This window comes from Lotus japonicus, chromosome 3 (genome assembly GCF_012489685.1).
Source record: "Lotus japonicus ecotype B-129 chromosome 3, LjGifu_v1.2".
NCBI classification, from domain to species: Eukaryota; Viridiplantae; Streptophyta; class Magnoliopsida; order Fabales; family Fabaceae; genus Lotus; species Lotus japonicus.
In genome coordinates, this window is record NC_080043.1 from 66684857 (window position 1) to 66756945 (window position 72089).

The 72089-nt window shown below is 39.0% G+C and overlaps 3 protein-coding genes across 3 annotated transcripts; 2 read left to right on the forward strand and 1 right to left on the reverse strand.

Moving 5' to 3' along the window:
• Nucleotides 1-17551: 17551 nt before the first annotated feature.
• On the forward strand, nucleotides 17552-23516 carry LOC130744553 (uncharacterized). Its single transcript, XM_057596728.1, has 7 exons — nucleotides 17552-17704; nucleotides 17795-17881; nucleotides 18015-18203; nucleotides 18527-18694; nucleotides 21516-21566; nucleotides 21750-21896; nucleotides 23142-23516. The coding sequence occupies exons 1-7, from the start codon at nucleotides 17552-17554 to the stop codon at nucleotides 23514-23516; spliced, it is 1170 nt and encodes a 389-aa protein (XP_057452711.1).
• Nucleotides 23517-36653: 13137 nt separating this feature from the next.
• Nucleotides 36654-37547, forward strand: LOC130744554 (uncharacterized). The gene has a single exon (XM_057596729.1). It carries the CDS (start codon nucleotides 36654-36656, stop codon nucleotides 37545-37547), a length of 894 nt encoding a protein of 297 aa, XP_057452712.1.
• Nucleotides 37548-47120: 9573 nt separating this feature from the next.
• Nucleotides 47121-48453, reverse strand: LOC130709522 (cytosolic sulfotransferase 15-like). The gene has a single exon (XM_057558906.1). It carries the CDS (start codon nucleotides 48442-48444, stop codon nucleotides 47398-47400), a length of 1047 nt encoding a protein of 348 aa, XP_057414889.1. The 5' UTR covers nucleotides 48445-48453; the 3' UTR covers nucleotides 47121-47397.
• Nucleotides 48454-72089: the final 23636 nt, after the last annotated feature.

Genomic DNA, 72089 nt, shown 5'->3' on the forward strand with positions numbered 1-72089 from the left:
ATACACTTATAATTCAAAATATGATAAACGATATATCTAGCATTTGGACTTAACAAGCGTCATGTTTACTTGGGTTCGCACCCCTCCGACGTGCATCGTTCGCCCCTTCAACTTACCACCTCTCTTTTGTCGTCGGTAGTGGTGGCTTTGCTTCGGATCTGACTAATCTGAGTGATTTGATGTTTAGATGGAGGCAGGTGCAGACCATGGGTTTTGGGTCAGGATCTGAACCACAATCTGTTGGCGGTGTCGTTGTTGGTGGAGATCCGATAGAGTGTAGTTGTTCTCTCCTTTCTTGCCCATGTTTTCCCCTTGTGTTTTCGGCATCTCGTTGTTAGTGGCGTGTGATATGTAAATAAGTAACACAAGAAAGGGGGGGTTTGAATTGTGTTCTTAAAAATTACTTGTTAAAACTTTAGTTTATGAAAAGAAGATAAGTTCTTAAGAAAATTGTTCTGGTGACTTTTCAAAAACTGTTTAGTGCAGCGGAAGTAAGTAAATAAAGCAGAACGATCAGCACACAAGAATTTATACTGGTTCACCCTAAACGATTGGGCTACGTCCAGTACTTGGCCACCACCAAGATTTTCACTAGCAAGTATCAAGGACTTCTCCAATACAAGTATTAGACAGGACTTCTCCAAGTATTATCACAGACTTCTCCAAGTATTGTACAGGACTCCTCCTAGTATTATCACGGACTTCTCCAAGTATTGTACAGGACTCCTCCTAGTATTATCACGGACTTCTCCAAGTATTGTACAGGACTCCTCCTACAATCAACAAGATTGTTTGGCTCTACAAGAAATCTCTTCTCAAAAGAGTTGGTGTAGACAATTTATGGCACTGGAACTCTCAAGTGTTTTGGGTTCTGAAAGGACGTTGGAACACACAAGAGTTCAGAATCTAAGAGAGAAGTAAGAGAAGAGGTTTGACTCTTTTAAGGTTTGGTATTCTCTCTTGATTTAGCAGAGGTATGAGATCGGATTTGACTCTTAGGAAATCTGCTGTGAGCTTTTAATGCTTTGAAGAATGTTTTGAGTAACTGCTCTGAGTTCTTTCTTTTCTTGCAATAAATTTTTCTCTTCTTGTCTTCTTCAATCTTCAGATATGTCCTTTATATATGATCTTGCTAGTTGTGTAGCCGTTGAGACACAAAATCTGGCCGTTGTTTGTAGCCGTTGTGAGTGTCATCTAACCATTGATTCAAATCTCCGGTTGGTAGCTTCATTAAATGCATGTTGCTGTTCAAAGCTATCCTTTAGCCAAAAAGGTGTACTTTGTCAGCTAGTAGGTGGTGATAGCTTTGGGCTACTTTGCAGAAGAGAGACATTTTGGAAAAGTGATGTTGACGTGTTGTCCTTTTTCCTCTTCATTGGTCATCGAGACTTCTCTCTTCAAAGGTAAATCAGTTTGCACGTGACCAGATTAGTTTCCTTCTGACTAAAGCATGGGGCAAGTAGTTGAGATACAATTTTGACTTTCCCGCTCAAAGGCTTCTTCTGAAATTCTGAGGTATGACGTGGCATGAAACGATACAGAATAAGTGTCTTCCTTGTTTACTGGACGATGCGGTCATATCTTGCGTAAACTTCTTTTTCCTTATAAGGCTTAGACATATTCGTTGAAGCATGCGACCTTATAATATATATTTCCTGAAAAATGTCATTAACATCTGGAATTAGATTTTAGTAGAGAAAAGTATTTATAAAAATTGTTAGGATCAAAATAAGATTGAAACACGTTGTAACACGTTTGAACTTAACAGCGTGCTCTTTCCACCCTTGTCTTTGGTGATGGTTCATGGCAGTGTCTTTGGAGCCGGGTTTTGGTTACGATTGGATTTTCAAGCGTTTTGTTTGTTGGGTGAAGTTTTTGCTTGAGGAGTTTTCTTGCCAAGGGGTCAGTGGGGGAGAATATGGATTGGTGGTGCTGTGGTCGGCGAAGGTAGTTATAGGTTGTCAATTTTTGGTGGTTGTGACTTTGTTATGATTTCGTTGTCCTGTATGCTGGTTTGGCCGAATCAACAATGCGTCTGATCTCTTGGGTAGGTTTTATGATTTCTCTTTACGTTCCCTTTAATGGTGAGAGGGCTATATTTGTGTTGGGTTATGAGGCTTATCGCTACTTTTCGGTCCTTGACACTTGACATTTCTCGTTTTGTATGTTTAGTGTTTGATCCAAGGTTGAATCCTTGTTGACGACGCTGCTTGGGGTTTATCCTGCCATTTTTGCAGGTGTTTATTAGGTTTTGTTGTTTTAAAAGTTTTTATTTAAGGGTGCACCAAAGCAATTTGACTTTAGGCTTTATTATGTATTATTGGAGGAGATTATGCTCATTTTGTTGAGTATCGGTTGTATTATAGATCATTCATCTAATATATGTTTTTGCTTTAAAAAATTCTTTATACTACCATGCCTAATATGACGTAACAAACGGGTCCTTACACTTTACTAGAATAGCCATTATTGTGTTGGAAGCTCACAATGTTAAATCTATGCAATTGTTAAGGCAACAACCTTGAACTTGATCTTAAACTTTTCTATAATTCCTAATTCCTATTTTCTCCCCCTTTGGCATTATTAAAAAGAAAGGGAAAAGAAATTAGTAGAAAGGTATAATATGCATAGTAAACATGGCAAACGTTAGTTATAAAACGATAAGCATGATGGAACGATAAAATATGCATAATCAGTGAACAATTGTCTGAAAACATAAAAGTAAATGCGAATTGTTCAGGATAGAGAGTTGGCCATTAGCCAAAGCGTGTCAGCAGCTGATCAATTTTCTGGGCAAGAGTCATGAACTGCTGGTTGATGTGGTCACGGTGGTCTTCAAAGTCTTCTTTGGTGACAAATTGAGTCGCCAAGACTTGAGCACTTGAGCGTCCACCTTCAGTCTTGAAATCAGCTTGAAGTCCCTCAGATTCATCTTCTTCTTTTCCATCAGCAGAACTGTTCAGTTGTGACTCTGTATCATCTGCTTCTTCAAGCATCTTCTCCTTTCCTTTTTCAGTGTTGGCTTTCTCAGAATGAGAAACAACTTCAGGAATGTGAGTGGGTAGGAGTACAAACACCCAAGTTCCAAATTTCAGTGAGAGCGCGGAGGTCCGATTCATGAGAGAATATGGCAGAGTACCAACATATCCCTCAGAGACACTCAATTTCCAGAACTCTGGATCAGGAACTTTGCAAGCGTGAAGTTGGAACAAGTAGTTGTCACCCTCTTGTCGTTTCCATGTAGCGGTGAGCTGATTGCTTGAAGACTTGTCAATCTTTCTTGCCAGAAGGTTTAGGTAGCTTTTGAACGATCCCTTGGTAGTCCTCAAGGTGCGTCTGCGTTGGATAGCAGAGGACACTAGCGTCTGAAGGCGCCTCTTTCTTGCTTGAGAAAAATAGAGAACAGTACCGGATCTGCTTGCCTTCTTAGTGCTTGCTTTCGTGAACGGTTTGAGAGTAGAAGTCATATGCTCATCGGCAATCAATGACTTAGGCAAAGATTGAACAAGTTGGAATGCAGAGGCATTCTCTTGTGCAACGGCAGTTTGGTCAGTGATGAAAGCAGTGTTCATGGTAGAGTTTGGTTGAGATGTGAGTGGTTCATTTGTTGTTTCAGTCAAGGGTTCATTGAGGTTTGTGTTTGGTGGGAGTTTTGGCAATGGTTCAGTGTGGTGTTGTGAATGTGTTGGAGAGGAGTGTGGTGTTTGAGTATTGTCAACAAACAGTGAATCCAGAAATTCTTTGTTGGACATTTCAGAAGGAATTTCTTGATAAGGTAAGAGAGAGTTTGCTAACCTTGTGTGAAGAACAATGTCTTCATCAAAGACGGGCTCCTCAGATTCAGCAGAGAAAATCTTCCTTTTCTGACATGCAGGTTGTGGTTCAACAGTAACTTGAGATTCTTCAAATTGCTTCCTCAATCTCTTTAGCTTTTTGGGTTCAGCATTCTTGACAGGCGGAGAACCTTTTCCTGATCTGGTTCTTGAAGCGATGGGGTTGGATTGAGAATGCAATGGTTCACCACTCTTCACAATCTTGATTCGAACAGACTGTTCTTCCTCGTCCTCAGGGAACGGTGCGATGCGGAGAGCTGCAGGAACGATTCTCTTGGACGGTTCCTTCTTTGACACATCGGACAGTTCTGTCAGATTTTTCTTCCTTGTCTGGACAGTCTGTTCATCAGATACCTTTTCTTTTCCTCTGGTGTTTTTCCTTGTTCTGGGCAAGTATTCTTCAGGAACATCAGAGGCATCAAAGGGAATGTTCATTTTGCTCACATCTCCCAGTCTGATCGGTGAAGGAAAGATCACATCTTCATTCAAGCGATCCTCTGATTCCAGAAACTCTTTGATAACACCTTTCTTTTCGAAAATAACGGTCAGCAGCGAGCCAAAAGGAAGGTATCCTTGGCTTTTCTCCAGATAGTTGATCAAGTAGTTCCACATCAAGTGTGCAGGGTTAATTTTCACTCTTTTCAAGATCTTGTACAATGCGTACCTTGCATGCGCATTTACATAATTTCTTGCACCATCCTTTGGTAAGACAACCTTGCTAATCACAGCATTGTTGAACTTTACATCATCAATGAGATTGCCCACTTCCACAGTCAATGGTTCCTCTTGGTTCTTCCAAATGCACTTCCAGTCATTAACTTTCGCAAACCAATTTGGGGAATATTTTTCACCAACTTCCAACTTCACATTCAGTGCTTCAGCCATGTCGTTGAGAGTCACTGAGATGATCTTATCATCTACTTTGGACTTAATGACTTGTCTGTGATTTATCACAACGGCACAGTCATAAAATTCCTTTACCAAAGGCACATACACTTCGCGCTGAGCCATGGTGTACACCGTCTCCCAGTCCTGATGAAGTAAGTCTGCAAGCCCAGCCATCTTCACGAAGGCAAACACCTTCAGATCAAAGTACCTTGGGGACACAAGAGAGTTGTCACCCAGTTTCTCAGTTTTCACGGCTCCAACCTCCTTGAGTTGAACAGAGCGTTGGCGGTTGATCCTCTCAGATCTCCTCTGGATGATCTCCATTTCTTCAGCAGAGTAAGGTGTTTTACCACCTTTCTTGGATGGGGCCTTAGATTTGGAAGGGGCTTTGGAAGAGGTAGCAAGAACTCCGGCCATTTGGGAATGAGAGGAAGTTTCAGAGAAGGCTTAGGGTTTCTTTACTTGGAAGAGAGAGAGAGAGTAAATGTCAAATGAAGTGAGGTGAAAGAGAGACAAGGAAATCTTTTGGATATATTTGATTTGGAATAAGGAATGGCAGTTTTGGGTGGTGTGCAGATGGCGGTTTTCTTTTCATGAGAGGGAAACTATTAAACAATTGAGCAGTTGAGACCACGCGCGTTAAAAGTAAGAGAGATAACTGCTTCGCATTTAATGTGATGAGACCTTTCAAAGTTCACTGTTGTAGCACGTGCAAGAGTAATGATGCATTGAACTAAACAATGTCTTTGCCAGCTGTTAACCAAACGATATAGATTTCCTGAGAGCAACTTCATTGAACGGAGAGTTGTTGAACGATTTGATCTACTGGTTGAACAGTGAGGAGACAGAACAGTGCGGATGTTCTTCGAAGAACGAAACCTGCAAAATAGAAACCTTTGTTTCCATACCTTTTATTGAGCATAGTGCATATTTATCCTTGTTCTTAGATCTGAGAATCTGCCTTCTAAAAGAGGTTTCGTGAGAATGTCAGCAAGTTGATCTTCTGTGTGTATATGAGATATATCAATGTTTCCCTTTGCCACAAGGTCTCTAATGAAATGATGTTTGATCTCAATGTGCTTTGTTCTTGAATGCTGAACTGGATTCTTGGCAATATTGATGGCACTTGTGTTATCACATAAAAGAGGTATCTTGTTTTCATGAATGTTGTAATCCTCAAGTTGATGCTTTATCCATAGGAGTTGTGTACAACAAGAACTTGCTGCCACATATTCAGCTTCAGCAGTGGATAAGGAAATAGTGCTTTGACGTTTACTTGTCCAGGATACTAAACAGTTTCCCAGAAAGTGACATCCTCCACTAGTGCTTTTCCGTTCAACTCGATCACCAGCATAATCCGCATCACAAAATCCTTTCAACCTGAAATCTTCACCTTTCTCATATAATAGACCAAGATTAGCAGTACCAATTAAATATCTAAAGATTCGCTTAACAGCACTAAGATGAGATTGCTGTGGGTTTACCTGAAACCTTGCACATAGACAAACACTAAACATTATGTCTGGTCTGCTGGACGTTAAATAAAGAAGTGAACCAATCATCCCTCTGTACGATGTTGGGTCAACTGGTGAGCTTTCATCACTTTTGTCCAGAACAGTGTTGGGATACATAGGAGTACTCATCTCATTTGACTTGTGCATGTTGTATTTCTTGAGCATATCCTTTATGTACTTGGACTGATGTATGAAGATCTTGTCTTTCTCTTGCTTGATTTGAAGTCCCAGAAAGAATTTCAGTTCTCCCATCATACTCATTTCAAATTCACTTTGCATGAGAGTAGAAAATTCTTTACACAGTTTATCGCTAGTTGCACCGAAGATGATATCATCAACATACAATTGTACAAGGATGTAGTCGTCCTTCAATTGCTTCCTGAAGAGGGTGTTGTCAATCTTTGCTCTTGAAAAACCATTCTTCATGAGAAAGTTGCTTAGACGATCATACCAAGCCCTTGGGGCTTGTTTTAAACCGTACAGAGCTTTCTTCAACCTGTACACGTAGTCTGGAGTGGATGGTTCTTCAAAGCCTGGAGGTTGCTTCACATAGACTTCCTCTTCAATTACTCCGTTCAGAAAGGCGCTTTTGACATCCATTTGATATAGCTTGATGGAATGTTGACATGCAAAAGCTAGGAGTATCCTTATTGCTTCAATTCTTGCAACTGGTGCGAACGTTTCAGTGTAGTCAATTCCTTCTTGTTGGTTGTAACCTTGTGCTACTAGTCTCGCTTTGTTTCTAGTGACTTTCCCATTTTCATCCATCTTGTTTCTGAAGACCCATTTAGTACCAATGATAGATTTTCCAGTTGGTCTTGGAACTAGGGTCCATACTTGACTTCTTTCAAATTGATTTAGTTCTTCTTGCATAGCCAGAATCCATCCTTCATCTTGTAGAGCCTCTTCAACGTTCTTTGGTTCAATCTCTGAGATGAATGCGCTGTTTGATTCTTCTCTGAATGCTGATCTGGTCTTTACTCTTTCTGATACACTTCCAATGATTTGCTCTGGTGGATGATCACTTCTGTACTTCCACTCCTTCGGAAGTGAGATTCCGCTTGAAGTCATGACTTGGTCAGACTGTTCAGGAATAGTACCAGGAGGTGACGGAGATTGATCTTCATGAACTGATTCTGATGGTTGAGCTCTTGTTGTGTCGTCATCTGCTTCATCATGATCTGATAGGTCTAGATTGAGAAAATCTCTTTCTAAACGATCAACGGCCTTGATTGAACTATCATCGAACTTGACATTGATAGATTCTTCAACAACTTTTGTTCTTGAGGTTTAAACTCTATAGGCTTTGGAGTGAGAAGAATTTCCAAGGAGAATTCCTTGATCAGACTTATTGTCAAATTTTCCGATGTTGTCCTTGGTGTTGAGAATGTAACACTTGCATCCAAATGGATGAAAGTACGATACAGTTGGCTTTCTATCTTTCCATAGTTCATATGGAGTCTTTTTCAACATGGGTCGCATAGATATTCTATTCTGAATGTAGCATGCAGTTTCAATAGCTTCAGCCCAGAAATACTTTGGTAGGGAAGTTTCACTGAGCATTGTCCTTGCCATTTCTTGAAGTGATCTGTTCTTCCGTTCAGCTACACCGTTTTGCTGTGGTGTCCTTGGAGCTGAGAACTGATGGCTGATACCTTCTTGTGCACAGAATTTTTCAAAATCTTCATTCACAAACTCTCCTCCTCTGTCACTGCGAATGGCTGTGATGCAGTAGCCCTTTTCATTTTGAACTCTTTTGCTGAAGATCTTGAATGCTTGGAATGTTTCATCCTTGCTTCTTAGGAAGTAGACCCAACAGAATCTTGTGTAGTCATCGATAATGACAAAACAAAATCTTTTTCCAGAAACACTAGCTACCCTAGTGGGACCAAACAAATCCATATGTAAGAGGTCCAGAGGTTTGCTAGTACTGACAAAGTTTTTAGCACGACAGGAGGTACGATGCTGTTTGCTTTGAGTACATGCAGAACATGTAGCATCAGATTTAATAGACAGTTTTGGCAAACCACGTACTAAGTCATTACTTATGATTTTAGTAATGGTCCTTAAGGATGCATGCCCTAGCTTCCTATGCCAAAGCCATGTATTATCCTCTGATGATACTAGACAAGTTACATTTTGATTTGCTAGGTTTTCCAAGTTCGTCTTATATAGATTCCCTTGTCTCTGAGCTTCAAAGATGATTTTGTCATCGGAATCAGTAACACTACACTTCACTTTATTAAAGGAAACAGTGAACCCACTATCACATAATTGACTTATGCTAAGTAGATTATGTTTTAACCCTTCAACTAATAAGACATTATTAATTACTGGAAGAGGTTCCTTACCAACAGTACCTTCTCCAACAATGAATCCTTTTTGATTTCCACCAAAGGTTACAAATCCACCATCAGATCTAACTTGAATCTTGGGGAACATAGACTTTTCTCCCGTCATATGACGCGAGCATCCACTGTCCAGGTACCATTGTTGGCGTTTCCTTCGTTCTGTTAAGTAAATCTGCAACAGGAATTATTGATTTCTTAGGTACCCAGATTTTCTTGGGTCCTATAGGGTTAGTTGCACGCTTGGGAGGAATCTTCTTCTCATAGAAGATTTTCTTTCCTTCCCTTTCTATTGAACAGTTCACAACAAATTTAGATTCACTATCAATAGAAGAAGTAAACGATATATCAGACATAGTTTCATTAGACGGTTCACTGCTGTCAAAACCCAGACCACTTTTATCATATAAGTCTCTACTGTTTCCACATAGTTTAACTAAGTTGTCATGCCCTATTGTGAAAGTAGATAAATCATCAATCAAAACTTTGATTCTTTTCTTTAAAGCAGATACTTCCATTGTGGAGTCTTGTTTCTTTAAAAACTCATTTTCATGAATAATGGAATCTTTTTCTTTTAAAACTTTCTCATGTTCTTTTTGCAACTTGGAAAACTGTTTCTTCAGGTTCTTGTATTTTTCAGATAAAGTGTAAGAATGTTCAAGCAGTTCATTAAACTCTTCTTCAAGGTTTTCAGATCTTACCTCATCATCTTCATCATCATCTGATCCATCTACTGAAGCCATGAGAGCGAATAGAGATTCTTCATCTTCTTCTTCCTCGTCATCTTCAGAGTTGTTTTCAGAATCATCCCAGCCAGTTACTAGAGCTTTCTTCTTCTTGTAGAATGGTTTCCTGACAGGCTTTTTAGCTAGTCTAGGACAGTCTGGTTTGATGTGACCTGGCTTTTTGCATTCGAAACATGTAATGTTGCTTTTGTCTGCAGTTGAGGTGCTTTCACCTTTGTGTGGAAAGGATTTCTTTTTCTGACTTGATTCTCTTTTGTTGTCCTTCTTCAGGCCTTTTCCTCTTTGTTGTTTGATCCACATCTTTTTGAACTTTCTGTTGAACAGTGCTTGTGTAACACCCCGATTTCGGTGGCGTCACTTTAGTAACCAAAAGTAAACTTAATGCGGAAAAACGTGAATATTTTTTTTTCGATAATAACTAAGACAAGACTGAATTAAATAAAACCCAACAGTAACGATAAACAGAACTAATATACAATATATATAACAGCCTCCGCTGTAAGTAGCTAGCCACGTCACGAGTAAACCTCCAGTGACGGGTAATAAGAAAAGTAGCGCCCGTAGGCAAAATGTACAAACCAAATCTAAAGGTAAGTGTCCGCAACACTATCCCTCAAAACTGAGAATAAGCTGGCCCATCGGCCTGAAACAAGACCTCCTAAGTCCAACCAACTCTCTGTGATTCCCGTAAAGAAACCACACAAAAAGATATAGGTGGGAAACTACCCTGTCCCGAATGAAACAAATAATGTTCAGAGCTAAGACTCTACTCCTACACTAATCCCATCTCGAGGAGCTCACACTAACACTCAATCCTACATGCTGGCATGATCGTCGTCCGAATTCGAAATCCAGAACGACCTAGTCTATGTACACCATCCGTCCTCCGCTCGCTATCGCGATGCGCTCCTGTTCCATCATCCCAACTCTAGTTTCCCCCGAAGGGTGAACCGTCGTGAACCGGTCCGCCAAAGACATCTGACAAAGGGCGTTTGTCCGCCAAAGCACACACAGAAGACGCGAGGGTCAACTCCAAAGAATTACATAAATAATAGCACCAATAGATATAGATAAGAGAATAACCACTTAGGCTTATAGCTAGGGATAACATCGTAGGGTTGCATATTTCCACAAAGAATATAACGACTGTAAATCACAGTTAACATGCATCAAGTAGAACTAACAAGTATCAAAAACACTCATCATGTAGTCAGATCAGCATAAAACCCGAATATCGTCACTCTGCTTGGCGACGGAACAAACCGACAACGTCACTCTGCTTGGCGACGGAACAAAACAACATCGTCACTCTGCTTGGCGACGGAACAAAACAACAACGTCACTCTGCTTGGCGACGGAACAAAACAACAACGTCACTCTGCTTGGCGACGGGACAAACCAAAGGTATTGCCACTTATAGGCTGGGCACCTCGAGACGGTCGTAACACTAGCCTCGTGTTTAACCATTTCTGCTCGGGCGTCGCTTATCACCTTTGGCTATAGTCAAGACGGTACAAACTCTACATGGTTTGACCATTTCTGCTTGCTATGCCGAACATCAACAGGCACGATACAACTCTACATGGATGACCGTTACCTCCTGTTGTGCCAGGTATAGTCAGGACCGATCCAACTCTGCATGGCTGATCGTTACTTCCTGCTTTACCGAAGTACTCTGCTTGGCACTTCATCACGCATATGCACGGGTGCAACCACTCACGATGACTCTTCGGGTCACCAATGCTCTCACGAAGTCTCACGCTTCAGTGAAGTTTCATGCTCTCACAAGGTCTCACGCTTCAGTGAAGCTTCTCGGCTCATCCCTTGGATGGCTATCAAACTGCTCAACGAGCGAAGGAGTACCAACATACTCAGAACTTACCAAACTCCTCAACACTTGGATCCGACGACACTCCTCGCTTTTCCAAAACTATGATTTGACTTCCAATGCCTTCCTTCGAGGTTGTTATCATTACTTAAAGATTTTGAGGTTATTTAAGGTCTTATGAATTTTCTTTATAAAATAGATTCCCTTTTGTCTTATCGCAAGTCTTATACATTTGCAGGATCTCCCAATCCCAAGTCGCTTCCAGAGGAGGTCTCGATCCACTAAACAAAATTAAGGCCCGAACCTCGTTCGTCCTATCAAACTTTCTCAAAACTCTCAAAATAAAATCGGCATGACCTGCCCGCTTTTCTCACCGTTCAGAAACTCATATTCCAATACAGAGCATATTTAAATCATCACAATCAACAACATGTCATATCTCAATAAATCGCAATATTAACACTTAGCACTTAGCATATAAAGCATGCACCACACATCCTAGATTACCCACATAGCACATAGCATGTAAGTCAATCTTCAAAAACATTCAGTAGATGAATCATCTACATTGTCAGCCGAAGCCTCAGAAAACATTTTCAATCACACACAATCTCAGTGCATAAACAGTAAACAATGTCGAAACATCGACCCTAAGCATTAACTAGAGATTCAGTGAGAAGCCCTCACCTGTAGATTCTCCAGGACGATCTCCTAACACTTGTTCACAATCAAAGGCTTGCTCCTCTGGGAATTCCTCAAAATCACCTTTAGAGCAAAACCACAGAAATACTATCAGAATCTATCGAAAACTAAGTTATCGATACTTACTAAGGTTACTCGAAGTAATCTATACTCTAAGGTACGATAATCTAGCGCGAAAGACAAGTTTTCGGAAAAGGAAATTTTTCCTCCTCCTCCCCTATAGGGCTCGGCCACTTTTGGTAATTGTGGGGTTCGATTTTTCTTCGATCAAACTTGGTTCCTATGCTTTCATAAGCCGTAACTAAGGGTATTCTGAACTCGGAAAAATTATCGGATCAAAAACTGTCGCAGGGGTATTTTGGTCATGATTTTTAACTTAGGATTTTCAAAACTGAAATCCCAAAAATAAAATTTTGCAGGGACGTCACCAACGACGTTTATGACAACTAATCCTACTAGCACTAAGCTAAGGCGATAGTTTTTAGCCTAAAGGTTGAAGCTTTACCTCAAAAACTCCAAAAATGGGTATTTTAGGCTCAAATTGATTCCGGCGGAATTCCGGCGACATAACGGAAAATCTAACCCGGCAGAAGTGATCTTGGGCACATATAGAAGAGGTTTAGAATCAGAAATGAAAGATTCAGGATAGTTTTGCAAAAACCCATAAACTATCCACTCAGAAAACTCTACAGAAAAGCTATGGAAAAAGCGATCGGAGGTAAGGATTAGCGACTATACCTCGAAGCCTTGAAGCAGCAACTGATTGATCGACGATCAAGCAAGGTTTGAAGAAAAGCTCTTCTTCCTCTTCCTTCTATGGAGCTCGCGGCCTTGGAGAGAAAATGGAGGAGTTCTTGTAATTTTTCTCACCTTTCTTGCTATATATAGAAAATGGTAATTCGCGGGAAAATGAAAGTTTCGCGAATCTGATTTTTCCGGCATCATTCTCCATGAATTCTAAGATAGGTTTTGGCAAAGGAATTCCTAAGCTAAGAAGATGTCTCCTTGTATTTTTGGCAACTAATGCAAAGTTGGTGCAAAGTCGGTGTAAAACTATTTTACCCGATAAGTTGCTTTTTGCATCGAATGTCGGAATAGAAAACTTCCTTCGGAAGAAAGATTGAAATCATCAAGAGAAATAGGTGTACGCGTGTAGAATATTCATTTGAAGCTCTGAATAGATAAAGTCTTCATTGTCGAGAAATTCTAGGGTTTTGAAATACCAGGGATTCGGTTTCGGCAAACTTCCGATGATTGGAATCGGACGTTCGTAGATCCTAGAGTTTCGCCTTGAAACGATTGTGATATATGGAAGAAGAGAAATTCTAACATTTCTCTGAAGATTTTTGGAATTAACTGCCATCGTGCCTAAAAGTGAAAATTAGCTATATACTAGGGTTTCTGACCTAGGTTTAAGCGTAAAACGTTCGTGCTATAACTTTTATCGATCATAATGCAATCCTTGAACTTTTCCTGAACTTTCTCCTTCATAAATATATTTCATTTAATAAACTTTCGTTCAGGTTTCCCTTCACATTACATCAACCCTAATCGTAAATGGAAATCTCTTCCACTTATTCTAAGCTTAAAATCTTGGGTCTTACAGCTTGCTCATCATCGGACAGTTCTTCTGAGGAATCTTCTTCATCAGACATTTCTTTCATCTGACTGTTTTTGGAGATGTTAGCTTTGAAGGCGATGCTTTTCTGCTTCTTTAGGCTTTCATCTTGAGAAAGTTCAATCTCATGAACCTTCAGAGATCCCAGGAGATCTTCAAGTTTTAGTGTGCTAAGATCTCTTGCTTCTTGGATAGCAGTAACTTTGGGTCTCCATCTTTTAGGAAGGCACCTCAGTATTTTTGTGATTTGATCAATGTGTGCGTATGTGCGATCGAGATTTCGAAGACCATTGATAATGGTTTGAAATCTTGCGAACATTTCATCAATGGTTTCATTTTCCTTCATTTTGAAGGTTTCATATTCAGCCACTAGTAAACTTACTTTGGCTTGACGTACATTTGCTGTACCTTCATAGGCAAGCCCTAGAGCTTCCCATACTTCTTTGGCAGTTGCGAGTCCATCAACTTTGTCCAACTGAGCTTTGCTTAAGGCACATAAGAGAAATAGTTTGCCTTTGAATTGAGTTGATAGTCTTTGCGTTGAGCTTCTGTCAGCTGATCTTTCTTGATGGGTTCACCAGCGTCATCTTTATAGACGATGTTGCCATTTTCAATGATATCCCACAACTTGTAGCTTGAGGATTCTATGAAAAGTTGCATGTGCGTCTTCCAGTAGGGATATTCGGTTCCATCAAAGAAAGGAGGCTTGTTGGTGGATGAGCCCGTAGCGATAGCTTGATCTTCAGCCATGGATCTTTACTCTACACCTGTTAAGATGTTAGTTCTAGAGCCTAAGCTCTGATGCCAATTGATATGTAAATAAGTAACACAAGAAAGGGGGGGTTTGAATTGTGTTCTTAAAAATTACTTGTTAAAACTTTAGTTTATGAAAAGAAGATAAGTTCTTAAGAAAATTGTTCTGGTGACTTTTCAAAAACTGTTTAGTGCAGCGGAAGTAAGTAAATAAAGCAGAACGATCAGCACACAGGAATTTATACTGGTTCACCCTAAACGATTGGGCTACGTCCAGTACTTGGCCACCACCAAGATTTTCACTAGCAAGTATCAAGGACTTCTCCAATACAAGTATTAGACAGGACTTCTCCAAGTATTATCACGGACTTCTCCAAGTATTGTACAGGACTCCTCCTAGTATTATCATGGACTTCTCCAAGTATTGTACAGGACTCCTCCTAGTATTATCACGGACTTCTCCAAGTATTGTACAGGACTCCTCCTACAATCAACAAGATTGTTTGGCTCTACAAGAAATCTCTTCTCAAAAGAGTTGGTGTAGACAATTTATGGCACTGGAACTCTCAAGTGTTTTGGGTTTTGAAAGGACGTTGGAACACACAAGAGTTCAGAATCTAAGAGAGAAGTAAGAGAAGAGGTTTGACTCTTTTAAGGTTTGGTATTCTCTCTTGATTTAGCAGAGGTATGAGATCGGATTTGACTCTTAGGAAATCTGCTGTGAGCTTTTAATGCTTTGAAGAATGTTTTGAGTAACTGCTCTGAGTTCTTTCTTTTCTTGCAATAAATTTTTCTCTTCTTGTCTTCTTCAATCTTCAGATATGTCCTTTATATATGATCTTGCTAGTTGTGTAGCCGTTGAGACACAAAATCTGGCCGTTGTTTGTAGCCGTTGTGAGTGTCATCTAACCATTGATTCAAATCTCCGGTTGGTAGCTTCATTAAATGCATGTTGCTGTTCAAAGCTATCCTTTAGCCAAAAAGGTGTACTTTGTCAGCTAGTAGGTGGTGATAGCTTTGGGCTACTTTGCAGAAGAGAGACATTTTGGAAAAGTGATGTTGACGTGTTGTCCTTTTTCCACTTCATTGGTCATCGAGACTTCTCTCTTCAAAGGTAAATCAGTTTGCACGTGACCAGATTAGTTTCCTTCTGACTAAAGCATGGGGCAAATAGTTGAGATACAATTTTGACTTTCCCGCTCAAAGGCTTCTTCTGAAATTCTGAGGTATGACGTGGCATGAAACGATACAGAATAAGTGTCTTCCTTGTTTACTGGACGATGCGGTCATATCTTGCGTAAACTTCTTTTTCCTTATAAGGCTTAGACATATTCGTTGAAGCATGCGACCTTATAATATATATTTCCTGAAAAATGTCATTAACATCTGGAATTAGATTTTAGTAGAGAAAAGTATTTATAAAAATTGTTAGGATCAAAATAAGATTGAAACACGTTGTAACACGTTTGAACTTAACAGCGTGCTCTTTCCACCCTTGTCTTTGGTGATGGTTCATGGCAGTGTCTTTGGAGCCGGGTTTTGGTTACGATTGGATTTTCAAGCGTTTTGTTTGTTGGGTGAAGTTTTTGCTTGAGGAGTTTTCTTGCCAAGGGGTCAGTGGGGGAGAATATGGATTGGTGGTGCTGTGGTCGGCGAAGGTAGTTATAGGTTGTCAATTTTTGGTGGTTGTGACTTTGTTATGATTTCGTTGTCCTGTATGCTGGTTTGGCCGAATCAACAATGCGTCTGATCTCTTGGGTAGGTTTTATGATTTCTCTTTACGTTCCCTTTAATGGTGAGAGGGCTATATTTGTGTTGGGTTATGAGGCTTATCGCTACTTTTCGGTCCTTGACACTTGACATTTCTCGTTTTGTATGTTTAGTGTTTGATCCAAGGTTGAATCCTTGTTGACGACGCTGCTTGGGGTTTATCCTGCCATTTTTGCAAGTGTTTATTAGGTTTTGTTGTTTTAAAAGTTTTTATTTAAGGGTGCACCAAAGCAATTTGACTTTAGGCTTTATTATGTATTATTGGAGGAGATTATGCTCATTTTGTTGAGTATCGGTTGTATTATAGATCATTCATCTAATATATGTTTTTGCTTTAAAAAATTCTTTATACTACCATGCCTAATATGACGTAACAAACGGGTCCTTACACTTTACTAGAATAGCCATTATTGTGTTGGAAGCTCACAATGTTAAATCTATGCAATTGTTAAGGCAACAGCATCATCAATGCATCATGTTAAGATTAAAATTGAAAATTCTAACTTGGTCAACGTGAACTGTGTTTCTATGTGGTGAGAATAGCAACGTTCATCAAATGTGGTTATGTGGTGAGAAATGAGAATAGCTAACGTTCATCAAATGTGGTGATTAGATATTTTTTTCCATATAGAAATATTTCATAAAGAAGTTGAAATTGAAATTTGATTTTTACTTCTCAGGTTTTGGCCTTGCTTTGTTTTTCTCTTCGCTGGTTCTGTTTTTCGGTCTTTATTTAGGTCGTTTTTATTTGTAATCTTTGGGGATACCTTTCTGTGTTGGGTGGTTGCTAGGCTTGGGGTCTTTTTCTCGATGTTGGCTGAGCGGCTTATTTTTCCTTTAGTGTTCTTTTTTTCTTTCCTTAAGCTTTTGCTCAAGTCCTCTTTATCAAAATTTTTTTTTTAAAAGTCCTCTTTATCAATAAAACCAATGAGATTAGAATGAATGACTTTTTTCATTTAAAACTCATCCAATCCAATTTATGTACACACCTTATATATAGATTTTTTACTTTTTTAGACTTGATTCGCTTTCTATAAAAAAATTATATAATATCATATTAAATATAACATTTAATGTTTCAAATGACTTTTATTATTAATTTTAGTACATTTATTTACAATATTTAATTTATATGTTAGAATATTAAATATACCATTTAATAGTTTTCAAGTCAATTTTACTTAAATAATAATATGTTATTAAATAAAAAAAGTAATAAATTAAAATTAATTAACTACAAATTAAATAAATGACATTGTATGAGATGATTTTTAGTGAGAATTTAATGTAATAATATCTCCTCAGATTGGGGAGATAAATAAATGAGATAATTCTGATGGAGGATTTAATTAAATCTTTTCATGTTGAAAAGACACGGTTGTTCAAAAAGTATGTAGTACAATATACTTATAACAAATTGTCTTTCATCATTTGTTATAACAAATTGTTTTTTTTTCACCATTCGTCCTTATATATATAAACGGGATAATACATGTGCAAACTATAACCTGATCAATTAGTTCATATCATTTTCACATGACAACTGCAGGAATGGTCATTATCTTGTTGCTTTGCTTGTGTTTCACACTCCAAAACTTTGAAGTTGATGGGCATATCCCAAATTTATCCCAAAATGGATATTTGGATTCCGAGTTTGAGGAACGTTTGAAAATCATCAACAAGCCTCCCATCAAGAGTATTCATGTATTACCATACTCTCATCCTTTCAAAAACCCATTTTTAACTTTTTCTCTATTAATTTTTCTTTTTCTTTTTATATGTTGGTTTCTGCAGACAGTGTTTGGGCACATTGTTGATTGTATTGATATAAATAAACAATTAGCTTTTGACAATCCTTTACTAAAAAATCATAAGATCCAGGTACTATATACTTTGACAGTAATCCTTTCCCTTTGAATTTGATATCCTAAGCCCTAAGCCTACAATTTTCCCCCACATGAATTGTTTATTTATATATTTTGTTGATATCATTATATATTTTGTTTAATTTCAGCTAAAACCCAGTTTCAAAGAAACTACAACTGAACTAAAGGTAAATGAAAGCATATTTCCTACACTTGGGAATGATTTGTGCCCTGAAGGAACAATTCCTGTTCGGAGAGCAACCAAAGAAGACCTCATCCGTGAAAAATTGTTCTCAAATAATATTGGTACCCTAACTCTGGTTAACCCTGGCACTCATGTAAGTTTTTTCTATAGCATGTTTCAAACAATTTTTTTGGTTGCACCAAATATATATCCCTAAAACTTCTATAAGACTAATCCTCTCGATAATATGAGATCACAATACTCAAAAAAAAATTCTCCATATTACCGCCTCAATGATCGAACCCTACACTAGACCTTGTTGGTAGCACGTTTCAAACAAATAATTGTTTTTAATTTTTATAATCATTATTTTAAGTTAATTTCGCAATGAATAGATTACCGCACTTTTGTTCTTTATCCAAATTTTACAATGCGTAATTTGAAGTATGCTAACTTGTGAAAATGTTTTATTTGCAGTTTGCAGGAGTACGCTTAAATTTACGTCCAAAGGTCTATATCGGAATTAATGGAACTATTAGTGTATATACTCCAACTGTTGAGGAGGGTCAAATGAGTTCTGCTTATATATGGGCTTCAAATGGAACGGATCCTAACTACGAAAACAATATCCAAGCTGGATGGCAGGTTTTTATCCTTTTCTTTTGTTTTTTTTTTCTCTTAATCTCTTGTTCTCATTTTATATATCTACCCAAAAATTACTACCAAAAATCTCCCATTTTATATCTTTGATTTACTTAAGATAATTATAAATTCTAACTTTTTATTTGTACATATCAAACAGATGTCTTTTTTATAAAATAATTAAATAAAAAGTAATCATTAATATGTAATATTTTATAACTTTTTATTCAATATTTTTAACTGAAATATATATATATATATATATATATATATATATATAATGTTGAGAAATAACCCTCTTAATGTAAGTACAATAACCTAGACAACCACTACACCAAGAACCTCCCAAGCTCTGCAGGTCCCTTGACGCTATCCTCACTAAGCCAAGCCCCCCATTGAAATAGAAACAAACAATATCCATTACCCATACTGCCATTCGATACATGCTATCATGAAGCCTTGATGCACATAATTAGTTGGGTCATCCATTCGTAGATTGAACACTTGAAACCCTTCACCCTTCCTAATAGCCAGCGCCATGCTCGAATTTGTGCACCCTCAAGAATCGATCCTTCTTGATTTCTCTCCTCGTTGAAGATGAGATTGTTCCGGTGCTGCCACAAGGACTACATCACCGCATACCAGATAATTCGATATACTATATTCTGTTTTGATGTTAGGTTGTACATGTTGTTGGAGGTGTTCTCTAAAGCTCCCTGGTGTAACTGTAATCAAGCCAAGCCATTGGTAATACTTTTCCCACACCCTACCAGTAGTCTGGCATACCACCAAGAGGTGGTCAGTTGATTCCTCTTCCTACAGGAAAAGGGGGAAGCAAATCTCCTCAATTAAACGAATGATCTTTCTCTTCCACAAGTTTCTACGAGTTAAAATTCCGTCTTTTATTTCCTTCCAAATGAACACAAACATTTGATGGTGCCGCTGAAATCCAGAGAAAGAAGATGGGGTCACCAGCTCCCAGATGAGGGGCATGAATTGTCTTGTACACCGATTGAACTGAGTAGGATCCCTCCGGTTCTGCTGTCCAAATACATGAGCTAGAGATATCTCTTGTTAAAGGGTACCCATTCTTCACCGCACGAAGATCACCCACTAGAGCTCGTTCCCTCTCACTCAAATTTCCCTTCCATCTAAATATCCAAAACCACCTTCCATTCGTCCACTCGCCCATCTCTGAAATAACTTTGTTTTTTTTGGACAAAGAGATGGAAGAGTTTTCGACATCTAGCCTTCAGTGGGATGTCCCCACACCAAGTTTTCTTCCAAAACCAGGTCAAATATGGACAGCCAATTTTATGCCTCAAAACTCTATCAAACCAGTAAGATCCTTCGTCGGGTTCGAAACACACCTTATATATGTCACATCACCAGCTTGAGTCTCGTGTCGTAGCATTAAACACTCCAATTTTTATTTGATTGCCATATCGATCCCAGATAACCCTGCTGCATAGATCATATTCCTGACCAAGAGCTTCCATCTCGACTTTCCCATAAGCGTCGTATTGGACATGTCTCAGTTTTTGACTACCAACCATCCATGCTCCTTTGGTTTACAGACATCATCCCATTTGACCCAAGTGATCTTGGACTCTAGCTCAGATCTGCCCCATAGGAAGTTCTGCATTATCCTCCTTGCCATTTTTAAAAACACCTTTTGGAATGCGGAAGACAGTCAGGAAGAACATAGGTATAGCAGCAAGCACAAATAATGCGTATTCTCTAGAGATTTCTATTCAAAGTAACCATCCATGAATAAACACATAAATTCAAAAAATGTCATTAATATTATTAAATTTTTAAGACATGTTAATAATTTTTTTTCTATTTTATCTTTTAAAGTGTACTTGATTATCATTCTTCTTCCCCATTGTAGTTTACCTGAGAACGATTTTTGGAAGGCCCGGAACTTTTACCACATGTTTTCTTGTCAAAAAAAAATCTCCTCATTTGTTCTTTATATAGGAGCATTATATGGAAAAACATTACTCTCTTCATCATTAATTACATAATTATTTATAGATATACTAGGTGTCCCTTTATACAAGACACCTTACTAGCTTTTAGAAATATTTATTACATTTTTTTCATGTATACCCCTTGTAATTTTTTTTGAGACAAAGCTTTATTCAAATTTAATAGAAAAGGAGATGAGGAAACCCTTGTATTTATTATACTTATGTAATTCCATTTTTTTAAAGCAAAACGATATATAATATATAAAGAGAGTGTTGAGAAATAACCTCTCTCAACAAGAGTACAATAACCTAACAACATAAAGTTGATAACACCTGGCACTATAGCGCCCACCCCACCGAAAGGTCCCTACAGTAACCAGTTCAACCAACACGGGAACCTATCAAACTGCTTGAAACCCACAAACAGAGACCAAGCTAGTTTCGAAGACCAAAATCCCCACCAATCTAAGCCCTAACATAGCGGTATAGAGAATAAACCCATGACCTAAAAAGGAGCAGAAAAAATACAAGATAAACCATTAAACAACAAGAACTAGTAGTGCCCACAAAACCTCCAAAACTGCAGACACAACACACAAAGATCTTTAGGAACCTTAAGAAACCCCAAACACAACCAGAACTCCCTCTATGGTTTGAAAAATAAAGACGAAGAAAGTCTTAATACTCTCTTGAAATTTTAAATTGATAGTTATTATGAAATACATCTTTTTAAGTCGAGAGTTATTTTAAAATAGTGAGAATATAATATTTGTTTTGAATTATTATTAGGTTATTAAGTTATTATGACAAAAAGAATTATTTAATGATTTCCTTCACATTGGTGCCAGGTATATCCAACGTTATCTGGAGATGTCAAAGCTCATTTCTACACATCTTGGGTAAGGAAATATGAATACACATGTCTTAGCATTAATTACAATAACAGTCATGGAATGTTGTATATATTTTTTTACCAATGTTCATATGTGATTAATTATCAGAGCATTTTAGTTTGTAACTTGATTTTAACTTTAAGTTATGGTGGTTATATTAGTGAAAGTTTATTTTGTTTGAACATGCAGTCAAATGGTCATCAGAAAACAGGATGCACCAATTTGCTATGTGCAGGTTTTGTGCAAACTAGTCAAAGAATCTACCTGGGTACACCATTTAGTAGTACATCGACCTATGGTGGACCAACATCTCAGATGACCGTCTCTCTTACTCAGGTAAACCTTTTTGTTTCCATAATCTCATTAGAGTGTATAAGCAGAATTGTACTCTCTCCGTTTCAAAATAAGTGTCTACTTAGAGAAAAACTATTTGTTTCATGATAATGGTCCACTAGAATTTCAATGAAACATTAATTGGTGATTTTCTATATAATGCCCCTAGCTATAAGGAGAATAAATTATGAGAGATAAAATAGTACACTTTAAAGGATAAAATTTATATTATGTTTAAAAATTAACAAAATCGATTGCATTTTTTAATATATGTGCACCTCCTCTACGTGAACACTTTTATTAAAACGGAGCGAGTTTATAATTTGAACAACTTATTAATTAGGGTATACGTTCACAATCGCTAAATATTATAGGGTATACGATCACAATCGCTACAGTGTTACTGTATGCAGTTATATATATTTATATGAAATTAATGTGATTTTTAGTTTCGTCCTTTTTATAATAATTAATTTGGATTTTGTAGTGCATTAATTACTTTGTAACAAGAATATATTTATTTTTTTTTTACTTTCTCAATATTTTCACTCTCCTAAATATTAATGATGCATATAAATTAAGAAGAGTGAATTAAGGACAATTTTTTTTTGAAAGTTCAATATTAATTGAGAACAAATTTAATGCACTTAATTATTTTAATTAGATTTTTTTAAACTATGTAAATTAGTTTTTTAATTCTTATAAATAAGATCGGAGTCCCCGAATGATAGTTCAAGTGGTAAGAGTTGAAGGATATGTGCTTTTGGGAGGGGAAGGTCTAGGCATCGATCATTGGAGGGTGAAATTTATCTTTCTGATATGAAAAAAGGATCAGAGATAGTACTTATAAATAACTGTGAATTAGCTACGTTTGCACAAATTCACATCTATTTTATCGCAAATTTACTGTTCACAATTTTATTGCTATTTTTCTATTTGAAAATCATAGTTCACATTTTTTTGATGAGAATAAATTTGGGAGGGTTTGGCTCCTGTTACCATCACGAGTCAGAACATGTTTCCGGAATTATAAGTATTTTACAAATGTACTTATAGATTATCCACCAACACGACCCTCACATCGACACAAAACATAACTTAAACACTCAATCTTCTAAGAAAAAGTGTCTCGTTCGTACTAAATGAGCCAACATGGAAAAAACCTCCATTAAGAGTCCTTGACTCAAACATGTTGTCTCACACTTCTAACAAAAATTAATCTCTTTATTATGGGTTTTTGTATTTCAGGAAGAAATTACTACTAACTGGTGGCTAAGGGCTGAGAACACATATATCGGATACTTTCCCAAAGAATTGTTTTCTGGTTACTTATATTATGCGGATCAAGCTGGTTGGACTGGTAAAACAATTAGAGGTAATCTTCCGAGTCCTCCAATGGGTTCTGGACACTTACCAGATGGCAATTATCGTCATTCAGCGTATATTGCACGAATGGCATATAGGGATCGACAAAGACAAGATGCTGTACCCCTTACAGGTGAGCTTGTTCTAGATGCTGACAGCCCCCAATGCTACAATGTGACATGGGATAAATATGTCGATGACAACCTACAACATACTATAGAATTTGGGGGACCTGGTGGCCTGGATTGTGAACCATGATGTTATTTTCTTTCCCAATTCAAATTAAACAAATGCATATGAAGAAGCTACTTTTAAATAAATGATATATTGATAACGTTTTTCTCAAGAGTTATCTCTATTTGAATTGGATATAGATAAAAGAAGAAGAAAGTAATATTTAGTTAGAGTGTTTCTATGTCAAATCAATAAGATCAAGCATATAAATAATAAGAAAGCGGGAGCGTACCCGCATTCATGAGAATCTTGATGTAAAATTGAATCTATGCGATACTTCATGCATAATTGAATCCATGATAATTCAATCCCATGATGAAATGTGAAACCATATCCATGAGTGATGACTTGATTTATAGCTATGGAGGTTTGATATTCCAAGTCAAATATGCAAATTTTCCCATAATCCTAATGAATGTCTCCAATAATTTTTTTTTGTAAGCCAAACTTTGATTATAGGAAATACTAGGAGTATTTCAATCCAGGTACATAAAGAGAGCAAGAAGCCAAGAGAGGAGAAAAGGAAAATACAAAAAACCACTACTGTCTAAACTGCTACTGTACAAATATATATAGAACCAGGAAAAAACCACTAACTCCACTAGATCATTCCATATCAGCAACCACGGGCACTTGCAGAAGGAAGAGAACTAGACAATCAGTAGGCAATCATCCAGATTCCAGAATCCACACAAATTCTCAAGGAAAGTTTTATCACGCAGCCTCACTTCCCAATCACACAAGGGATCGGATATACCAAAACTACACTGGTTAATGTTGGCAGAAAAACTTAACACCAAACCATATCAGAGATACTCCAGACAACTCCTTGGATTATTAATCCAATCACACATGGAAGCATATAAACTTTTACTTCTAGCTCGCAGCCAACTCCACGCTCTCACCTGTGCTAATTACCAAACTCTTGCCGCATCCTTCTCCCCATCCTTGAAGATGATTTTATTTCTGCATAACCATAAGGACCAGAGGACTGCTAACCAAACTGATTTTGCTCCCCTTCGCTGCTCCGCAAGAAGTGTTCTTGGCCTCGTTGAGGGAGTGCATTTGACACACTAAACCACCTGTTGCAATGATCCCACACCTTGGCAGAAAAGGGACAAGAGAAGAAGTGATGCTCTGCTGTTTCCACTGCATTCTCACAAAAAACACAGGTCAGCGGCACTTCAGAAGGCAGCACACCTCTCCTTCTCAAAATGTGCTTTGTAGGCACTCTCCCCCCCATAGCCTTCCATGCGAAGACTAGGACGTTTGATGGTGCGAGCCCTTTCCATAGCTGCTCGAATGCCATGATTGGTTCCTCCATTTCAAGACCCTGCATAAAAGACCAAGCAGATGTCACAGTAAAGGTTCCTGAGTAATCCGCTGTCCAAGACCATCTATCCGCCTTTTCCTTCCACCAAATGAACCTGTTGTATAACTGATAACAGTTCCCCAACTTTGTCCTCCTCCCTGGGCAGGAGCCTTCTTCACCATAAAAAGTGCCACCTCCACACCCCATGGTCCCAATTTCCCATCTCATGAATGCTTAATGATTACTGTACCGATAGGATGAAAAGACGGCTAAATCGATCACAAAGCCTTTGTTCTCCTACCCATCTATCTATCTTGCCAAAACAGTGTCTTACTTCCATCCCCTAGATCCTTCCTCAAGATATGATCGAACCAACATTCCCCTTCCCCCTTAAAACATGTAAGGATAATATCCTTCCACCAAATAGAAGGCTTAAATAAGTTTTTGGTCCCTAACCTTTACCATATGTTTGATTTTCGTCCCTCGTCGGAGCAAAGGTGGGTTTTAGTCCTTAACCTTTGCCAAAAAGTTTGGTTTCCATCCCTCCGGAGCTCTGGGTCAACGCCGGAGCTCCGGTGGCCCATGTGGCAATGCCACATAGAATTAATGAGTCAAGGTGTTATTTATTTATTTATTTAAAAAAAAATAGGAAATTAACTTAGTAATTAAAAATTAATATTCTTTCTTTTATTAATTAAAAAATAATAATTTCTCCCAGATTTCATCAAGTATCATCAAAGCCCAAATTAAAAGTATCATTAAGGGCCCGTTTGGTGGTCAGGATAGGATATGATATGTGAACAGGATGAGAACAGGATATGATAAGAGCCGGATAGACTTTTATCATATCCTGTGTTTGAGATGCACATGATAAGGACATGATATGATAATGAAAAAATTATCAGATTTATGTTTGAATAAAAAATGTATTTAAAAATTATTCATTCTATTAAATTTAATTTCTTTACATTTTCATGAATAGTCTATATTTTAAAATAAATACAATTAATTTAAATTTTATTAATTAGCTTATTTTATTGTTTTGAAGATAACATATATTTTAAATAAAATTATACAGTTAACCAATTGGTTTTCATTTAGTCGTGACACGTGATAATTAACAATAAAAATTAACTAAATTAAGAATATTATTATTTCAAAAGTACTTTATATTTAAATTATAAATTTATAATTTAAATATAAATTACTTTTGAAATTAAGAATAATTTATAAGTAGTTTTAAATAATAGGAGATGAAAATAGAAAATTAATCTATTACTATTAAAAAATCAATATTTGTAATCAATGGTTTTCACTTAGTTGTGACACGTGATAAACAATAAAAATCAACCAAATTAAAAATATTATTATTTCAAAAATACTTTATATTTAAATTATTATATAAGTAGATACATAATTTTTAAATAATAGAAGATGAAAATATAAAATTAGTCTATTATTATTAATAAATCAATATTTGTAAGTGAGTAGTCTATTTTACTATTTATGAATAATAATTTTATTTATTTTTTATTTTAATTAAATTAATATTTTTTATTTATTAATTAATATTATTATAAATTATGTAATATTAAAATAAATTAATTTGAAGGTAGAATACTGAAAGAAAATATATAACTGATATCTTATCATGTTCTATCCTAGCTCCCCCCTTAAGATAACTTTTACACATGATTGACAGGATAGGATAGGAGACAGGATAGTGTTATTCTATCCTGCTGGCGCAACAAACAACAGATAATAACAGGATATGATTATTATTCTGTCCTATCCTATCCTGGTCACCAAACGGCCCTAAATCCCATACTCATCAACCAAACATTAGAACAAAAAAAAACTAACACGATGAAATCAGAGAAACAAGACAATCTGAATCAAGCAACGAGATGTAAATCAAAGGACACAAATCGAATAAAAGAAGAAGAAACGATTGCATCGACCAGCGAATCAAGCGCAGCAAGACAATATTGAAGGAAGAAGAAGACACAATATAAGCGCATCAAAACTTCATCGTCTTCCTTGTCGATCTTGGATCTCCAGCCACCGTCCTCCCCGCCAGACCACCCAATACCCCACGCGCCTCCATCCCCGTAACCTCCTTTTCCCCCTTCATCAATTCCAATCTCCCGGTCTCCCTGCATCTCTTCCTCCTCATCCCAACCCCCAATTCCAAAACCCATCTCTCTCCCTCCTGCTCCCCCCCCCTCCATCCGACCCGAAATATCATACTCCGGCTTCAGACCTGCACCCAACACCCACACCGAGCCAGTTTAGGACACCGTCAAGTGCGGTCTCTCCTAGATCGTCGCACAAGAACACGACAACACCACGAATCGCTCTCTTTCTCACCAACAACGAGCTGCTTCAGTGATTTGTGGCTTCAAGAAGCTCTCTTTCTAACCCAGATCTGTTCTACCATGGTTTGAGAGAGTGAGTTACTAATTTAGATGGGGTTGGGGAACTAATTAAATGGGTCTTTTAATTTAGGTGAGGGATTAGTTTGAGTTAATTGAGGTTTTTAATTAGTGAGTTAAGGGTTTTTAATTACTGAGTTAGTTTACTTTTTTTTAAAAATAAAAATAAAAATAAATAACACCTAGACTCATTAATCTCATGTGGCATTGCCACATGGGCCACCGGAGCTCCGGCGTTGACCCATAGCTCCGGAGAGATGAAATCCAAACATTTTGGCAAAGGTTAGGGACTAAAACTCACCTTTGCTCCGGCGAGGGATGAAAACCAAAATATGGTAAATATTAGGGACCAAAAACTTATTTAAGTCCAAATAGAACTATTTCCATCCTCTACCACATGATCAAGCTGTGTTGGTACCTTGTACTTTGCTCGCACTACACGGCCCCACACACTATGATGGTCCACAAGGAGCCTCCAACGCCACTTTCTGAGAAGGGCCTTGTTAAAGACATCCCAATCCCTTAGATCTAAACCTCCTAACTCCTTCGGTTTGCACACCGTCTCCCACTTAACCCATGATATTTTGCGAGCACCTTCTGACCCAGTGGGGGGGGGGGAGAATCCAAATGAGATGTTATCTACACATTATAAACTTCATACCAAATGAGATGTTATAAACCCCAAAATTAATTCATAGCAGATCACTCTAAAATGGAATAATCTTTACGATAACATATAATACATGAAAATTATATATGTAGACACACATTGTAGATAAATATCTAATAATTTTTTACTTAGGCCACATATGTTTTTATACATCATGAACTGTAATACCTTCACCATAAGAAATCTCTAACAATCTGGTCTGTCAATTATATTAACAGAGGACGAAAGCAATCTTCATTACATTTATCGTAACTAGAGGTCGATGGGCATGTATGTCAATATAACGGATGACATAGATCAAGTAAAGATGTGTAGCATGGAAATGAGAATTGTTATTAAGACCCCCCACACCTATTCAGACCGAAGGAATTTTCTGAAACCCGAATTACCCCTTTCGAACGCACATTTAACTTGCGTGATGGTCGCAGTTTGAACCTCATTTTCCGAGTGCGACACTAACACACACTGAGAGTGCGTTATTTACGCACTTTGAGAGTGCGTTAAAAACGCACCGGCCATTGACCATGAGTCAACAACCGGTAAAACTCATTAAATGAGTCATTAAGTGCGTCGTTACAACCTAGGGCACCGCAGCTCTATATAAAAGGCTTCCCATTCCTTCATTTTCACACAAAATCTCTCTTCTTCCTTCCCTCCTCTTCTATGCGTTTTTTATGTCTTGTTTTTAGGGGGTTTTGTGTGGTTGGGCTCATGTGAATGTTATCCCCAACATTAGCAACTTTGAGTACTTTGAAAGTGAAATTTCAAATTCAGAGTGCCAAAGTTGCTAATGTAGGGGTGACCATCCTTGCTCGTCCTTTCTTGTTCAAAGCACTCAAAGTTGCAAAATAGAATAGGTCCAAGCTCCAGTAGAAAATGCCCTCCGGCGTCTCCTTTTTGTGATGGAAACATCAAGGCTCACCCAGGCTCAGGTGGCTGCACTGGATCTATCCGGGATGCTGAGGAGGAGAAGACAAGGAAGGGGACCTCAGAAGCCAAGAAAGAGGACCTGAAGAAGAAGAAGACTCCCTCCTGATTGTATCCCATATGGGGGGTCATTGTACTTGTATATGTCAAGTACTAGGGTTAGGACTTAGGGTCTAGGGGTCATTGTACTTGTATGTTCGAAAATTTTGTAATGTATCATCAAAAAATTATGAATAAAGTCCTTTTCTTGGATATGTTTCTATTCATGTCTGTTTCATCATGATTCTGTTTTAGATCTGTTTCTGGTTTGGAGTTACAAATCGCACTCTCATGATGCGTTTGAGACGCTTCTCCAAGGAGCGTCTGAGATGCACCATGGGGAAGCGTCTAGGATGCATCATGAGAGTGCGATTAATTCAGAACTTGTGTAATGTACAGCGACCCTGGCCTTAAAGTTACTGTTTGAACATAGATTTTGTTACACGTCGCACTCTCATGGAGCGTCTAAGACGCATCTTGAGGGTACGATTCAGTCGCACCCTGAGTGTGCGATGTTCGCGCAGCCTGAGAGTGCGTTTATAATGGAACTCTGCAACAGAAACTATTCAGGCAAAACAGAAACATTAAAACAGTAAATGGTACAAAAACAGAAACATGATAAGAAACATAGCAGGTAAATGGTACAAAACACAACAATTGGAGACTAAATTAATCACATCACAACATAACTAAAGTAATTTGTCTTCAATACAGTCATCCATAAATTAATCCTAAAACACTAGACCTAACTAGTCTTCGAGGTAGATGCTTTTCCTTTCTTCTTTTCTGTCAGGGCCACCACCACCATGAGGTGCAACTCCATTGCCACTGCCACTGTCATCATCATCACCTCCATACTCCAAGTGCTGCAGTATGATATCCCGCATGCGCTGGTTTGCCTCGAGGATCCGCTGAGGCGTCTCACTAGGGTCAACTGTGATATCACTCAACTCTCGTAATTGTTCGAGAACATCCTACAACAACAATGAAACAGAATCATAAATTGTAACATAAACAAAATCAAACTAGTCATTAAATTATTGATCCTTACCACAAGAGTTACTGCCACAAGACCTCTTGTTTCAGGAGGGACCACAAAGCGGTGTGAGATTGACTTGTACCACTCAAAGTAGTGAGGCGTTGTAGTTGGAGTGTCAGTATGTTGAGAAGCCACGCAATGAGCCATGTTCTCAAACCTCTCATCAATATCCTTAATAGGGGGAATGTTTGTCGGTGGTAAATTGGGTTGATCCTGGAGCATATGGAACTACCTCAACACACGCTCTGGCAGATATGGGCGGATGATGCCTGAATGCTGAATCCACCCACTGTAAAGACACTTCTGCCGAAAGGGCCAATCCACTCTATGCCCGTCATATGGAGTCAATATAACACAGCTATCCCTAAGGTCATCTAGGATTAGCCTCTTCGCATGCAAGTCCACAGTCCCCCTCTTGGTGACCCTTTTGTAAGCTCGCGAGTCTTTCTCACTGTATTTCCTGTTCAGGTTTCTATCAAACAATGAAGCAGAGAAGTGCTCAAATATCCATGATTGCAATCAAATACTCATACATCAAAATGTGATACCTTATAAATTAAATTACGTTAATTACAATTTAACTAAAATAAGAGTTATAGAATCATACCTGAAACAGATTTAAGTATCCTCCAAGGCTAGTGGTGCAAACTTTGGTGGCGTCCTTCAGCTGGTCATAAAGGAAAGCCAATGCCATGGCGCCCCATGCATACTCCCTAACCTTCTCCAAGTCCATGAACATCCCCAAATATGCAACATCCACCTTGTTGTTTCTCTTCCCACAGAAGATCGTCATCCCCACCAAACGCAGCAAGAAGGCTCTAGCAGCTTTCTTGGTATTCCCTTCCTTAGCCATGTCTTCAGCCACCTTCAACAACCATGTTTAACGAGCATAAGGTCCTAAGGACTTCCGGATCTCCTCTTCAGCAGCTGCTTGTGTAACACCAAGTTGTTTATGCAATACAGTGACTGCTTCCTCACGAGTCAGGACTGGGAGGGAGAGTGAAGAATTTTCCCTTCACAGGAATGTGTAGCAAAGAACTAACATCATCCAGTGTGATGGTCATCTCCCCAAATGACATATGGAAAAAGGATGTCTCCGGCTGCCATCTCTCCACAAATGCTGTTAGCATGGTCTTGACCACAGAGGGAAGGTTGCATGTCAACAAAGGCAATAGACCAGCAGCCTCAACCCTTCCCTTTACATAAGTCAAAAAGCATTTTTTTCACATCGTTATGCTTCTCCTTATCATTCCCAAGCATAGCATTCCCATGGTGGTAGGTTTTTAAGACACCCCTATCAAGCACTTCAGCAGGTTTCTTGTAATGCTTCCACACCTCCAGTGAAATATGTTGCTTGAAGCTCTTCAGCAAGGTATTGTCATAAGGCCCCCCAGGAAATAATATGTCATCATCATCATCTTCCTCACCTTGTTCCGCTTGTTTATCGCCGTCCTCCTCTTCCTCCTCCTCTTCCTCCTCCTCCTCCTCCTCCTCCTCAGTAGAACCTTCCTCCTCTTCTTCACCAGAACTCTCCTCCTCTCCTTCACCAAAACCCTGTTCTGCATCAACCATATCATCATCTTTAGGCTCTTGTACTGGTTCAGGTTCATGCTCAGGCTCAGGCTCCTGTACTGCACTGGCAGCAGTCGTTGCACTACCTGCATGCCTTTTATGGGTTGCCTCGTCACGCCTTTTACGTGCTTATTCTTTCTTTCGTAGGGCGGCGGCTTCACGCTCCTTACATACCGTTGTCGTGGGGGGATTCTCCTTTCGTTGGCCGGTGGCACATTCAAATTCTTTGTTCTTGCCATATCTGAACCAACATTGGAAACATAAGACTCAAAACAGAACAAAAACATAAAGGCATTGAAGCTGTGACAGATAAGGGTCTATGACGTACTCTCAGGGTGCGTCTGTGTCGCCCCTTAAAGGTGCGTCTCTTGCGCACCCTTAAGGTGCGTGCATTCTGAACACGCACCTTCAAGTTGCGACACAGACGCATCTACAAGGTGCGATCAAAACCATAACATAATGGGTCGGGTCACGTAACAAACCTAGGTTTCGGGAAGAATGTTGCAGCAGAGCGTGGCGATGGGGGTGGCGGCGACTCCACTCGGTTGCGGTGTCGCTGGCGGTGGCAGGCGGAGGTAGTGGAGGAGATGCGTGAGAGAGGGAGGGAGATTTTGAATGAGTGAAATGTGTTTGGGGGAGGGGGGTTTCAGAAGTTTGAAGAAGTGGGATAAGGGGGGAAGTGGGAAGGAGGAGGGGAGTTAGTGGGGAAAGTGGGAAGTTTTTTTTAAACAGGGGCATTTTGGACAATTCACCAATTTTGAGGGGTCTGAATAGCTATCGGGGGGGTCTGAATAACAATTCCCAAAATTTACATGCAAGGTGATATTGAAATTCCTATTTCCAGCTGGTTCTAGTTTACTTTAATGATATCATTTCATTAGTACAATGCATCGGAGTGTATGCCGCAAAAATTTAATGTTCAATAAATTTATTTTTGATCAGGAAGTATCATATACGCAAGTTTCATATATTGAACACAATACATATATGATGATCCAAAATGCGCACAAGAAAGGGGGTTGTTTGACTTGCGCCCTTCAAAAACTTAAAGATCCAAACAGTGGTTGATTGTAAGACGGTGACCTACGTCATTTGGCGCAGCGGATAAGCAAGAATAAATGAAAGAGACAATCATACACAAGCTTTTATCTTGGTTTACCCCCAAAACGATAGGGCTACGTCCAGTCCTTGGTAACATCAAGTGTAACGCCCCCGATTTCTCGAGTGTCACACAATAACCAAAGTAACCCAATTTTCATAAAGAATTTTCGTCGATTCAATTATTAATCTTCAATTAATGACAAAGGTTCAATTATTGCGAAACTCTTGAAAACTTAACCAAATTAACTTGCGGAAATAAATAACATCGTAAATCTCGACATTAATTAATCCATGGAAAATAATAAGTAATCGTCTGAAAGGAACCTTAATGTAAAATTACATCAATCCTTTAAAAGAAAATATCCAAATGAAAGAAAATAAATAAAGTTCGGTGCCAACTGGTCTCTCAAGCCCAAAAGTAGAAGTACGAGTCACTCAGCCCAACCCTAGTCGTCCAGGAACTTGTCCTCCATGTAATCCTTCAAGCCCTGGTAGATACCCCCTTGACCATTATGGAACTAGCAGTAAAGCTTCGGAACCTCAACTCATCATTAGTTGGGGCAACCTCGTTCCAAGATCGCCCATCACCTTTGGAAGATTTTCCTCTGGTACAACATTCACCTCTTCCTCCTCTGGCTCCGGCTCGGACTCCTCAGACACTTGCACAGATGATGTCCCAGATTCCATGTCCATAGGGAATTGGAAACGAGGGGGTGCAAACGACATCTTCACCCTCCCGTTCTCAAGCTGCTGGATCTCGATGACTTCTCCCTCCTCGTTGCGACCCGAAAGTGTAGCACCGCCGACATAGATGCGACGTACCTGGTGTGAGTAAGACACCCAGACGTCGTCATTCTCCTCCTCATGGAGTGTCAGCTTCCACGAACGAACCACGCTCGTGATCAGAACCACCTGCCCCCCCCCCCCCAACAACAAATAAACACATAGAGAGGGTCAGATCTAATGCCAGACGCACAAGTAAATCACAAATCACATAATATCACATGAATAAATAAGAATTATAGTTTCATATCTCAGTTAGCAACCTTATAGTTTAGTTAGGCTAACGACCTCACCATCACACAACCACCACATCACCTTGGCCAATCACGATCATCCGCAGATGAACAATCTCGAGGGGACCACACAGTCAACCCACAATTCTCGGGGAGACCACACAGTCAATCCCTAACCCATGACTCAGTCAGGGTCATCACATGGAGACCACACAGTCAATCCATAAATTTCACCCTCGCGTGCAAGCAACCGTTTGTCTCTAGCACTATAGCCATGCAATACTACTTGCAAGCGAAATCTCATTCTCAGGGTATATTAACAATTATCAAGAGTTGATGTATGTTATTAAGTCTTCATATTAATCATGTTCGTCAAATCACATAAAGTTCCACTCCATCCCCACAAGGATGTTATTTCCAACCAACTCTCACATATAACAAGTATTGATCAAACCCTAGAGAGTTTAGGATTCGATCACACCATATCAAATTACATTTAATCCATGTTATCATAATCTCAATAACAAAATCAGCAACAAATCAACCAGCCAACAAGTAGATAGAAAGAAACAAGAAAAATCCGCCGAAACCCTTAAAATAGGGTTCAGCCGTGTCCTCATTAAGCCTAGGGTTTTCCAAAAATTTGATCTTACTTGATCAAGTTTCTCAGGCCAAAATCCAGCAAGGTTTCATCATAAAAATACCATCACATATTCTGATCTAGTGCATGTTATACAACACAAATCAGATCTAGGCGAAATAGTGAAAAATATCAACTTTTGACATGTGATTATCATGGAATCATAGCATCATGTAAGGAGCATGGAAAAAACAGAAACTTCACATAAAATCATGCATAAAGAGAGTTCCTCATCATGCAAATAAACCCCTCATGGTATAACTCACCCAAAATCACATCTTTTTCACATAAAATCATGGATTTTCGACATGTAATCACCTAGACTCTACCCTTACTAGATCCGCCCTCACCTTAGTCTTTGGAATATGAAGGAGAGGATGAAAAGATGAAGTGATTGATCCTTGCTACCACCTTGTTCGAGTTCTCCCTCTTCCCTTGATCTCCTTCACCAACTTTCTCTTCTTCCCTTGCTTCCCTCTCTCTCTCACGCAACTCTCTCTCTTTCTCACGACCTCTATCTCTTTCTTTCCTCTCAAATTTTCTTTCTTCTATTTATTGAAGTTCTAAGGAGAAATCAGTAGAAGGTTTGCTCTCCAGTCTGTTTGTGGAACAAAAAGAAATTCTCCTCCCCCAAAACCCTTGTAAAACCGGCAGCTCCTCTAGTGCATGCTTAGGGTTTTTTTTTCTTATTTTCTAACCCAAGCCCAAATCTAGTGCATTAATAATATTAATTACTAATTAAAGAAAATCAAACCAAAAACCAAAACCCCCAATCCTCATAGGTGGCCGGCGGCCACACCCAAAACTAGGGTTTCCAAAACCCTTTTCTTTCCATCACATGTTTAATTGCAAAAATAAATTAACTATTTAGCTTTATTTAAAAAAAAAACTGAAAAATTAAATAAATAACATAAACCTCTTCTTTTATAATAAAACTCAATCTATTTAAATAAACTAGATTTTTTCCCAAATTAACCAAAGAATGCAAAAAGACATATTTTCTCATCACTTTTCTCAAAGTCACAACCATCATTACTTGGCCTCCAAGAAACACACAAATTACCTTATTTTTGAGGTTCACAACCCCACAAAGTAATCACTTTCAAACACCAGATCTCATTTATCTCAAACTAATGAATTCCACATACATCATCAATCATATGCACTCATTCTTCACTAGAATTTCACACTTGTTATTTATTTCAAATAATAATAATAATACTTAATCAAATCAGGGTCTTACATTAAGATTTCACTAAGGTTGAGTTTCAAGGACTCCTCCTTACAGGTATTCTTCTGTTTGCCTCCTCAAGCAAGAGTATTCCTTAGCAACTGCCTCTCCAGGCATTGAGTATTTTTAAGGCCTCTCCAGGCCAACTATTATTTCAGAACTGCCTCTCCCGGCATTTAGTATTTTTAAGGCCTCTCCAGACCAAGTATTGTTTCATAACTGCCTCTTCAGGCATTGAGTATTCTTTGGACCCTGCCTCTCCAGGCAAAACAAGTATTCTTTGTTAGTGCCTCTCCAGGAAGTTGACTATTCTTCGCTCACTTCCTCTCCATGCATTGAGTATTGTTTGTCTCTGCCTCTCCAAGCAAAAAAAGTATTCTTTGGTCTCTGCCTCTCCAGGCATTATTGAGTATTTCAAGGACTTCCGCTTAGTGATCTTTCTCAAGAGCACTTCTCCTACTTTACAATCTCTTCTGAAAAAAAATAGATAGTAGTAATATGAAGCACCAAGAACTATAAAGTATTATAGATTTACTTTATGTTCTTTTACAACAAAGAAAAAGAAAAATATATCTCCTAAGTGTGTTTCTCCTTGTTGCAGAGGCTGATGATGATGTCTTCTTTTGAGCATTAGCCTCTATATTTTTCTTCAGACGATAGGAATATTTTCTTGAGAGTGCGTCTAGAAATACTTAATTGGGTTAAGATATTCTGATTGAATCCTAATTCATATTTCTAAAAGTATGGTGTTTGGACTTGCAAAAAGCCAACTTGTGGAGTCTTCAAGTCTTCGTAGTTATAGCTCCTGATTTTGTGTGAGTTGAGATTTAGCCGTTGGATGGTCATCACAGAAATTATGGTTGTTGCATTGGACTGGGCGAGACCCCCGGGTCCCTCGCCCAGGGGCGCTGACTTAAGGCGGGAATTACATTAGGGGCTTGGGGCCTTGTCCCAAAGGCCCAACTGGCCCTTTAGGATGATTTAGAGGCACTAGGCCCAACTCCCCCAACTATAAATAGGGGAGGGATACCAACACTACGACAGAGGAATGATTACTTGCAAGAACAACTAGAGTATTATCGTTCCGAGCAGCAGGATGAAGGGGAACGCGAGGCGGAGGTCGTGGCTGAATTCGAGCTGTTCTCAGCGGCAGTAAGGGAGGTTGCCATACCAGATAAGATGAAGAATATTGTACTTGAGACATACAGCGGGAAAGCTGATCCCAAAGAGCACCTGTTATACTTCAACACAAAAATGGTGATCAGTGCCGCTTTGGACGTTGTGAAGTGCAGGATGTTTCCAGCTACGTTCAAAGGCACAGCCATGGCTTGGTTTACCACGCTACCCCGGGGATCCATCACTAATTTCCGTGGCTTCTCATCAAAATTCCTCGTCCAGTTTTCCGCCAGCAAAACCAAGCAGGTGACGATCGAGGATCTCTACAACGTTCGTGTTGTAAAACGATTCAGCGCAGCGTCAGTCAAAATTGAGGAGTCGGAGCCGCACGCCCGTGCGCGTGCCTTCAAGAACGGCTTGCAACCGGGGAAGCTGAACAGCAAATTGAGCCGCAAACCGGCTCGGTCCATGGCGGAGATCCGGACACGAGCAAACACCTACATCCTGGACGAGGAAGATGATGCTTTCAAGCGAAGGCGTGCGAAAAAGGAGAAAGACGGCAAGCTGGGGGACGCTTTGCCGGAAGAAAAAAGGACTAAGGAAAGGGGAGAGAGCAGCAAAAAGCGAGACAGGAAGGTAAGGACAGGAGAAAATACTGCGAAGGATCCATTGTATCCTAGGAGAGAAAACTTTGAGCGCCGCAGACCGTGGCATCAAGCTTACCCTCGCCGGCGAGAGGAGTTAGGAAAGAGTCTTGATGCCCATCTGACGGAGTTGCTTCGAGAGGTCAAGGCAACTCACGCAGTTGAGGAAGGCGAGAAAGAGGCCGACCCGCCCCGAGTGGCGTTGGATAAAACAAAGTGGTGCGAGTACCACCGCTCGGCCGGCCACGACACGGGAGATTGCTTTACCCTGAAGAACGAGATTGCGAGGCTCATTCGAGCAAGACGATCGTAGATGAATGACCATGGAAATCGGTGGAATGGAGAGCGGCAGCAAGGAAACCGGTACAGAGGGGGTCGTCAGCAGGATGACCGCAGGCGAGACGACCGCCGGCGCACGCCAACCGCTGACAAGAAGGAAACACTGGCCACAAGGAAGAAGGGGGCGGAGGAAACCTTTAATAAAGACCTTGAGCCGCCAGTAGGTACAATAAATACAATTGCGGGTGGATTCGGCGGGGGCGGAGATACAGCGTCGGTGAGGCGAAGGCACGTGTGAGCAGTGACATCAGTGCATTAGTACGAAACGCCATTCGGTTTCCAGCATCCAGATACTGTGATATCATCGGCCGATTTCGAAGGGATTAGGAAGCATAAAGACGATCCGGTGGTTATGATAATAAGGATCAACAGCTTTAACGTGAGGCGGGTTCTTTTAGACGAAGGGAGCTCCGCTCTCCGCTGACATCATCTATGGGGATGCTTTTGATCAATTAGGATTGACGGACAAAGACCTGATGCCCTATACAGGAACGTTGGTAGGCTTCCCGGGCGATCAAGTTTGGGTACGCGGATATGTGGATCTGGACACAGTCTTTGGTATCGACGATAACGCCAAGCTACTCCGTGTAAGGTATCTTGTATTGCAGGTTGTAGCATCCTATAACGTCATCATTGGAAGGAATACACTCAATCGCCTCTGCGCAGTAATCTCGATGGCACATCTAGTGGTGAAATATCTGCTGATAAGTGGAAAAGTGGGAAATATTGTAGTTGACCAAAGGAGGGCGAGAGAATGCTACAACAACTGTCTCAGCTTGTATGGAAAGAAAGGAGCTGGCGAGGGGCACATGTGTCATGAAGTTGAGATCATCCAAGGAAATCAGGGCAGGCAAGGGGGGTCAAGGCAGGGGGTTGACAAGAGGATGGAAAGACTAGGGAGCGGTGCAGGGAAGATGGCAGGACGGGTGAGGACGGGCAGTTTACGGAAGCTTGTGCAGAGGAGCGTTGGGCAGGTGTGGTCGCAGACTTAGAAGCGTACAAATTCAGCAGGGGGTGTTGGCGATCGAGCCCAGGCTCACAGTTAGTCAGGAGAGACGTATAGAGAAGCTGGTAGAGGAAAACTTTGACCTCTTCAGCTGGAGCTCAAAAGACCCAGAATTCTGGGAACTGCCGATGTTAAGAAAACCGAGTCTCTCGAGTTCGGGGCGATATGAGGAAAAGGGAAAGGGAATCATGATTCAAGAAATGGACCGGCGCATCGCCCAACAGGGAAATGGCGAGAAAATAGGTGATGAGGCGCGCGAGTGGTCTAAGGACAAAAAGAGGGCAGGATGGCCTACGGGGCGGACACCATGTTGCCTGTTGAAATAGACAACAGCTCGTGGTGAACAGCGCTGCGTTTTGAGGGCGAGAACTCTGCCAACATGGCAGTAGAGTTAGATTTGTTGTCAGAAACACACGATGAGGCTCGCATCAGAGAGGCAGCAATGAAACAGCGAGCTGCGGCAAAGAATGACTCAAAGGTGCGACTGAGGGCAATGCAGGAGGGGGACCTGGTGCTAAAGAAACGAACCGGGAACACTGGGAATAAGCTGAGTCCAATCTGGGAAGGCCGCTACAGAATTTTGAAGGCCTTAGGGAAAGGGAGCTTATCACCTAGAAAGCTTGGACAAAAGGAGAGTGCCCCGTTCCTGGAACGCGGCGAGCCTAAAATACTATTACAGCTAAGGGACTGACAAGGAGCTGGTTTCGGCACGAGGACAATCAGCCAAGCGCGCCTCGCAAAGATTGAAGGTGTATAGATAAAGATACATTCTTGTTCTCCATTTTGAGAGTCTGTTGGCCAATGCGCCTGAATGGTAAAAACAAAGACACATTCTTGTTCTCCATCTCGGGAGTTTGTTGACTATCACGTCTGATTGAAAATACAAAAATTGTATCCAGCAATTTCAATCACACTGAATTGCGGCGAGAGCTAGGTGGGAAAAATTCCCTGAAGGTGGCGATCCCAGCACGACCTTGATGTCTGGGGATCGCTCCGGAAAAGTCGACGCAGCTCGCCATCACTCGTCGGCGATGTGTGCGGATAAGCTTCTTATCCCAAAATCCCCCCAAAATATGGGCGCGCTAACATAACTAGGCATAAGTCTGGGTAAACCTATATGACCATTGGGTCCCTACCAAAAATAAGTCCTCGCCGAGGCAAAACCGGCGAGGCCACACCTGCTCTTACGGGAAATATTGGTGTAACGAAAGCCTCAATTCAAAAATTGAGCAGAAGTCCTAGTTAAACAAAGCACACCATCAATGTCGTCGGACGTAATTCAGAAAAAGGGAAACTATGGGGGGCGGTGAGAGAAAAGAAAGACTCCGGAAAAGCGCTAAAACAAACATAAAACGTAAAGAAATAAAGCTGAATTGATTAAACTTGAAAGTAAAGTATAGACAAAACTTTAAATGAAATTAAAAGTACAAGGCCTTACAATAACTTCAAACAAGTTAACATTGCATTTTACTCTCTTATTCCATAGCGTCTCCAAGGTCAACGAGAGCAACATCCGGCGGATCTTCCCGACCCACCAGTCCGGTGGGTGTGACCTTCTTAAAAACTTCCAGGGGTTCAAGGTCGACATTTGGATGGAGGTGCTTGACCTGAGCTTTGCAAATTAGGAAGTCGCGGATACGTTCGTTGGCTATCGCGAAAGCAGCTTCTCTCCTTATCTGCTCTTCCAGGGCAATGGCCCGGGCATCCTTCTTGGCCAAAAGTTTGCATTTCGATTCCAAATCTGACTGGGCCTCAGCAAGTAACTCACCTTTGGCCGCCAGCCTCTCGCGCAGATCGGCAATCTCCTTATCTTTGGCAGCAAGGTTTTCTTCCTGGGAAGCAATGGCGGTCTCCTTAGCACTAAGGTCCTTGCGGAGTCCCTCGACCTGGTTCTCAAGCTACCTCTCTTTCTCGTCCGTCGTAGCCTTTGCAATCGTTGCTTCCGCAACCTTTTTCTGCATCTTCTTTATCCTGTCTACCTTAGTGGCTAGCTGGGCCGACAACTTGGAACAGGTCTCGTTGGCTTGAAGGTTGATGGAATGCAGCTTTTCCACCTCTTGACGGAGCCTCGCAATACCAGTATGGGGTCGAGCCTGCCAAGCCACCTGGACGAACGGACAGCCGGCGCGAAGAAGACTTGACACAGCTTCTTGAGCAACCTCTTGCGGGTTTTGGCTGAGTACTTCCCTCAACTTCTCGAGATAGGGATGAGAGAGTAAGAAGGAGAAGGGATCGGCGGAAGAGCTGCTAGAGGGGACCTTTGGGTGGTCTGAGGGAAGCCTCTCTTCCTCGCCGTCAACCCTAGGAGAGTTAGGGGAAGGTGAATCGTGAGCAGTCTGGACGGGCGGAGGAGACAGCGGGCGGCCAGGGGGCGGAGGCTTCTGACTCGCCGTTGAGTCCAAGGGGCGGGAAGTATTCACAGCAAGGCAAGTGTCCGCCTCACCATGATGATCGAGCACCAGGGAGTCACGTGCGTTTTCCGGAGCAGCTGGGGCGGACGCGATGGATCCCTCGCCCGTAGCAGTCGAAGAGCCTGTCTCGCCCAGCTTCTTTTTCTTGGAAGAGCCCTCGCTTGTCGGCAAGCTCTGTCTTTTCTCTCCAACTTGGGATGGAGAGGGTGCCTTGACGTTCCCGGAGAGGAATGCTTCCAGCAGTTCGGAAGTAGAAAACTTCTTGTTCCCTGAGAAGCAAAGGAAAAGTCATCAGAAACGAAGAAATTAAGATAAAGGTGTGAAGAAGGCGGTAAAGGGAGAACCTGATATAGGAAACAGTTTGGATCCGGGAGAAACGGCGAGTAGGTCAGTACAACTAAAAAGAGGAAGTTGGGATAAGACACCAATGGCGAAACTCTCTCTAGAAGAAGAACGTGTCTTGAGAGAATTGAATATGATTTGGGGACACTGTGTCCAGTAAAGAGGGAAAAGGGCTTTCCCATCCTTCTGTGTAAATGATGAGGGGTAGGCAGGGTGGACGATGACCCTGAAGTACCGGCGAGCCAGGCAAGATTCGGAGCCAACTGGGTAAGGGGAAAATCGTTCGCGGCCTGGCCGGGGTACCAGGATGACCCAGCCATGAGTCTCTAGAGATTAGGGGTCCGCTCTGAAGAAAAACGAAAAGAGGGCAGGGGAAGGAACCACATCAACGCTGCAGCAGAGAATTTCGAAACACTTCAGATAAGCCCAAGAGCAAGGGTGAAGTTGACAAGGAGAAATGTTAATGTTACATAGCACTTGGGTGAGAAAAGGAGAAAAGGGAAGTTTTACACCAAGATCAAGAAACAAGTATTCATATACGAAGAAGAAGTGGGAATATTTGGGGTCATTAAACACACGGTGTTGCCGGGGCGATCATGCTTTTGGCAGCTAGTGGTACGAAGAAGGCCCTCTAATAATGGAGAACTGCAAAGCCCCTCAACCCTATGGGCAAGGTCCGAAAAGGATTCGCTGGTAGAGAGCTCTGATGGTTGGTCAAGAACTCCCTGATTAGGAGCCTCGGAGATGGGGGAAGGAAGAGTGGCAAAGGTTGCCAAGCGATGGGCTTTGATCTCCTCTACGGAGGAAAGGGACCCGCCGGAAGGCATCATAAAAACAAAAGGAGAAAGAGGGGATAAGAAACTAACCAGAAAAGGACTGAGAAAGGAGGAGCAAGAGGGGTCGGAGCTTTAAGTTCGCAAGGTCGGCAAGGGGAGCCGGAGCGCGTGAGAGTCAGGAATGAATATGGGAACAGTTGATGGGAAAGGCGAAAAATGGAAAGGGAGAGAATTTAAAGACCAGGGAGAGTAGCGGTTGGGGAATCGTGCCCTGACGTGGCAGGGTAAAATGATTACTTAAGGGAATGCGGCATGAGTTTCGGGAAAAAGAAAACAATGCATTAAACGAAGGGTTACAACAGTTAAAGCTTATTGGTTTGAATTCAAATCGTCAGACTCTACTGTGATTCGAAGGGACGTCCCAGAGATAGTGGTTGAGATTCTTTGGATTTGCTGACTCTTGTATCACCTCAGAGCGCAACACATGGCGCAGGCTCGGCACATGTCAAAAAGTTACGGTTCAAGGCACGTGCACGACTACGGTGGGGCGAGAAAATCCGGCCTCATCGCCGCAAGCTCGCTTGTGGACTCAAGTCGCCGGGGGAGCGTGACGAGGCGCTCAGAATTTTAAATTTTTAAAGCTTTAAAATTACCAAGCCATGTTGGCAATTGCTCTTTATTCCCGTGCCTTATGTTTGGCATTAGCTAGCTTCTTACGCCCATCGCCTTATCTCTTTTGTTTAAAGACACACTTAGCTCTCATGCTTCGAGCTCGGTGTCTTGTGGATTTGTGGACTGGGCGAGACCCCCGGGTCCCTTGCCCAGGGGCGCTGGCTTAAGGCGGGAATTACATTAGGGACTTGGGCCCTTGTCCCGAAGGCCCAACTGGCCCATTAGGATGATTTAGAGGCGCTAGGCCCAACTCCCCCAACTATAAATAGGGGAGGGATACCAATTATAAAGGGCTCTTGGCTCATTTGTGCAATAACAAGCTTGAAATTCAGTTACTTTCTTTCTCTAAGCGGTTACACTCTCACTTCTCTCTAGAAATCTCGCATCATGTTCCTTGCATCTTAGGTACTATACCTCATCTCAATGTTCATGAAGGAACAACATCGAACTGTATTAAAGTTAGTAAACGTCATAAAGTGATTCAGCTTGATGTAGACATATTGCTTTGGGAAATGCAATTTGCTTAGCATAGGTCGGAGCTACTATCCATTTAGATGACCAAACAACTTTTTGATAGGTGGAGCGTTGTGCCTTCAACCTTGGTTACTTCGCCGGGATAGATCACGGGCTGCTACAGATGTTGAGTCTTCTTTGATAAGCTTCCTTGTGGATTTCCTTCATTCAGACGATGGTGTATATTCCACTGAAGAGGTAGCTTGTTTTCAGTGACTAACTTCGTCTCTTCACTTTTCAACGAATGTCTTTCTTTTTCCCTTTTTGCCTTTCTGATGTAGACGATGGTTGTAGGCAAAATGACTTGAAGCTTCTTCCTTAGGAGATGGATAAACTGATGATGTTTGGTTGAGCTATAGTCAACATAGACGATGAACTTCATCTCATTCTTATAGAGAGAAAAAGAAACCTTTAAGTCTGAAGGTTATGATGGTTTCCCTTGGTCATTGTGCATATTTGATGGTTTCTTGAAGCTTTGTACTTGACCACTCTCTCTTCACTGTTGTTAGAGTTCTTTTCCATATTGACATGATGTTTAATTTTTTTGAACAGAGCTTCTTCTGGTTGGCTAGCTTGAGTTAGACGATTGATTCTCCTTTGCAAGTTGTCTTCTCTTTCTTTTGCAGACAATCGTTCTTTCTCCATAAGAAAATCTTGCTCTTTTGTTGGAAAGTCTTCTGATCTACTGCTGATAGCGCTTCCTTCAATCAGATTTCTGATGTCCGTTGTCTTGTCTTCTTTTTATGCTTTGCTCAGAGTCTTTTCGTTGAAGGGTCGTATCTCTTTGCTGTAGTTGTTTCTTCTTGAGACGATCTTCAGCTTTCTTCTTGATCTTCCTTGTCATCATTGAGTTGGACGATAGTGCGTGCTTTGTTGAGCTTCGTCTCTTCCTTGTGTAGACGGTCTTTGCAGATATAACTTTTCCTCTTTCCAATTGGATTGTCTGATTAGAGCAAATGACTAATTACTTAGACTTTCCTTGTTTTTCCCGAATTCCCATTCATATGAAATGCCAGATGAAACAAGTATAGATCGTATGTTCTTAGTTCTTTGACTATGCTTGTTTGTCCTGAAATTCAATTCATATGATATTCCGAGATGTAACAAGTAAGTCACATTTAAGTGGCTCCTGAAAAGTAAACAACAAGGATTCTTAAGATACCACCAATAAACTCTTGAAAATTGTTATCATTCAAAACAAGATAGATATTTAAGGCGTTTGAACTTAACAATATATACTCTCATTAGTTGAGATATCTCAAATATAATAACATTCATATGATTAGTATGCTTATGAATGACCAAGGATGACAATTATTTTCTAAGTGGAGTTGAGATCACATAATCCATCCCATTGTGTTCATTGGATACTTGTCCACTCTGCACTCTTTATTTTAAAACTTCTTATTTGCTGTCATAATATAACTTTAGTGGGTTTTCTATATTTTTCATTATTCGTAGTCTAGTGACAAGATTTGGAGTCATATTCGTTAGTAAGATGCCTCATAACATACAAATATTTCTGCTTCTAAGGTGGAAAAAGCTACTATTGTTTTTTTACCACTTTCCAAAACAAAAAAAGTAGTTTTTTATGGACTTATACTTTACTAGCATCCAACATAGGTCATAATCAGAATACTATATGATCTCCAAATGATCCGATATACGATATGTGAGCACATAATCCTTTATACTTCTAGCACATCATGACTTGTTTAACTGCTACCCAATGGTCCATCTAAAGATTACTTATCTGCCTAGTATACCTACCATGTATGCATATCTGAATGAGTACAAACTTGAGCATATATTACCTATAATAATGTCTTTAGTGAATCTTTTATATTTCTTTAATTTCAATTATTATTTAGGGTACTGGTTGAGACTAAATTTATCACCTTTATCAAAAAGGTACAAAAAAGATATTACAGCCACTAAAATTACTCATAGTCTCCTACTAAACTTTTAATACTCACAATTATCAACAATGTTTACCTCAACCAAATGAGACAATTACTTGATAAAATATGTAGTACCACTATTATGAAGTTTTCTTAAGCCCATTGATGGATTTCCTGCATTTGAAAATCATCTTCTTTGAGTTTCCTAAATCAAAGTTTACAAGTTGCAACATATTAATTTCTCATCAATGTCACCATTGAGGATAGTTGTTTTGACATCCATCAGAATAAACTCAAATTCATATTATGCAAGTAGTGTCATGATTGTCCTAAAATAGTCTTTCATTGATACTAGAGAGAAAGTCTCTTTAAATTCAATCCCTTCCTTTTGAGGATAGCATTTTGTCACAAGACGAACTTTATAATCTGATAATGTTGTTCTTGGTTCGAACACTCAAAGAAGGGGTAACCCCTAGAGAGTAGATAGATTGCACTAGAAAGAGAAAGAATAACTGAATTTCATGTGTATCAATTGATCAAATAAGCAAAAGTCATTTACAATCGGTGATCGTCCCTTATTTATAGAATGGGAGGTGGGCTTCCCGCGTAACTGCCTTTAATGGGCCTATTGGGCCTCGCTAGCCGAGATCCAGCTACTGACTGAGTGCCTACCCTTTGGCGGGTGCCCCTCTGGGCGTAGCCCGTCTAGGGGCTCGCCTAGTCCAAATGGGATGAGGTTCCTAAACTGTACTGCCTTCCATGAGATGATACTCTAAATTTATTTCATTAATCCACTTTTGAGAGTTAGACTTTTCATGATTTGATAAAGATTTATTTAATCACTCTCTATCATACCATTATCTCCACCATATTCTTGAAAGAACATAAAATAATTGCATGGAATTGCATATATTCACTCTATTGGATCGATGCAAAGGAAAAAATTGCTGAGACTGTTGAGTTTGTTGTGCATGAGAAGTTGATTCATCCCGATTGTGGTTGTGAACAATATTATCTAGTAAAGGTACTGAATCCACTTCTTGATTAATAAGATTAAAAACATGTTATGACTTGACGTGGGCTCACTCTTTCATGCGAGATGATTCCAATTAACATCAACTTTTGGAGGAAACAGATTTTGAATGTTACCAAAAGGTGGCTAAATTAGTCTTTGATTTTATAAGCGAGTTTAATTTTATTTCCTAAGCGAAAAAATGAAGTTTAGTAGCGGTTATTTTTATAATTACTAATTCTTTTTTACCGTTACTAAACGTCTTTTTTTCGCCAAATGACTAAAATCAAACTCACTTACAAAATCAGGAACTAATTTGACCTTTAACCCTATTAAAAGCTAGAGGACTTCAAATCAGCAACAACAAAATTCATATTTTAAGCAGATTTTTAGTTATGATAAATCAGAATGGAACTTTAGAAGTTAAACATGAGGCTTTCAATTTCTAGTTCAACATTTTAGCGAATAATGTATTATAATATAACAAGTATGGTTGGATATCCTTCCCCAAGGCATGACTCTGTTTTTCTTGAGCGAATTTTTTTCCTCTATGGCTCTATCTCTCTTAAACTAATGACCTTGCCCGACAGTCAATCAATGTCACTAAGGAAGGAGCAAATCGGGATTGTGCATTCATTGAAGTGTAGAAACCATATATTTTGGTTGATATATTATATTTGAATTTACAATTGTTATTTCCTTGTGAAATTTATATTCACAGCTAATTTGTTATCTTACTAAGTGCAGTGATGATGTTGTCACTTGAAAAACTCCCTTAATGCTAAGAAGAAAGTAGGAACAAAGATATGTAAGATTTAAATGAGAAATGAGATTGAAAAATTGAGCTCGGCTCCCAACCTTTTACTTAGTAATTTTCCTAGAATCCATAGATAGTTCTTGGTACAGAGGTCAACCCTCCTACCAGCTTATTCATTAATAAAGTTCTGAGAACATCTCTCTCAGATAAGATTGAAACAAAAACAATACATAACATTTTAACCTAAAAACCATAGGAAATAACTTCAGCACGCATTTCCCATCCAACTGATTCTGGATGGGAACAAAACAAAGGTAACCACATAGTCTACCTCTTTATTCTGCACAAAAAAAAAACAAAAACACAAATTTCAGCTACATGCATGACACTTATGTGGCTAGCTAGACACTTATTTTCAATATGAAACCATCATATCAGATAACCATAGGAAAGTTATCTTTAAATGATAGGCCTGATCCACTTAAATTTTCCTCAATGATTTTGGATAACTTTTTCACCATTGAAGGGGGAATGTAGTTTACCCAATCACCTACTTCACCCTTCCGAAAGAAATGCTTGTTCTCAACATTCTTACCCACGGCTCCAGATTTATTAACCTCCAATTCCTTCATTTTCTCAAAGCTGCATAGTTTCACAATGTTTTCAACCACTCCACTACTTACCTCATCCTGAGTGAAAGGACAACCCAAAAACTCAGCCACTCTTTTCACATGAAAATTGACATCTTCTTTAAGATCCTCATACTTTAAGAACAGAACCTTGTCTGGTCTAGCTATACTTTCTTTCCAATAACCTAAGACATGGCTCCCAAATGGACCGAACCCTATCGTCCCTTTACAAAACCTTTCAAAAGCTTCATCTAAGGTTATTGTAGGGAAAGACTCTGGCTTAGTTTTGTTGAGGAAGACCCAATGAGACACAAGATTATCAAATGGGTTCCTACATATATAAATTATCTTACATTTGGAGTCCTTGATAGACTTGGCCAACGAAGTGAACGGAATGTGAGTACCAAAAAGTCTTGGCTCATTCATGTTAGATAGGTCAGGAGTTTTGTCATAAGCTTCGCCATAAACAGAAAGTTCAAAGAAAGGCACAAGGTGATGGGGATTGTATGCAAGTAATGGATGGTTCTCTAAGGAAGGGAAATTGTGGCGGTTGACAATGGCAAAGGTAAGGGCTTTTAACCAGGTGGTTCCTGATTTTGGAAGGGTGGCAACAACAACATCACTGTCTTTTGCTTGGAAGTGATTTTGAAAAGTGATTACAGGTTGGATTATATGAGATGGGAACCAAAAACCTTGAAATAGATAGACATAGGGTGTTATCCAACCCTTCTCTTTAGGAAGAGAGAGAATTAGCTCCTTAAATTCTTCGCCTAGCTTATCTTCTTCACTTGCTTCTTTCTTCTCATCCTTTGATTGGTTTTCTGTGAAATGTGAGAGATCTGTTGAAGTCATTTGAGTAAAAGTACTAATGCTTCTTTGTACTTGTTCATGTAAAAAAAAATCAACAAAATCTAACTATTTATACACATATGACAGGTCTACAAGGACAATAATGACAATAATATATAAAATCTTATAATATTTCATATATATTATATAATATATATTATATATTATATAATATATATTTCATAATTATATAATATATATTAAATATATATTATATAATATATTTTATATAATATATTTTATATTTTTTTGGTAAATAATATATATTTTATATAATATGATATTTATAACATATATATTATATATATTATTTAATATAAATTATATTATATATATTTTATATAATAAAATATAATATATGTTTTATGTGCTATATATTTACATATATAATTATATAACTAAATGATGCATAATATGAAAACAGTCTCATTATATATGAGAATGATAAGAATATATCATCAGTGTTTGATTGATTTAATCATGAATAGTTAAGATTAAAAGTTATGTAATAGTTGTGTGACCATTTCAAAATGTCATTTAATGTTTTAAATCTGACAATTCATAATTAGATCTATAACTGTCATGATTTATTTCAAACATTCTCATATATATAAGAAGATCCTTCTCATATGATGCATATGCATATTATCTATATATATTAGAAAAGAACAACTTCTAGCATGACGTGTCGCTCCCACATGCCAAGTTAGTGACGTGTCGCTCCCAGATTAATTCTCATAAAAATTATTCCACGTGTCAATTTGTTAGAGGATATAATTTTCAATTGATATATATTTTAATTTTATATATTCTAACCTAATTAATTGATATTATTTTAGAAGATATAATTTTCAATTGATATATGTTTTAATTTTATATATTCTAAAATAATTGATTGATATTATTTTAAAAGATAAGATTTGGTCGTTTAATTTATTTTAAATTTATTTTTAGAATAAATTGATTAATTTTTATTGAATTTTCGAATTTTGTATTAATTCGGGATTTTATGAGTTTTTATTGTGATTTGCTAGATTTTGTTAGTTTTTATCTATCTTTATTTAATACCATTTTTAATATTAGATTTGATTGGGATTTAGGTTGTTTATTTCTTAATTTTATTTTAATTTATCTTATCATTTATTTTAAATCCATAAAATACTTTATTTTATTTTAGATTCACTTTTAGAGTATATTAATTAAATTTTCTTAAATTTTCAGATATTTAATTAATTCAGGATTTTATGAGTTTTTATTGTGATTTGCTAGACTTGGTAGTTTTTATCTATCTTTATTTAGTACCTTTTTAAATTTTAGATTTGATTAGAATTTAGGTTGTTTATTTCTTAATTTTATCTTATTATTTATTTAATTTTACTTCCAGGAAATATTTTATTTTATTTTACATTTATTTATAGAGTATAATAATTAATTTTTATTGAATTTTCGAAATTCTAATTAATGCAGGATTTTATGAGTTTTTATTGTGATTTGCTATATTTTGATAGTTTTTATCTATTCTTATTTATTATTTATTTAATTTTAATTTCATGAAATATTTTATTTTATTTTTGAGTTACATTTAGAGTATAAATGAATTTTTATGGTATTTTTATTGAATTTTCATATTTTTATTTAATTCAGGATTTTATGAGTTTTTTTATTGTGATTCGCTAGATTTTGGTAGTTTTTATCTATCTTTATTTAGTACATTTTTTAAGTTTAGATTTGATTAGGATTTAGGTTGTTTATTTCTTGATTTTATCTTATTATTTATTTAATGTTAATTCTAAGAAAAGGGAGTTGATTTGGTGTTGAGGGTCCACAAAGCTACCATGGACACGCAGAGATTTGATAGCTGCTATTTCTACCTCTGCCACATGTCGCGATCACGACAGAGGTATGCCGTAAGATGATGTTACGTGAAGAAGAGTTTATCATGTTGTGAATGATGGTTTGTGCTATTTCAGTTTATCCTTTGTTCGTAATTCAATCCTGGATTCTTAAAATTCACATATTTTGTGTGTTTTGATCCAAAAGTTTACAAATTTTTGCATAGACCCTTTAACGAATCATTGTTGAAGCGTAATGTTTTTTCTATTGTTCTACTTCTGCTTTTGTATTTTTTTAAACCAGATTTTAGTATAGTTTGTAGAAATCCATGCGTTTGAAGCCATTCTAAACCAGATTTTGGTATAATTTATAGAAATTTACGAAACTTAGGATAGCCCGAATTTATATTCATTTCTCAAATTTTGCACGTTTTTATTCATCATGTTTGAGCTGTGTGTATAAGCATACTATTTGCACTGTATGTGAATGATGCACAACTTACTAATTTTTTTTTTTAATGATGCGCAGGTCAGTTAAATTGATGAAAGCATATGAAGAGCTCACATTTAATCTTCATGAGTATGGTTAGCTCATTCTTAAAGTTGGTTCATGTTTTCCTCAAACTCATTAGTTTTGCATATACTCATGTTTTCGTATGCCAATTGGGTGACTTATCTTACTTTACTCTATATATTTCCTTAAGTTCAATTTAAATTGATTGTTAGTATAAGTTTATTGGTGAAGTAACCACAATTATTTTGGGTGAGAGAATTATTTTGTTTTTTTCTTACATATATAGATAATTTACTGGGGTGCGCACATATGGGGCAAGACATTATTTTTTGTTTCTCTTGACTGAAATGTTCCTTTGATTTTTTGTTTCACAAGGGCTCTACCCCAAGATTCACAAATACACTAAATACAATTCTTTCACCACAGTCCTTTCAAATTGGTGAAAGAGGGTATTTTGTTCTTCAAGACTTCATTTTGGATTTCTGTTTCAATCTTCTTCATGAATTGATTTTGTTCTTCAACTAATTGTAAGATGTCATATGCTTTAAGGATTCCTGCTATTATCTTCTTAATCAAAAGCAAAATGATTGAGGAAAACAAAATCTTCTAGGGTGCAGAATATTCACTAATTGGAAAAAAAAATAACACGTGTCATTCTCAGATTAATTCTCATAAAAAAATACATTTTAAAATTTTAGATTTGATTAAGATTTATGTTGTTTATTTCTTGATTTTATCTTAATTTATTTTTGATTTATTTTTAGAGTAAAAAAAATACATTTTTAAATTTTAGATTTGATTAGGATTTAGGTGGTTTATTTCTTGATTTTATCTTAGTTTATTTATTATTTATTTTTAGAGTATTAATTAATATATCCCAATCTTTTTTTTAAAAGAGTGAGTTTGAAAGCTATAGCTTAAGTTAATTTGTTAATATATTCCCAAATAATAATAATAATAATAATAATAATAATAATAATAATAATAACATGTGTGTGCGGATATGGGCCGGTATGGGTACTATAGTACCCATACCCGCACCCATACCCTCTATTTTTTGCGGGCAATTATCTATATTCAACCTCATACCCATTTAGCGGTTTTTTACCCTACCCATAGTGGATATTTTTTGCGGGTACGCTATGATTTTGAGACCCATTGTCATCCATAGATTTAGATTTTGGCAAAGATGGATAGCTTCCTATAATGACATTGAATTGTCTAAAGGTGGAGAGCTTCGAGTTGCTACCCACGTGAGTATGGAGACGGGTACATGTAATTTTTAAAAACGCGGGTATGGAGATGGTACTATAGTACCTACCCATTGTCATCCCTACTTAGTTGGAATAAACACAATAATGTTATACTTTATGATATATCTTACACAATCCTGATTTGTGCTACTATCACATTAATTTTTAAGATTAATATGTTGATAATTCCTTATATCTATGATTTGTGTTATCATCTTCATATTTACAAAGAATGTGAAACGAGTTCCTCTTGGTCTCAATCGGGCTTAGAAGAGAAGTCTTTATGTCCACTTTACTCATCATCAATTCTGACTTTTCTATTTCATTCGTTGTTTAATATATTTTTAATAATCAAAGTATTAATTAATGTATCAAATACAATAGACATATTTCCCGTGCAACGCGCGGGTAAAAAACACTAGTATATAATATAATGCTATATAATATATCAATATATTATTATATTATGATATATATTCCTTAAAAGCAAAAGGATATATATAAAATAGAAAGTGTTTTTGAGAAACAATCTCTCAACATCGATATAATAACCTTATAGCATAAAACTCGACCACTATAATAAACACCTTGAGAAAAAGCCTAGAAGCACGAAAAAGTGCTTAACACGTAGACAAAAAAACTAGCGTCTACTCCACGGGACATGTCCCTATTGATCGAAAAACGAGAAACAAGTCGCTCGATACCCACCAAACAGAGACCCAAACCAATCGAGTAAACCAAAGACTCCACCATCAATACCTGAGCTTAACGCTATAGAATAGAGACCCAAAACCTAAAACAAAAAGCAGAAAGAAAAGAAACACCATCAAAGCCATCAACGGCAGCAAATAACGAGCCAACAACACCTCAAACACCAAACAAAAGTCTCCGATAAAATGAAACCCCTCAAACACAACCAAAGCTCCATCTAGAGCTAGAGTCGGTCGATCCAAACACCGCACTGCACGAGTACAAGGGAGACCCGTTCGCACCGCTCCTAAACCTGCAACGAATGTAAGACTAAGATTTGGTCATGTAGTACAACTCTATGTTTTGATGATTACATGTTAACTATTGTGTATGAACAATTATGGTACTCTAACGTTGTTTTCTAAGTGTTTAAATGACAGGCTTTGACTCTGGTAAAAAGACACTTTCTTAGAAGCACTAAGTCAAAATGAGTAACCAAGCCAACGTTTTCGCACTCACTATGTTCTGATTGAACAGTAGTATATGCTTCAGAAGTTCTAAAGATGATAAGCTCTGATGTGGATTCAGATCACTTAAAGTATCAGGATCTTGTGAGCGATTATCAAGTGAACCAGGATAAAATACTTGTGTGCTTCTCTTCATCTCTTATCTTTGCACCTTGTGTTGTTTGTTCGAGAGATTTGTTTAAATCTCAAGAGGGAAAAGTTTTTAGTTGAAAACGCTATTCAAACCCCCCCTTTCTATCGTTTTTCATACCTTCAACGAACACCCCAAATACCAAAGAAAGGCGACGCTGGCTTCTAAAAGGACCAAACACAAAACTCATTATCTGGAGACCACCTCATCACATCCCATGCAACCATCATATGATCATACTAGTACTTTTTACCCGTGCGATGCACGGGGATATTCATTATTATTATTTTTTATTTTTTTTTTGAAATATGTGTTATTTGTTAAATATATTTTATAAATGAAAAGAACAAAATTTAATTTAGATATAAGAAATCATAATGTACTAAATGTTTGTTTTTGTTATTTTGAGATGCTAATTTTTTTTGATCATTTGTTATTGTTTTCCTAAATGCTCAATTTTTTTGGTGGTTTATTTTTATCCATTCAATAGTTTATTACATGGATTTGAAATAATATATATGTTTTAAAAATATACGCTGAATTATTTTACTTACTTTTTTGCAATTGGAATCATTACATTGAGAATAAAACTGAGAGCGTATACTATGAAAGTTGTTGTCATCATATTGTGAATGAGGATTTGTACAATATTTACAATACTTTGAGTGGTTTTTTTTGTTAACATATTAGAAATATAAAAAAATTGAAATCAGAGGAATAGAGAACATGAGAAGAATTGGAGAGGTTGAGGGAGTGGGACGATTACAAAATAAATTCAGAGAGAGGGAGAAGGAGTTGCGAGGGAGATGAAAGTGGGAAAGGTAAAGGGGCGCCAATGTTCTAGAATGAAAACCCTAAGGCTAAAACGGATGAGCAGAAAGCTTAGAGTCTTATTCAGGTGAAAAGTTGAACCTGAACCATACATCATAGGATCCCCATTATATAGTTGGTGAACCCAAAACCCTAGTCATTAATACATTAATAAGTTGACTATGCTACATAAATGGGGGAGGAAATCAAGGGCAATAACAATCAATTCCTTTGACTAGTCTTGAGGATAAAGGGGGATGAATCTTGACTACACCTCATGCTTGATTGTCTTCCTTTTGGGTCTGCTTACTTGATTCTTGGGTCGCTCATCCGGCTTTGGAGGCACGCTCAGTCCAATCCAAATTCATAAAGGTACAATTTTAATGTGGGTTTTGCGAATAGACCCTATTTTGTCTCAGCCTTTACTGAAGAAGTTCTCGAAGCAGAGCTTCCTCGAGGATGGAAAGTCCCTAAGTTTACCAAATTCTCAGGAGACTCTGGAGAGTCTACTGTTGAACATGTAGCTAGGTACCAAATTGAAGCTGGGGACTTAGCCATCAATGAAAACTTGAAGATGAAATACTTCCCCAGTTCTCTAACCAAGAACGCATTCACATGGTTCACGACCCTTTCCCCAAGGTCAGTTCATATTTGGGCCTAATTGGAAAGGATCTTCCATGAGCAATTCTTTAGGGGAGAATGTAAGGTGAGCCTGAAGGATCTGGCAAGTGTCAAGAGAAAAACAGTTGAGTCCATCGATGATTATCTGAATAGGTTCAGGATGCTAAAATCTCGGTGCTTCACTCATGTTCCAGAGTATGAGCTAGTTATCTTGGCCGCAGGTGGCTTAGAATACTCCATTAGGAAGAAACTCGACACACAATATATTCGAGATATGTCGCAACTTGCAGACAGAGTAAGGCACGTCGAGTTATTGAAAGCCGAAAAATCTGATGAAAGGGCCAAGACCACTAACAAATGGCCTAAGAAGGATAAAGTAGCCTACATTGATACTGAATCAGTTTCTCAAAGTCCATGTGTTTATCGCGAAATCTCTTCTGATGTCGATATTAACGATAGCAACTTGGCTGAACTCCAGCCAAGAGATCCCTATGTGTGTAAGGCGTTAAATCCTTATGAAAATAAGTCTGGAGAGGAATCTCCTAAGGACAGCACCCTTGCTGTGAAAACTTACACTTTCGATGTAACCAAATGTGATGCAATTTATGATATAATTTTGTCTGATGGTTTAATTGTGGTCCCTAAAGACCAAAAACTTCCTTTTCCTGGACAGAAGAAGGGGAAAAGTATTGCAAATATCATAACTTTTTTGGTCATTGGACCTCATAGTGTGTTCGTTTCAGGGATCTTGTTCAAGGAGCGCTGGATTCTGGAAGGCTCAAGTACAATGAGAAAGCCAAATGCCAGATGAAGATTGATTCTGATCCGTTACAAACATTTGAAGCCAACTATGTGGAACCTCTCCACATCTGCATGGTTGATATCTCTGAAAGGCTCGACTTGGGATTAACACTTGGGGAACCGGAGGCCAAAGATGTGGCAGTCGAAGAACCAGTAATTGAAGAAGATGTGAGCCTAGACGAAGTTTATCCTAAGGCTGGAGAGACTCTCATCGAGTTTTTATCTCGAAGCAAAGCGGGGAGAAAGAAGTCATGTTGTTCCCTAGATGCAGCGCTGTGTTTGATAAGTCAGCAGCTTAAGCTTATCAGGATTCTGAGATGAAGAAACACTACCAAAGAAAGGTACCAGTTACCAGAAGACTCAAGTACTCTCATGAAGAGCTGGTGGAAACTTCCCAGGAAAATCATGGTCAGAAGGGCCAAGATCTTAAAGGAAAGGACAAGTCCTATGTCCCTAACGCTGGTTTTCCCAAGAACCAATGGTTCAGGTCAGCACCTCCAAAGCCAAAGCCACGTCAGAAGTGGCAAAAGATCGACATAGGTCAAGGATCTTCTTACGTCAACAATTCGCAGGTGTCGCGAAATTACTTGTATGGCTCTAAGAATTATTATGCTCCAGAGCAGATGACAAGAACTCAATTTCGACGTTTCCTGAGGAAAAGGAAAGCTGAAAGAGAGAGGGGAGGTAAATTCCGCTCGCTTTGGGACATTAAGCCAGAGGACAATCCAGATGACAAACCAAGTGTGGCATCGATCATTAACCAACTTGATCATGCCATTTAGCAGGGAATGACTATGCCAAACCCCACCAAGGACAAGGCAAAGGTTGTTGTGAGACCCAAGTTTTTAAGCTTAGAATAAATTAATTAAATTCATATTCACGATTAGGTTTCGATGTATCGTGAAGGGAACCTGAACAAGTGTTTATCGAATGGAATAAACTTATGAAGGAGATAATCCAGGAAAAGACTAAGGATAATATTCGAATCGACGAAACTTATAGCGTGAGTCTTATTCGCTTACGCATAGGACAAGAACCTTAGGAATCGAATAATTTAACCCTTGGAACACTATAGGAATAAATTCCAAAAACCTTCAAGAGGAATATAAGAATTTCTCTTATTCATTTTCATGACAAGCGTTTCGACACGAAACCCTGAGTTGTACAAACGTCAAATTCCAATACTCGGAAGTTTGCCGAAACTAAATCATTGATAGTTCAAGAAACATAAAATCAACAGACGATGAAGACTTTTTATATTCGGAGCTTCAAACGAAGATTCCACACGCAAACACCCATTTCTCTTGATGTTTCCAATCTTTCTTCAGAAGGAAGTTTTCTCATCCGACAACCACTGCAAAAAGTAACTTTTCGGGTAACATAGATTTACACCGACTTTGGATCGTTTATTTTAATTCCAAGAAACCTGTTTTGAGTTCTGGAATTCTGTCGCCATAACCTATCTTAGAATTCACAGAGGAATGCGCAGAAAAAATCGGAATCGCGAAATTCTCATTTTTCCGCATTTTCCATAAACTATAAATAGCTTGAAAAGGAAAAAAATCAAAAAACCCACAACACCATAGCCACCAAACCCGCGAGCAAGAGGAGAAGGAGGGGAGAAAAGATTTTCGCCGTTTCTTGCCTAATCGCTACACCGTTCGTTGCTACGCGTAGACCTCGAGGTATAGATGTTATTCCTTACTTCTGATCGTCAATTCTGTCGCTTTTCTCTATGTCTTTCTGTGCTCAAAGTTTTGAGCTTTTTGTAAAACTGTCCAAATAACTTGATTTCAGTGTCTAAACTTATTGCCTACATGCCCAAGAGCATGAATATCCGGTTGTTTTCTGCTGAATCTCGCCGAATTGTCGCTGAGTTTCAATTCTGCTCGAAATACCCATTTTTGGCCAAAGCTTCATTCTTTCGGTTTAAAACTCTCGACTTAGCTTAGTGTCAGTAGGATTAGTTGTCATAAACGTCGTTAGTGACATTTCTATCTAATTTGTTTTTCGAAATTCCAATTTTGAAATTCCGAGCCAAAAATATTGACCAAAATACCCCTGCGACAGTTTTCGACCCGATAATTTTTCTGAGAGTTTCCCTGGCCTAGATATCGCCTAAGAATACCTAGGAATTAAATTAGATCGAAGAAAAAGTTCGGCAAGCCCAATTTTGATAGTGGCCGAAACTTATATGCCATAGTACCGTGTCCAAAAATAATTTTTGGGTTTGTATGACCTGAGTTATAGTGTAGCCCTTTCAATTGTCGAAATTTTGGCGTCGGTTTCGTGTCATTCCGAGTTCGGTAGCTCGAGTTATGCATGTTTTAGCGAATAAAGTGTTTTTGTACAAAACTTGAATGGAGTCAAAACTCATCCATTCGGGGAAAGCCCTTCCATTCGTGCCTAAATGTTGTACTCTGAAGCTTCTTGAGCTTTGTCGAACATTAGTTAGGATTGTTTCGACTGTATCGACTTGTTTTGATTCATTATTGCTTTGTTTGCTCAAAGGTTCAATCGTGGAAACTTTGGGATTGACTGAACAAGCTTGTGAGCGAGACCTGCACCACGAGACTAGAACAACTCGAGGTTAGGGCAACTTACTCACTAGCTATTTGTATTGTAGGCGTCGATAACTTCGACTTGAATATTGCTTGATATTGAATATTGCTTGGATATTGTTTATCGCTTTGAATTGGAAAATGTTTTCTGGAGGCTTCGGCCGAGTGAACTTATATGAGACGTGTGTCTCCGTTTTCTGAGAGGCTTCGACCGTTTACTGGTTTCTGTCTTATGATTTCCGCACCGTGTTATTGTTGCATCGCTCTTTAGAGCTGAATATTGTTGAATTGATATCGAATTGTGCGTGTTGACGCGATTGCGGAGCGTAGAACATTTGAGTTGATTTTGTTGATCTTTCGGGTTGAGAGGAAACCCTAGGCGGGTCCTAACCTGAGGTCTGAGATCTAGCCCTCTTTGAAATACTTAGACTTTTCCCGGGGATTATATGTGGGAAACTTTGAATAGTTGGAATATGGAACTTGGATTTCGATAATAAACCTCATAACTTGATTAACTCAACTTGAAATGCTTTGATTAATTAACGAGACCTTTAGGAAAATTTAAGAGTTGGAAATGATTGTGAAAAACGGGAAATAGTCGGAAAGCCTTGAACTTGAGATGATTTGATGGTCGTTACGGGGATGAACCATAGTGACCATGGAAATGTCACTGAGTGCAATATGTACTATGGCTTTTCACAGCCTAGTCGCAAAGACGACTTTGACCTTCGGGTCCTTTTAAATTGAGATTTGTTGATAAACTCGTACATGTGAGGACGATTCGATGTTTGGTTAACCATATTGTATTATGCATACGTTTGGGGTTTGGGACGGTCAAAAGACTGGGCCTTCACGAGGAACACCAAGAGTGTATCTTCGACTTTGCGGCGTGAATCTGTATGTCCAAACCCGACGGGTTGGACCGATTCGGCAATAATTGTTTGACACGCGCGAGTCCGTATATTCAATCCGATGGATTGGATCGATTCGGCGGTAGTCACTCAGGCACGCGTGAGTCCGTATGTTCAATCTGATGGATTGGATCGATTCAGCGATTGCCATTTTACCTCGCGTGAATTCGTATGTTCAATCTGAGGGATTGGATCGATTCAGCGATAACCTTTCGACTCGCGCGGATCCGTATGTTCAATCCGATGGATTGGATCGATTCGGCGATAGTCATTGGACACGCGCAATGTCCGTATGTTCGACTCTATTGAGTGAACCGACTTGGCGTTGTCATTTGTTGCGTGTGCGAGTCCGTATGTTCAACCCGATGGGTTGGATCGACTTGACATGCCTAATTGTTGGGATCATCTTTTGAGCATGACATTGCATTGGCACGCCATGCACCTAACTATATTTGTTGATGTGTTGAAGATCCAATTGTCATTTGTGATTTGATGTTGATAAACATCGTTATATATCTTGATGATTTAATGTTGATAACATGCTAAGTATATACCTTAAGATAGGTAACTGAGAACCTATATAAGTATATACCCCCTTTATCACATGTTGTTTGTATATCTATTGTATTCCGTGAGTTGACCCTAGCGCCTTGGCTTTGGTTGCATGTTTGTGTTTGGGCGGTCGGCCTGCTGCCAGGCGTCCGTCGGTCGATTCGTGATGATTCGTCACTCGAGGAGGACCAGGAGCGGAATGACTATTTCTGAAGCTTTCGACAAGGACCGGACTGAATGCATGACCAGATGAGGGTCGATGATGGAAGTATAGGGTATGGGTGTTTAGAGCCTACTAGGGTTGGGTGTTAGTGTCATAGCTCTGATTCGTCATTTGTACTTTTAGGACAGGGTAGTTTCCGACAGATTGCTTTTCGGTGTGGTTCTCCGTTGATGGGAATTGCATGGAGTATTCGGACGTAGGAAGTCTTTTTGGAGGCCGTTTTGGGCTGACTTACTTTCTTGGAAGACTGTATTTATAAAACTCATGACTCTATCTATGGGTCGCACTTGTTTGTCGTTGGGCAATACCTTTAGTTACTTGATGTTACTTTCCGTCACTTGAGGACACTCATGACGATGTTTTTAGTTGCAGCAAGGGCTGTGCTTGTATTGTATATTAATCGTTGTTAATCGCAATTGGGTTGAGTCTTTATTTCGACAAGTCTTTCTATTTAAACAAAACGAGAGAAAAAAATACCTGCTTTTCCGCTTTATTTTATTTTCAAGTTACTAAAGTGACGCCACCGAAATCGGGGTGTTACAGTTGTAGCTGAAGATGAGGATGAAGACATACTGGAGGACTTTGACGAAAGCGACGAAGAGGATCTTAACATTATATGTGTAGTATCCATCTTGTCTGCTGATTTCGACAAGATATCAGAAGGCGACGAAGACTATTATGTCGAAGAGGAAGCTGATGACAATCCTTTGTGCTATTATGTAATGCAGAGGGGAGCAGTTGAAGATGAAAGAGTTGTTTTTCAAAGACCCTCATAACACATGAAAAACCATTTGAAGCCTTTGTTTGTATGGGCCAAGGTCGAGGAAAAGGGAGTCAACAAAGTTTTAGTTGATGGTGGAGCTGCAATTAACCTGATGCCCAGGTTCATGCTTAAGAGGCTGGGCAAAACTGAAGCAGACCTTATTTCTCATGACATGGTTTTATCAGATTACGAAGGGAAAACGAGCACCTCCATGGGGGCAATCATGCTAAGCATAATTGTGGGGACAGTAGGCAGGTCAACCCTCTTCATTGTTGTGCCTTCTAAGGCTAACTACAACTTGCTGCTGGGAAGGGAGTGGGTCCATGGCGTAGGGGCAGTGCCTTCTACCTTGCATCAAAGGATATCCATCTGGAAAGCAGATGGCGTAGTCGAGAATGTGCAAGCAGACCAAAGCAACTACCTGGCAGAGGCAGGTTACGTCGATAAGAAGAACTTTGAAAAGAACCTGACCACAATTGCTCCTCTAGCCACAGTGGCCAACCAGTATTTCAATCCTTACTCGGAATATTCTGTGACTTTAGACCCCATTCGAGGACTACACCACAATGAGTCATGTAAAGCAGATGCCATGAATGGATGGCAGAGTGAGGAAGATGAGGATGCCACTAAGGAGTGGCAAAACCACAAGTATGATGATTAATTCGAGCTTAGCTCGAATTTCTGCTTACGCAGCCGAAAATAAAATAAAAACGACTCTAGGGGCCGATGGAATGGCTAAAGATGCAGCCAACAAATAAGTTATTGATGTTTCAATCTTGCCTGTCGAGATGTCAGCTCAGGATAAAGCAACGGTGATAGAAGATGATTTGTGCTTAGAAGACGATAAACAAGGCGTCGAAAACATAGAAGATCTCTGAAATCTAAGGCTAGATTGCATTTATGATGATAGCCCATTAGGTTTTGAGAGGCCATTAATAGATGTCACCAAGAAGATAGAGGCACATTACCCTTTAGAGGAAGTGGATTTGGGTGATGGGTCGAAAAAGAGGCCAACCTATATCAGTTATCTCATTGACCCAGAACTCAAGGATAGGATGGTGGACTTACTCAAGGAGTTCAAGTATTTTTTTGCTTGCAATTACGATGAAATGCCTGGACTCAGTCGAGAATTGGTGGAGTTACAACTACCAATCAAGGAAGACAAGAAACCAGTGACGCAGTTGCCCAGAAGATTTCACCCAGATGTCTTGGTAAAGATCAAAGAGGAAATTGAAAGACTCCTCAGGTGCAAGTTCATCAGAACAGCCATATATGTCGACTGGCTGGCCAACGTGCTCCCAGTAATTAAGAAGAATGACAAAATGAGGGTTTGTATTGACTTTCGAGATTTAAATGCTGCTACTCCCAAGGATGAATATCACATGCTCATTGGTGAGATGATGGTTGATTCAGAGGCTGGTCATGAGTACTTAAGCTTGTTAGATGGCTATTCCGGCTATAATTAGATTTTCATCGCGAAAGAAGATGTGTCGAAAACAGCTTTCCGATGTCTTGGTGCCTTGGGGACATATGAGTGGGTGGTCATGCCATTTGGGTTGAAAAACACTGGCGCGACCTACCAAAGGGTAATGAACACCATTTTCCATTGATGACCCTATTTTAGTAGTGTTTTTATGGTCATTTCTTTGTTTGTTTTGAGTCTTTTTGTTGAGTCTCATGTAGTGTTTCATGCATTATCATGCATTTTTATCTTTTCTTTGAGTCTTTACTTTGTTTTGGTAATTTTGTAGTTTTATAGGGACTTTTCTTGCATTTTAAGTAAGTTTAGGACTTGCATGGTTTTGTTGTGTTAAATGAAGGACCTCTTGTGCTAATGAGCTCTTTGAGCTTCTAGATTCTTCCTTGACTTGTTGGTTAGGTTTGGAGAGCAGAAACTGAAGGTAATAGAAGGCCAAGAAGCATGGAATTGAAGGAGGACTTAAAGAGGGCTGAAGAGGAGTTACAAGAAGCTGAAAAGTTCATTCCAGCGAGCAAGCCTAGGCGCTGGGAATTGGCGCCCAGCGCTAGTACAATTTTCAGAGGGTTTTTGAATTCGCGCCCATGCGCTGGTGAATTAGCGCCTAGGCGCCAATTAGCTCCAGAGAGCATGTTTGGGCATGCAATTGGCGCTCAGGCGCTCTGAATTGGCGCCTGAGCGCCCAGACTCGTATTTTATGCCTATAAATAAGGCTTTGGCCAATTTCTTTGAAACAGTTAGACATTTTACTCATTTTGGATCAAGTTTGAGAGCTGAGGAGAACCTTGGGGCTGTAGGAAGGCTTCCAACTTGTATTTTTCTCAGGTGTTCATTACATTTTCTATATGAATTCACTAGCCATGAGTGGCTAGTTTCTTTTTTTGCTTTGGGTTAAGAGATTCTATGAAGTTTTAGTTTGTTAAATCCTATCTCTATGCATGAGTTCTTGATTCAATCTTGTATTTTAATTCCATTATGCATGTTTAGCTTTGGTGCACCCTTGCTATAGGCTAGATTATAATCAAATGGAAGTTTGTTATGATTTAGGGACATGAATTGAAATAGATCCTTCTATACTTGCTTCTAGGCATAGAGTGAGGGTAGGGTTTTGTTGGCCTGAATATACATGCTTATGAACCTCTTATGAATGATTAAGTACACAAGGAATTGGGCTTAACTTTCAATTTGAGAGAATTACTTTTATGAGGAATCAACTAGTAAGTACATAGGCTAAAGCAACAAGAGATAAATCAAGGTTTCACATGCATAGGATAGGTGGACTAAAGTGGATTAGATGATCAACAACCCAAGGCAATTTTCCATCAATTGATATTCTCAATATTTTCAACATTGCTATTTTGCAAAATTGTTGTCACAAACAACCAAAACCAATTTATGAGTTTTACTGCTTTAGAAACTTGCAAACTTTAGGCTTAAATCAACAATTCTCACTCACAATTCCTGTGGTTCGATATTTTAAAACCCGGAGATATCTGTGCACTTGCAGATTGACCAACATCCATAACTTTATTGAAACTTTTATGCAGGTTTATATTGATGACATAGTGGTGAAATCTCCATCAAGGGATGACCATCTATTGCATTTAAGAAGATCCTTTTAGAGGATGAGGAAACATGGTTTAAAAATGAACCCCTCAATTGTGCTTTTGGTGTAATCGCAGGCGATTTTTTGGGCTTTGTGGTGCACAAAAAGGGCATCGAAATCAACAAAAACAAAGCCAAAGCGATTCTCGACACAAGTTCGCCAACTAGCAAGAAGCAGTTGCAGTCCTTGCTTGGAAAAATCAACTTCCTCAGAAGATTCATTGTCAACCTCACTAAGAAGACCAAGGCGATTTCCTCGCTTCTTCGACTCAAGAAGGAAGAAACATTCCAGTGGGAAGCAGAGCACCAGAAAGCTTTTGACAAGCTTAAGAAATACTTATCAAGCCCTCTAGTGATGATTCCACCCATTAAAGGAAAGTCAATGAGGCTATACATCTCAGCTACAGATGAAACCATTGGAAGCATGCTAGCTCAAGAAGATGAGAGCCATATTTTATCTGAGTCGCATTTTGAACGGTGCAGAAACTCGATATACAATAATCGAGAAACTGTGTTTATGCCTGTATTTCTCTTGTATGAAGTTGAAATATTATATAAATCCAATTGATGTAATGGTTTTTTCTCATTGTGATATAATAAAGCACATGTTATCCAAACCCATCTTGCATAGTCGAATTGGTAAATGGGCCTTAGCCCTAACCGAATATTCACTAACTTATGTCCCTTTGAAAGCAATCAAGGGGCAAGTAGTAGCGGATTTCTTGGTAGAACACACTCTGCCTAAGGAAACCATAGCTTACATAGGGGTTCAGCCCTGGAAGCTGTTTTTCGATGGTTCAAGCCATATGAATAGGGCAGGGATTGGAATGTTCATAATATCCCCACGAGGCATCCATAGTAAGTTCAAATTCAGGATTAGAGAGAACTGCTCTAATAACGAAACTGAGTATGAGGCTTTGATTTCTTGCCTCGAGATCGTATAATATTAGCCTTAGGGGCCAAGAACGTTGTTGTTAAAGGTGATTCTGAATTGGTAATAAAACAACTTACCAAGGAATATAAATGCGTTAGTGAAAATCTAGCAAAATATTACGTGAGAGCAACAAGCTTATTGGCTAAATTCGACGAAGCTGGGGTTAGCCACGTGCCTAGGATAGACAATCAAGAAGCCAGTGAATTGGCACAAATTGCCTCTAGGTACATGGTAGACAAAATTAGGTTGAAAGAATTAATCGAGGTTAAAGAGAAGTTGAATCCTTCAGATCTCGACATCTTAACTATCGATAATATGGGACCTAATGATTGGAGGAAGCCAATTGTCGATTATTTGCAAAACCCTGTAGGAACATCTGACAGGAAGATCAAGTACAGGTCTTTAAGCTATGTCATTATAGGCAATGAGTTATTCAAGAAAAATGCAGATGGTACTTTGTTAAAGTGCTTAAGCGAGGGTGATACATTTGTGGCAATTTCAGTTATGCATGATGGTTTGTGTGGCACTCACCAAGCAGGAGTCAAAATGAAGTGGATATTATTTTGACAAGTGATGTATTGGCCCACTATCATGAAGTATTGCATCGAATATGCAAAAGGGTGTCAAGATTGTCAAAGGCACGCAGGGATTCAGCATGTGCCAGCCAGTGAGTTGCATTAAATAATCAAGTCATGGTCATTTAGAGAGTGGGCTTTAGATTTAATTGGTGAGATAAACCCATCTTCATCGAGGCAACACAAGTACATAATAGTGGCTATAGACTATTTCACTAAGTGAGTAGAAGCCATTCCGTTACAAAACGTTACTCAAGATGCAGTGATCGATTTTATACATAATCACATTGTATATCGTTTTGGTTTGCCTAAGTCACTTGCCACAGATCAAGGTACAGTATTTGTAGGTCGAAAAGTGGCATCTTTCGCGGAATCTTGGGGCATAAAACTCTTAACTTCAACCCCTTACTATGCCCAAGCAAATGGCCAGGTGGAAGTAGCCAACAAAACCCTGATCATTCTGATCAAGAAGCATGTGGGTCGAAAACCCAAAAGTTGGCATGAAACCTTAGGCCAAGTGCTTTGAGCTTATCGAAATTCACCTAGGGTCTAGGGAAGCTACGGGGGCAACACCATTTCGACTAGCATATGGTCAGGAAGCAGTGCTGCCAACATAAGTGTATTTGCAGTCTTGTAGAATTCAAAGACAAGAAGAGATCCCTAGCGAAGACTATTGGAATATGATGCTTGACGAATTGATTGATCTCGACGAAGAAATATTATTGGCCTTAGACGTTTTGACCCGGCAAAAGGATCGCATCGCAAAGGCTTACAATAAAAAGGTTAGAGCTAGATCTTTTATGGTTGGTGATTACATTTGGAAAGTTATATTGCCAATAGATAAAAAAGATAAAAGCAATGGAAAAGGGGCCCCAAATTGGGAAGGCCCCTTCGAAGTCGAAAAGGCACCCTTTAACAACGCTTATTCAATTAAAGAGTTAGGAGGTCAATGTCGACGTGTAACGATAAATGGAAAGTACTTGAAAGGGTATAAGCCAATGTTGCCCGAAATCAAAATTCAATAGGAAAAATCGACAAAAGTAGGCCAAACCAAATGTTTTATTAATAAATGAAACATTACAATAGGTATGATGAAAAATTAAAAAGGGGGTGCTCCCCGAATCAAGTTATAACGTCTCCTCAAAGGCGCTATAAGGTTGTCCACACCTTCCCTCTGGTCCTCAAGGGCGAACTTCCCCAGTCGAAGATTGGATTCCTCGAAAGAGGTGGCCACAATCTTTTGGGCCAGGCTTCTCCGTTCTTCCTCCTCATCCGGACCCAGCTGGTCTAGAGCAGCTTCCAGGCTGTTGAGCTCCTCCATCTTCTCCTCAATTTGGTACTCAGCAAAGTACGCCTGCAGATTAAGCTCCATACGCCGCTCGAACAAGGAAGCCACTGATAAGTGCTCATTTTACGTATATTTGAATATCATTTTAAGCACTTATTTGACTTGTATGCTTGCATTTTTTATCATTTTATCCCCAAAGTAATTGATTTAATAAGTACTTAGTTTTAACTTAGAAATAGTATAAATATTATATATTTCATGAGCTTAACTTGGACTTTTGATGCAGGGAAGATATTCATGAAGAATCCAAGTTTAAAGTGGAAATTTGATTTTTTAGAGTTACAGAGCGTTGAGCACCCAAAAAGGGGCGCTGAGCGCCCAAGTAGCTGAAGAAACCCAATGCTGAAGGAAGCAGGGTGCCCGGCGGCCTCTGATGAGCGCCCAGCACCCTGTGACCGCCCTAAACACTTATTAAAGGGAAGAAACTCGATTTTTGTCCTATCTCTCCCATTCTCTTGGATTTTCTCCCAATTTTGGCACCATAACAGAGCAAGGGAGCTGGGCTTCATGGAGGAGGGGTCCTTAGGCTAGGATTGGATGGATTGGAGCTTCAAGATGGTGATGGCAGCCATGGGAGGACGGTGACAACCTCTCGGAAGCCATGGAAAGCTTGGGAAAGCTTCCATGGTCGTGGTTACGTCGTCTCCTCTTGGGTTTCAGTTCTTTCTTCCCTTTTCCCTTGTAGTTTTTGTTTTCTATTTGTGTATTTTGATTGTATAACTTGACTTTTTTATTGTTCTAAGTTTGTTCATTGATGTAAGTGGAAAACTTTCATATGGTGTTTCTCTTTGTACTTCAAGCTTCTAACCAATCAATTGATAATCAAAAGAGCTTCACTAATTCATAAATAGATCGAGAGGTTGATATGAATTAGTGCATGCTTAGTTCAGTGAAGGTAGACCGCCTATGTCTTAGGTCACAATTTGTGTGTTAAAGTTTTACTTTCTTTGCTTCAAGTATTGATTGTTTGTGTTAGATTTCTATGGACTAGCATGAGATCGGGAGATAATTGTGAGTCCGGTTTAAGAGAGAAGCAACTCAGTGAACTAGTTGTCCTAAAATGAGAATATCTTGGGTAGGAGCAATAGTGGATTTCCACGTGACAGGTGGGGTTCTGAGTTCTAACAGAAGTTTTCGGAGTGACAACAGAGATTTGCAAACCTAGGGTACCTTGTCTTAGGATGAAATGATCATTGGGAATGTCTTTGAGAGATAACTCGAGCTATATTATTCCTTTTGGATTTTCTAGATGGTAAGGGATTACGTTTAGGAATTTCAACTGATAGATTCACCTAGGCTAGGGATAGTTTGGTGGATAGCTCTCGGCATCAAAAATGAAATGAACCATTACAAAAGTGTTTGAGTTGAAAGCAATTAGAGGATTAGGTGACTACAAACAATGAGGAAAAACCTTTATCAGGCTGTTGAGCTCCTCCATCTTCTCCTCAATTTGGTACTCAGCAAAGTACGCCTGCAGATTAAGCTCCATACGCCGCTCGAACAAGGAAGCCATCTCGTTCAAAAACTCCAAGAATTGTTGGAGTGGAGCTCTCATAGGAGCAATGATCCTCCTTTGCAGCAGTTGGTTGACAAGCTGCGTGTTCTCCTCAACTCGGGAATAGGACAAGGAGAAGAAGAGGTCTTCCTCAAAGGCCAGCGATCGAATCCTATTGAGAATAGAGCGAGTGGAGGCCATTCCTGCAAGTCTAGAGAGGAATCAAGGATCATAGAGGAGAAAAAAGGCTTCATAAGAGTTATGGCTGAAGGGAGAAAGAAACGCTGATCTTTACAAAGAATACAAGTAAATGTTTAAAGAATGAACTTTTGCAGTGACATGGCTGTGATTTCTCGTCGATATTTATTCTTAATTCTTATTTTCATATCGTAACTATAGCGATTCTATTTCTGTAATTTTTTTTATGTATGTGCTCACGTTTTGAGGCGGTGACGCCGCTAACTGACTAGTTCTCTTTTCTAGCGGTTTCCTAACACTGCCGCAAATTAATTGCGCGACGCTCGCCACTGCAGCAATTAATGAACCGTTGCGAGATTCATTTTGTGGCAATTGCTGCTAATTGAACTTATTCTTGTATTGACTGACAACACACATGACTCGGGTCACGATCATGATCAAGTTTTAGCTCCAATATCACATGACGCCACATAGGACTTAAATCATCACGATCAGTATCATGTCCATGCTCCAACATCACCTATCATTTCCTTTTGTTGTATTTCTCTCAAAAGGTTGAAAGAGAGATAGTGCATCAAACTATTCACATGGGCCAACTTAATCTCGGGTTTGGGCTAAAGCCTATAGATGTCTCCTCACTAATAGAAGTCTTTTATGGTGAACTATGTTAAAATTCAATCCACTTATAAATCATTTTTTTTTACAGTTAACTTCAAATTTAATAATCTGGAATGAAAGACGATTCATCATACACCAAAAACGGAATCAAATCCGGCGGATAGTCCTCAAGCCACACATGGCGGAGGGTAGTAAATGATTTCCTAGTAAGAAAATATGCAACGGCATTACACTGCTCTTAACATGGACTAACTTATACGAATCAAAATTGGTTTCCATTCTCAGACAATCCTGCTCAATGGAAGAGAGATAAGAGGGACTGTCTAAACGTGACTTCCAAGTTTGATAGAGAAGCAAGTCATCGATTTCCATTATCACCTTCCTGGAACCCAGCTCGTGTGCTAACCCAATGACCCATCTGCAACACAGGGACTCTGACAATAATGGAGATGTCTCCACACTTGTTACCTCAGTAGTTGTTGCCAGCACTTGACCCGGATAATTCCGCACTACAAAACCAAAGCTTGTCCCATGCAGTCACCTCACCGTTGCATCGAAATTGATCTTTATCGTCCCAACCTCCAGTGAGCTCCACCCCAAAGACCTATTACCTTACGCCACTAGAATTGGTGGCCTGGAGCAGAACTGTTGCAACAGACCCATCCATATTTTTCCCACACTAGTGGGGCAACATGTTTCTATAAGCCATGTTTTTACTTGTTATAAAATGTAACATTTTTTATAAGCAAAATGTAACATTTAGTTCCTTAATTTATGGTATACAGAGCCAAAGAACAAATTAAGTTAGACTTGATCTGTGGAGGTAGATGGAAGATGGAACCCTTGAATAAGAGTTGAAATCCATGAAGCACGAACACCTCTGAGATATTGATCATCCAGGGTCTGACACTGACATGAAACGTGTCAAACGTTTCTTCGCAGTGTCCGAATAAAATAATATTTTTGCGGCTCAGACACTTGAGCTGACACAACTTCTTGGCTCGGACACCTCTACGATACTTATAATTTTCAAAAAAAAATCAAACCATGAAAGAAATTACATTTCACTTGATGAACTGGAGCTCAAGATTATACTTTTTACTGGTGATGATCAAGAAAGAGGTGAAAACTATTAGATAGATTTTTTTTTTGTTTTAGACAAAGAGATTACTTTTTGTAAAATGGTTTCTCTTAGAGCATCTCCAATGCAGGGTTCTTAATTAGTTCTTATTTTTGAGTTAAGAACTAAAAACTGAGTTCTTAACCACTAGAGGGGATGACGTGGATTTCTTAGTTCTTATTTTTAACAACTAGGTTCTTATATAAGGAGTTTTACTTTTTGAGTTATTAGCATAAAAAATTAATTTTTTTCTCTCATTCATTTAATTAGAGTATTGAATTAACATTTAAATTTAAATAAAAAATATATATGAAAATAAAAAATATTAATATAATGGTATTATGGGACCGGATGAATAGTGCTAAGAACTCATGGTTGGAGCAAAATCTGTAAAGAGTTGCTTAAGTACATGTGGCAGGACGGGCCCACATGAATAGTGCTAAGAATTAAAAACTAAAAACTAGCATTGGAGATGTATTTTTATGAAGCTCGCATAGAGTTTAGGAAATTGGTTTCATGTTTTCTTTGTAAATTACAAAGGAAATCAGTTCCATGACCTAAAATTTTTTTACATCAAATTGAGTCCCTAGAAAAAAAATTAATTCAATTAAGGCCAAATGTTGCCGACCTTCAATTTTGTCTTAGTCAGCAATTCCACCTGGCATTTTTAAATTTTTTTAGTAAGAAAAATTAGAAAAAAATATTTTTTAATTCCAACTCATATATTAAAACCTAAAGTAAAAAAAACCCAGAAATTTGCTCTTCTTCATCATTTGCAAAAACTACTCCCCTGGCCTCTGTTCTAATCCAACAAAATCACCAAAAAAACATGTGTTGCGGTTAGTTTCCAAAACTATCAAATTCCAAAACCTTTCATGTTGAGTATCACGTGAACTCACGTGAACCTTATATGAACCCATTATACCCAAATCTGAAACCCTAGGATCTAAATCACGTTACCTTCTTCGTTCCAGGGAGGTCAGGGGTTTGGGTATAATGGGTTCAGATAAGGGTCACGTGATACTCACGTGCTTCCCTCTCTCCTCATACCTCATTTCTCTCTCCAACAGGACGTCCACGTAAGCCTCTTCCATTAAGAAATAAACGGTAGGACTAACGTTGCACACAGCCTACAACGTCGGGGACCATCCATGTAATTAAATTAGGTGGGGGACCAAAATCGTGGCATTGGTAAACGTCGGGGACCAAAGTTGCAATTAAGTCTTTTTTTTTTGGAAATACCAAGGCAAAATGAAAAGAAACAAGCCACACAGAGCCAAAACAGAAAAACAACGAATAAGGAAAAGATAAAGAACCAGGGGAAAACAAAACAAAAGCAACACAACAGGCATAAACCAGATAGCGAGTGAATCACCATTTTGGTCTCTAACAAAGAAGGGGTCTGTCATAATAGTCCCTTGAAATTATTAATGGTTCAAAAAACCCTTGTAAGTGTTGACGTCGGTCATAGTAGTCTCTATCCAAGTTTGGCCGTTAGTCCTTGGGACGGAAAATGTCATGTGTCAAGTTATGTGCCACGTAGGTTTCAATTTGGTCCCCGATATTATCAATTTAGTCCCTTACAGGTAATTAAATTTTATTAAAATTTTAAAAAATACACTTAAAAAAATTAATTAACAATAGAGAGAGAGTCAGATCTGAGGGACCAAAATCAAACAACAATAAATCTTCATCTTCTTCAACATCGCTTCAACAAATCTTCATCTTCTTCCTCATTTTCTCCGGTTCAAGCTTCCATGGCCTCATCAACCACTATCAGTGTAACTTCCCTCCCTCTCTTCATCCCCATCTCGGCCACTGCCAGACAACCCCAACAAACCCAAAATTCTAGAAATCCCCCATCCAACTTTTTCGAAATCACAATTTACCTTCAACACCAACACTAAATCAAACCCATTCCACCATGCACTATATCATCTTCAAATCATTTTCATCCTCAACAACAATAAAACCAGATCTCCTTTAGCTCCCCCCACCCCAGTAAACCAACCCTATCAGTCCATTTATAATCACCCAATAATTAAGAGTAAAGATCTGATTCAGCAATTGCCATACACATACAAAAGAAA

Excerpts from the sequence above, each read along its gene's own strand:
- LOC130744553 (XM_057596728.1), top strand. The coding sequence starts at position 17,552 with ATGGTCATTATCTTGTTGCTTTGCTTGTGTTTCACACTCCAAAACTTT. Across the intron at positions 18,204-18,526 it reads TGGTTAACCCTGGCACTCAT|TTTGCAGGAGTACGCTTAAA; the intron begins GTAAGTTTTTTC and ends TTTTATTTGCAG. Across the intron at positions 21,567-21,749 it reads CTCATTTCTACACATCTTGG|TCAAATGGTCATCAGAAAAC; the intron begins GTAAGGAAATAT and ends TTGAACATGCAG.
- LOC130709522 (XM_057558906.1), bottom strand. The coding sequence starts at position 48,444 with ATGACTTCAACAGATCTCTCACATTTCACAGAAAACCAATCAAAGGAT.
- LOC130744554 (XM_057596729.1), top strand. The coding sequence starts at position 36,654 with ATGAAGAATATTGTACTTGAGACATACAGCGGGAAAGCTGATCCCAAA.